The 65,516-nt window shown below is 41.3% G+C and overlaps 7 protein-coding genes across 10 annotated transcripts; 2 read left to right on the plus strand and 5 right to left on the minus strand.

Annotated features, from left to right (window-relative positions):
- Positions 1-6,478: 6,478 nt before the first annotated feature.
- On the minus strand, positions 6,479-10,816 carry LOC113016943 (hydroxysteroid 11-beta-dehydrogenase 1-like protein). The gene is made up of 6 exons (XM_026160161.1): positions 10,643-10,816; positions 7,966-8,096; positions 7,561-7,764; positions 7,385-7,478; positions 6,808-6,973; positions 6,479-6,726 (listed from the first exon to the last, which is right to left on the minus strand). The coding sequence occupies exons 1-6, from the start codon at positions 10,722-10,724 to the stop codon at positions 6,543-6,545; spliced, it is 861 nt and encodes a 286-aa protein (XP_026015946.1). The 5' UTR covers positions 10,725-10,816; the 3' UTR covers positions 6,479-6,542.
- Positions 10,817-14,493: 3,677 nt separating this feature from the next.
- On the minus strand, positions 14,494-20,460 carry LOC113016287 (hydroxysteroid 11-beta-dehydrogenase 1-like protein). Its single transcript, XM_026159015.1, has 6 exons — positions 20,288-20,460; positions 18,057-18,187; positions 17,711-17,914; positions 17,540-17,633; positions 15,741-15,906; positions 14,494-15,652 (listed from the first exon to the last, which is right to left on the minus strand). Exons 1-6 carry the CDS (start codon positions 20,370-20,372, stop codon positions 15,469-15,471), a joined length of 864 nt encoding a protein of 287 aa, XP_026014800.1. The 5' UTR covers positions 20,373-20,460; the 3' UTR covers positions 14,494-15,468.
- Positions 20,461-20,714: 254 nt separating this feature from the next.
- On the plus strand, positions 20,715-23,407 carry micos13 (mitochondrial contact site and cristae organizing system subunit 13). The gene is made up of 4 exons (XM_026159018.1): positions 20,715-20,885; positions 21,275-21,431; positions 22,586-22,643; positions 22,895-23,407. Exons 1-4 carry the CDS (start codon positions 20,857-20,859, stop codon positions 22,990-22,992), a joined length of 342 nt encoding a protein of 113 aa, XP_026014803.1. The 5' UTR covers positions 20,715-20,856; the 3' UTR covers positions 22,993-23,407.
- Positions 23,408-23,485: 78 nt separating this feature from the next.
- LOC113016288 (spindlin-1-like) lies at positions 23,486-28,350 on the minus strand. Of its 2 annotated transcripts, none has more exons than XM_026159016.1 (5): positions 28,186-28,350; positions 27,493-27,534; positions 26,986-27,233; positions 26,659-26,892; positions 23,486-25,677 (listed from the first exon to the last, which is right to left on the minus strand). In XM_026159016.1, the coding sequence occupies exons 2-5, from the start codon at positions 27,510-27,512 to the stop codon at positions 25,472-25,474; spliced, it is 708 nt and encodes a 235-aa protein (XP_026014801.1). In that variant the 5' UTR covers positions 27,513-27,534; positions 28,186-28,350; the 3' UTR covers positions 23,486-25,471. The 2 variants fall into 2 exon arrangements, with proteins under 2 accessions (XP_026014801.1, XP_026014802.1); XM_026159017.1 differs by lacking the exon at positions 28,186-28,350 and adding an exon at positions 27,980-28,177.
- Positions 28,351-29,547: 1,197 nt separating this feature from the next.
- LOC113016717 (mast cell protease 1A-like) lies at positions 29,548-38,424 on the minus strand. 2 transcript variants are annotated; one of them, XM_026159773.1, is made up of 6 exons: positions 38,188-38,424; positions 31,013-31,072; positions 30,717-30,870; positions 30,426-30,555; positions 30,029-30,283; positions 29,548-29,928 (listed from the first exon to the last, which is right to left on the minus strand). In XM_026159773.1, the coding sequence occupies exons 1-6, from the start codon at positions 38,252-38,254 to the stop codon at positions 29,776-29,778; spliced, it is 819 nt and encodes a 272-aa protein (XP_026015558.1). In that variant the 5' UTR covers positions 38,255-38,424; the 3' UTR covers positions 29,548-29,775. The 2 variants fall into 2 exon arrangements, with proteins under 2 accessions (XP_026015558.1, XP_026015559.1); XM_026159774.1 differs by lacking the exon at positions 31,013-31,072 and having other exon boundaries at positions 38,188-38,423.
- On the plus strand, positions 32,580-37,812 carry LOC113016716 (uncharacterized). 2 transcript variants are annotated; one of them, XM_026159770.1, is made up of 4 exons: positions 32,580-33,122; positions 34,694-34,849; positions 35,275-37,469; positions 37,727-37,812. In XM_026159770.1, exons 3-4 carry the CDS (start codon positions 36,286-36,288, stop codon positions 37,737-37,739), a joined length of 1,197 nt encoding a protein of 398 aa, XP_026015555.1. In that variant the 5' UTR covers positions 32,580-33,122; positions 34,694-34,849; positions 35,275-36,285; the 3' UTR covers positions 37,740-37,812. The 2 variants fall into 2 exon arrangements, with proteins under 2 accessions (XP_026015555.1, XP_026015557.1); XM_026159772.1 differs by lacking the exon at positions 32,580-33,122 and adding an exon at positions 33,135-34,012.
- A 9,318-nt stretch (positions 38,425-47,742) lies between the features above and the next one.
- LOC113016314 (duodenase-1-like) lies at positions 47,743-55,141 on the minus strand. The gene is made up of 6 exons (XM_026159056.1): positions 54,975-55,141; positions 49,087-49,129; positions 48,852-48,999; positions 48,453-48,579; positions 48,119-48,364; positions 47,743-48,019 (listed from the first exon to the last, which is right to left on the minus strand). The coding sequence occupies exons 1-6, from the start codon at positions 55,062-55,064 to the stop codon at positions 47,855-47,857; spliced, it is 819 nt and encodes a 272-aa protein (XP_026014841.1). The 5' UTR covers positions 55,065-55,141; the 3' UTR covers positions 47,743-47,854.
- Between the last annotated feature and the right edge of the window lie 10,375 nt (positions 55,142-65,516).

Raw genomic sequence — 65,516 nt, forward strand, 5'->3', positions numbered from 1 at the left:
TGTTGCAGAGACGGGAAAGAGAGTTCTCCTTTGCTGCTTGGCCGTCACTAGAGGAGGAGCACCTGTTTCCAAATAAATCTAAGATTAAAAAAAATGATACACCGCAGCTCGATTGTGTGTCTGGAAATGTGGGAATCTGATTCCTTGTGCGCACACATATTCCCTCCCACGTGAAGTCTTCATTTATATCTCCTCAGGTTGCAAGTTTTTGCTTATCTTAAGTGAATTTCAGAATTTCTACATTTGAAATACCGGCTGAGAGTCACATGTTTTGCCAGCAGCTTTCATCCCAGTGAGGCTCAGAGCATTTTGACCTCAGGGTCCCAGGGTTGAGGTAGAGGCGCAGTCAGCCCTCACTGGTGGAACCATGAACCGTGTCAGGTCATGTCAGCTCTCTGCTCAGCTCCCCTTACTTGAATGTAAATAAAGCCAGTCTAGCTTGGTTCCACATCAACAATACTACTGACTCTCTTTTGTTCGGGCTAACGGATGACATTCTGAAGGGAGGCTCTGTTATTTAAACCTCTTTTTTTTGCCACTTTTGAAAGCTGGAGCCTCACATTAAATGGACAGACGCTTGAATGTTGATCCTCTCACCTATTTCTCTGCTGGACAGTAAATAAACAAATTCATCGAAGATGCAAGACGTATTGTGACCTAAAAGGACTAATCAGATGTTTTCTTGGCACAAGCGAAATCCAATTCGAGCATTGCTCCATCGCCAAGAATAACCCATTTTAACTCAGGACCTCATCCCAAAGTAAAGAACGAGGAGAGCAGAGACCAGGTCCCAAGAGGTCATAAATTGTTGAGACAGACCCAGTTTAGGCAGGGAATTGAGCGCAAGCAGAAGCTCCCTTAAAGAGTCTAGTGGTCTCTGTTTCTCCCAGAGTTTAACCCTATCACCTCTTCTTACTGGCTGCTCCTTTATTCAGTAGGCTGATTTATTGAAGTTCACAAGGGAGAAAAACAAGCGTAGCATAACCATCAGCCCTGCCTGTGATAAATGACCCACACCGCTATCTTTATCTCAAGTGGGACCTACAGTTCCAGTGGGTGAGAATGAGTCTGTTGGCATGTAGCAGGATTATATTTTTATCTTATTTTATTGTTTTACATAAGAGAGACACTTTTATGTTGGTTTTATGCTTATCCTTGTACAAAAGAATTAACAATACATGGATATAAATATTTCAAAGCAGCTCTTTTTGCTGTACTTCCACTACTACTTTGTAGTTTTCTCTATTGTCTTCCACTGTGTCGCCCAGTGTCCCCCTTATCCCTTGTCGTGCCCCTGGCTGTCCCAGTGCAACATAGCCCCTCTTCTCCCCAAATGAAATTCTTTGGAAAGTCATTTTATATCACCCTTTGACTGTGCATTGAACTGTAAAACCACCCCATTGGAAACAAAATAAAAGGATAGGAGAGGGAGAGAAGGGGGTGGGAGTGGTGGTGGGGGTGGGGGCGCAAGGAGGAGAATTATAATTCTTTGCAGGCCTTTGGTATTAACCCAAACACCAGAGCTGTCAGCAGTTCAGAGAGGGAGGTGCGAGGGGCAAACATTCAGTGTTAATTGGCACTTTGTAAGCTCTGAGTCTTCCTTTTGTGAGGGGAGTGGAAGAGAGAGTGAGCGTGCAAGAGGGAGGAGGAGGGTTGGAGAGTGAGCGTGCAAGAGGGAGGAGGAGGGTTGGAGGGGGGAGTGGTCAGCAGAGGGGGGGGGGGGGAGTGAGCTTGTTCTTGTAGGTTTGTTGGGCCTTGTTGAGGGTGTTTACGGTTCACTTCTTATCCTTTGTTAATTGGGCATTCTCTCCCCCAATGAAAAAAAAGAAAAAAGAATTCATGTAACCCCTAGCCTGCCACCCATGCTCCCTGTGACTCACCCCACCACAAAGATCAGCAAGAGAGGGATAAATGACAGGAACATAACGCAGGGATTGTCCCGGGCATGTCGTTTAAGTTTTACATGCTCTCAGTTTGACCAAAATCGCTCTGACATTGTCCTGTTTGTGGCAACTCCTACCAAACAATTGGGAAAAAATAACATTGAAATTATGTTATTTCTTAAATTTGCTCTGGGAAAATTTGGGCTTGTTTATTCTTATTTTCTCTTATCTCGTTTCTTCTTCTTCATCTTTTTTTTTTCGCCTCCACAGATGCCAAAGAAGCAAACGTGAAATCCTCGACTTTATTTTTAAGAGTTAAAATCGTATTTTTCTCCTTGGGAGCAAGAAGACTTTCTTCCGCAAACTTCCATCTGATGCCCTGGATGTTAATGATGATAGAGGACAGCAGGGATAGAACAATGTTAGACCATTTGGTACAGGATGTGAAAACACCCTGTCTGTCCTCTTTGTGGATCCGCTTCTTCCGGCAATGTGTTTGGAGTGTTCTGAAATAATTAGACAGGAACAGACTGGCACACACACACAAACACACACACACACACACAAATAGAGAAGGAACGATAGGAAGGCACCTGTGTTTGAAAAAGTTCGGGGCAGAAGAGGGGGGTGTTGTTGGAATGAGGCTGTTGCACTCGGCTTCACAGCACCTCTGGCCTCTATCTGTCTCTCTCCCACCGACTGATGTAAATAATAATAGAACCAGTACTGAAAAGACACAGGTGTCAACCATTGTGCTGCTCTGAATGGACCTGTGGGAAAGAGGTCAGGGGTCACAGGGCCACCTCAGCCACCTCGCACACACCCACAGTTTATATTCACACTGGCGCTCCCTTTCATAGGTTCTCATCTCGTTGCCCTGTCCTCCCCCGTCTCACTTGCTCACGTTCTCCTTTTGTTATCATAGCTGAATGTTTTGTGAAAACTTTTCAGAGGTCACGAACGAGCTCGGTGTTCAGGAAGATTAACGTTCTTTTAAACCAAATCATCTCACACAGCTAAAAAAAAAAAAAGAATGCATGGAATATATAAAATCTAACACTTACATGAAAGAAAAAATGAGAATATTTATGGTGTTTGTTTTGCAGTACCATGCTGGTACCTGCAATTCACGCAAGCGGCTCAGAATTCACATAAATTTCAGACTTGACCTTACACTCACACTCTACAGCTTTAAAGCTGTTTATATTTCTGAGATAACTTATAGAAGAAAAAGGAACTCTTTCAGTTTCACACTGGCATTGTAATGAAAATGAACCATTGCTTTAATAACCCATTGCTTTTCTGGATCTCAGATTTTGAAGCATGTTATTTGCATTGTCTAATAATTTGTTTGTTGTTGCTGTTGTTGTCATTAACAAGCCCCATCTTAGTAATGGACAAATCAAATACTAGACTCTCAGAAGGACCTCACAGTAGACCATATTTATTAGAAATTTCAACATCCAATGACGGGATTTAGACGAGAGGAAGCCAAGCAGGCAGCTACTAGCTACTACTGCTGCTGCATTCCTGTCATAGTACATAGTATACATAGTATAGATCTGTGTGTTACCTTTGACCCTGCATAGATATTAACAGTACCTTATCATGAGACACCTATTTCCCATTCTCAGCATTTGGTCAATTATTTTCACTGCAGCAGTGACCGTGATTAATGTCAAGCACGAAGGCAACATACACAAGCCAGCACACATGCACAGCATGCCAAGGCCCCATTTTCTGTTGAGTTCGACGAAATGATGGATGGAGCCGGACAGAATTTGTGGAGTAGTACCTTTGTGCTCAAAGAAGCAGGACAAGAAAGAGTTATAAACTGGGACTGGTGCATCAGATTATTTTCATGGATAGGTGACTATTTATGGTGTGAAACATGACATGTCTGCTGCATCAGCAAACTTTGTGTGCAAATGTAAAACTGAGGACACACTATATGATATGTGCAAAAAGGTAATAGACTTATTTTCCATTTAATTGATTTTACTACTGTAGCACACCTAAGGTCTGTCTGTAGATACAGAGATTAAATCATGCTGAATCACCGAGAAAAAGCTGGATTCAAACTGCACTACAGGCCTCAGTAAGTAGCAGTCTGATTGGCTGATCAGTCGACTACCTTCCAACTTTTATGTGCAGTCAGTAAAGCAGAGAGGATCTACTTTATTCCCGGCCTTGGCTGTTTGCGGTCACAATGAAAATGTTTGATCTTTATTTACAGCTTTGACTAGGAAAAAAAACCCTTGATGATAGAAGAAATATATCTGTAGCATTTGCAGAGGTGGATAATAATGGAAAGAAACATAAATAAAATAGTGGATGTTTTAAAGATTTAGTATTTACTTTATCTTCTGTGTGTATTCTGCTGTCACTGTTGTGGGAGGATGCTCCTCAGCATGTCAGAGCCATGCACAGCGCAGATAGAGATGCTGGAGAAGGGTGAGAGGATTTATTACCCGGCATTAGGAGCACTAATCTGTTGCAGGTGTTTCAGGCTGTTCTCCCAGGCCATGCCTACTCCCCTCTCCAGGAGGCCCCACCATTGTGCGTGCATGTGTGACAGAAGAGAAGACAGAAGGAGGGAAAGGAACGGAAAGATTTTTCTCTTTCCGTGCTGTCTGCAGGGAGATTATATTATATATATCCTCTCCAATCACCAGCAGTGTCGAGATAAAGACAAAGAGAACATGTATTCTTCTTGTCATCAGTCATATCAGTCACAGAAAACTGCAGAGTGCAAGTGAACTGTGAAAACTCCTTTATTATATATCAAGGACGTCGTATTCTTCTTAGAGAATTTCGTGTAAATATATTCAAAAGGAACAGTTTGTTTCTCAACTTTTCAAACTACTTTTAGTGAGTCTTTTTTGTGACAAGGACAGCTCACTCCTGGTATACAGTAGAAAACTGCTTTGACAGCAGGGGACAACTTCTAGGTTGTGTTACAATAGAGAAAGACCACCAGGATGGATTGAACCAACAGCTTCACAGGAAGCCTGTGGTGCCTTTGGGGATGATGAACAAAGGCACAAAGGAAGCCACTGAGAAAGTCCCGCTCTATAGGAAGTCTGCACCTACTGTGGCCAGCTTTGGGAAGATGAAACTAAATGAAATGGAAAAGAAAGGAGAAGGAGGACAATCCAGGGTTTGGAACACAGAGGGTCACTATTGATATGTTGATGGGAGCTTAAAAATCTCAAAATTCAAATTCAACACAAGTCTATTAAAGATAAAATCTTTGACATTGATTTGTTTCATTGCCATCAAATAATTGTTGCTCTGATTTTTAGGCTTTTTTTTTCTTAACTGTTAATGTGCTTGAAGCTAAGACACTTCAACGGTTTGGCACTACTGCCCTCACGTGGACATTCAAAGTACTGATCAGGTTTGTGTAAACCTTTTTGTTACCTTTAAGATGAAGTAGAACAAATATTGCACTTCTTTAATGCAAAATGGTGTTATCTTTGCGTGTGTGTGTGTGTGTGTGTGTGTGTGTGTGTGTGTGTGTGTGTGTGTGTGTGTGTGTATTTTGGGCTTAGATCCATTCCTTCACTTCACATATCCACCCAGCTATATTACTGTAGGGTTTTAGGGTTCAGCAGGGAAAACAAAGACTTAAGATTATTTATATTGTTTGTTGTCACTTGCTTTTGTCCTTTTGTCCTATCAAATAAAAAATGTAGAGTTATTTAAAAAAACAAACAACATTGAATTAATAAGAAGTGCTTCCGCTCCCTTAAGGCCAAAACAGAGAGAATGAGGAGGAGCTTCTTCCCCCAGGCTATTTTGGCCCTGAATCAGGTGTAGGGCTGGACTCTCACACACACATCGCATCACCACACGCACTCTGGTTTTTCTTTTTGCACACTTCTTATAATTTATCATTTCTTTTTTAAAATAATTTCCTACATGAACTGCTATTTGCACATTTTTACTGTAAATTTCTAAGTTAAAATCTGTAAATTCTTACTGTCATTTAATGGTCGAGCATTGCACAGCAATAAGCATTTCACCTCATGTCATACTGTGTATGGTTTGTGTGTGTGACAAATAAAATTTGAATTTGAATTTAAAGTATGAGAGGAAAGAATATGTTTATTGCTTTTCATCTTTTATTAGTGAATAGCAGAAATGTGAAACTCTAATATACCATTCATGGCTGAAAATCATGAAAGGAAAGTGTGTGAGAGAGACAGAGATAGTCTTATTTGTAGTAAATCAGGTGCCTTCTTTCTGAATTTTCACTTAGTGGTGCAGTAACGGTTGGACAGCGGTGGCTGTGCTATGCAGATAGGAGCTAATCTCTTTGAGGGAGACGAAAATGAAACAATTTCAAGCCGTAAGCTTTTTTCCCCGTAGACATTTCATAACTGGACAGCTCTCAAAAGCAAGGTGAGAAAAGTGGAAACTGGAAAAGTCAAAGATTAGGCCATAAAACTGGGTGTATTAAAATATGAAGGCTAAGATTCAGAGGAATGAAAGTGACATACACCGGCTACAGACGAGCTGTCCATGGTATAATCCTGCCCAGTGTGTACATCAACATTTAAAAAAATCAATGGCAAAGCTGTAAGCCAACATCCAAGCCAAATTTCTGTGTTTTTAATTAAAGAGGTGTAGAACTGTGCTTTAGATAAATGTTCTTCATGGGTTGTAGTTGTAGGAACGCTGGACCACATAGTCTGTAAAAGAAGGAATCCAATCTTTGGTGAGAGTCCAAATGTATGTGAACCAGGGGTAGAAAAGCTCTGGCTGTCTCGTAGCTCCCGTGATGATGATGTTCAGGGCGGCCTCTGTGGCGGGGTAGGCTGGCATGTTAACCTTTCCCCTAGGACACAAAAAATTCTTGCAATTAACTCATGTAAACAGCACAAATGATTTGACTGCAAATCTTTTTATGCATACTAACTTGACTTTGCTCATAGCTGTTTCGGTGTCAATGAGCCCCAGTGTGCACACAGAGATGGACACATTGCTCTTCTTCATAGCCAACTCATGACGAAGAGACCCAAAGAACCCATTCAAGGCACTTTTTGTTGAGACGTATGGAGCTGTTAAGGGACTGGGCATTTTACCTGTGAAGCATCAACAGCTGTTAGGAATTTTCTGGAGTTTTCAAACTTAACATGTCTCGACTTTCCTCTGCTAATCAATTCTTGGAGCTGCTTTTGGTTGCTCCATTATGTGGTTCGATAACCAAGGAGTCACCACAGCGGGTCGCTCCGCATGCTTGACTAGGCAGCTTTTTCTTTCTTTACACTGGATCCCCTCAGGGAATGTGTCAGGAAAACTGGATGGTCCACTACAGGACATTAGGCAAAAACACATATGATGGGTAAGGTGATAAATATCACTAATGTGGCTAAATTAATTAAAACTTGAAATTTTGATTTTCTCCGAATTATTGCATGGTCTTTACTTTACGATGTAAAGTGGCTTAAGGTGACTGTTTTTGTGCTTTGGTTGAACTATAAAAACAAACCTACCTGCAAGTGAGGAAACAATCACCAGCGATCCTTTATTTTTCTCAAGGGAGGGCAAAGCTTTCCAGGCCATCTGAATATAGCTGAAGAAATTGATCTTTGTACACAAACAAACATTCATGACTGAGGGCATTCCTTTCATTTTATGTTTCTGATAGAGCATCAAAACGCTCCGTTACCTTCATCAGCCACTTGGCATGTTCTACGTCTCCATCCCACATGGCGACACGGGTCGAGCCGATGTGATTGAGAACCAGGTAATCCAAACCTCCCAGCTTCTTCAAGGCAAAATCTACCACTCGATCAAGGTCAGACTCATTGGACATGTCTGCTGCTATATAAAAAGCCTCCTGGGCTCCCAAACTCAGACACTTTTCTACTACCTGTTAGTCACAATCAATAAGAATGGCATGAGTCATATAGCTAAAACTGCTACTCCAAAGAACTAAAGAATATCCTCATGTACCTCATACTGCCTTCTGAGCTGCTTGATTTCTAAAATATCATCCCTGACATGACTTACATAAACACTAGAACTAAATGACAGCATCTTAGTAGATTTTGAGTAGTTTGTATTGACTGACCTTCTGCAGTGTGTCCTTGCTTCTTGCTGTAATAACAATCTTGGCTCCAAAGCGGGCATAATGATATGCCATTTGTTCGCCGATGCCTTTACTGGACCCAGTCACCAATACCTTGGCACCTCTGAGAGATTCTGTGGCAAAGATTAAATATACTATACTAATGGCATGTCATTATACTAATACACAAACATGGTAAAGGTGTAAGTGAAGCATTTAATAGGAATAATGCAGATGTGTTCAACGACCTGGAAACAATCCTTGCTGTTAATTGTCACTTTATAAATAAAATATAATACAAGCCAAAACTGTGTCCTCATATGCTCTTGGTGTTATGGTCTGTTTTGACTTTTTGCAACCATCCAAATAAAAAGATTGCACTTTGTTATTTTTGCCCGCCCAAGTATTGCATTTGGAACCCCTACACCACACAACCTGAAACTTTCAGGTTGAAGGACATTTGGAAAAGTTTCGGCCTTGACAGTAATGTATGAGGTGGTTAAAAAGTCATATACTGTGCTTAATCAATAATCTGCCTTTTCAGGGACTTCTCTTTGTCCAAGAAACACTGTTTTGTTTTTGAAGTGATTCTGAGATCTTATCTTATCTTTTAATGTCATTGACATCCAGTTTTTTAAGTGTTCACCCCTCATGCTTGATAATAGTTAAAGTCTTGTTTCCACACATTAACAAAAAGGAGAAATATACAGAACTGAAGTTTGGGAATATCAGATATCAGTATATCTGCAAATGTCTACAGATGGAAACAAATTAAATGCTATTGTCCATTTGTGAAACATGCTTATTTAAAATGCCAGAGTGATATACAAGGTGTGGTAGGTTGTAAACCGGCTGGATGCAAAGCGTTGTAATTGTTGAATGGAGCACATGTCATGTGCAAGGGCATAACCAACAGTTCATTGACACAAATCAGATTAATTCAAATTCATTGCCTGTAAAAATCGAGGTGCAAATCTCATAAACACATATTCTATTCATATAGAAAACAGAAAACATATCAAATGTTTAAAGTGAGAAAACATACTATTTAAATAACATTGATCTTGCAGGGCGAGTGAGGAATTATTATTATTATTTTGATATATATTGGGTGGCTGTAGCTCAGGTGGTAGAGCAGGTCATCTACTGATCGGAAGGTTGGTGGTTCGATTCCCGGCTTCCCCTAGTCTGCATGCCAAATATCCTTGGGCAAGATACTAACCCGAAATTGCTCTCCGATGCATTCATCGGAGTATGAATGTGTGTGAATGTCAGTTGTGCGGGTGTGAATGGGTGAATGCACAAGTTGTGTAAAGCGCTTTGAGTGCTCAGAAGAGTGGAAAAGCGCTATATAAGAACTAGTCCATTTACCATATATAAATATAACCGTTACAATCAAACAGAATCAGAATGCAATGCTGCAGAGACACCTGATCTCTTGCATGTAGAAACTTTTCCATACTCCTGGAATCTTTTGATGACGTTATATAATGTCAGTGATAGGATATTTCAAGTTTTTGCTATTTTACGTTTTCCTCCAGCTTTTTCTTTTTGTACCACTTACTCTTCTAGTCTTTCGTTGCCCCTGCCTCAACATTTTTGAGACATGTGGCTTCCATCAAGTTCAAGATGAGCTAATATTATTCTTAAAATGGTGAATTTTCCCGGCTTTTGTAAGTTCTCCATGTTCTATTGTGAATAAAATACGGGTTTTGAGAGTTGCAAATCATTCCACTCAGATTTCATTTGCACTTTAAAGTCGTTAAATTGCTTACTGTTTTCATAAAATATCCTAAAAACAATAAACCTTTACTATCCTTGTTAAAGAGATATGTTTGGTCCATGCAAATCAGAAAATTATATTATATGAGTTTATTTATTATGTGTAATGACTTTACATGTTTCATTCGGATGAGCTTAAGTTTCACAGTCCTGACTGTATGGCAAACATTTGATACGGAAAATGCAAACTATAATATCTGGGAGTAGGTGACGAGGAGAATACAGGAATATATAATTCACAAATTCATTCACTTGGCTTGCTTTTGCTGTGTGTTTGGATCATTACTCATCTGTAATGGGAACTTCTGTGCCATCAGTTTTGCAGCATTTAACTGAATCTGACAAGTGGTAGCAGAATTCCTCCTGCTATTTCTATCAGCAGTCTTAGATTCATGTTATTTCCTGTGAACCATTTGAATGCAAGTTCAACAGTTGAACGTCACTTCAGACCTGTTATCTGCTTAATTGATGCACACGTCAACGTACAGATGTTTATTAGAGATTACTTTTAAGCCTCAATCAAAATCAAAAGCAAGGTCATGAGTTAAAAGATAACTACTTCAGTTTTGGAAGGCACTGCACGTTTTTATTGTCCGCACAACTGTTTCAATCAGTCAAACATTAACTACAGAGTGCAATGATCTTTTACCTCGTATGAATCTTTTAACTTTAACGTCTAACCTAAGTAAATGTCATATGCAGACTCCTTTAAAATGCTTTCATACACTGTTTTCACGCCATTCATTCCATAAACAACACCCCAGCCTGTTGCAACCTGTAGCTCTAATAGCACCGTCTTTTATCAGCAGAACTGCTCTTTAGGTCATTGAACCAAAGTTTACAGATAAATATAGATTAATACTTGCACTCAGTAACAATAAACATAATCGTACTTTACCTGCATCAAAATTGCTGGTCCATCTGATGGCCAGGAAAGCAACACATATACAACTTAAAATAATCTTTATGAAAGCTTCCATTTTTAACAGCTGGCTGCTAGTTGTTTTGAAGTGTTGGGCTTTAGACAGTTCATGTTTGAGGACACAAACTGCCTTTTACGCAACCGCATCCCATTCACACTCCTCCTGTCACTCTGTAAGGAGGCGTGTTTTCAAAAGTGGTGAACTTCAATAAGGCCCGCCCTCAAATGCAAAGAGAAAGTGCTTTTTTATCAACACATTTCCTTACAGTAGCTTTAACTTTTTATTTAATAAACTGCACAGTGTTTGATTTAATTAGCAATAAATAAATCCAAAAAGATAAGACATCAAATGCCAGTTTTAGTCTGTCATGTTTAGCATCTACATGGATGTTAAAAAAAAATCACCCACAATAATTATTTATCTGAGCTGAGCACTAAATCAGACAAAAAGCCTGAGAAATCAGACAGAAACTCTGTGTACAGCCCAGTTGGATGATAGATGATAACAAATGAGACTGGTTTTTGAGTTTTCCAGTTGGGGTGGACAAGGCTAAGCATCTGGCTTTCAAATGAATTCAAACTCAGTCTTGGTCTTTGATTTTGGTTTAATAATCTAGTGTGGAAAATTGCTGCCACACTGCACCCTCGGCCTGAGCTTCGAGGATTCTGACAATTAGTGTTGATTCGTTTAAACTAACATAATCATCCTGCTGTAAACAGGTTTCTGTCAGGCAGAGTAAATCAATTTGTTGATCAATTATTAGTTAACATACTAACAGGGACTCAGAAGGAATGAGAACTAGCTTTACAGGTATACATAGTTACTCAACAGTCACCACAGATATGATGAGTCCCAGGGACGTCACTAGGTTTTAAGGACAGGGGGGGCTTAGCCCCCAAGAGATGCACACGATATGAACGAACGTAGTGAATGAGCACAAAATTTCACAAACAGAAAACAAGACTGAGAAATTGTTTTCCTACTTTTTTGGACAGATTAAACATCCTAGGCCACCAATAGATCTATTGTTTTATTTCAGTCTGTTTTATAATACAGTACAACAAGAAAACAGAAGAAATGTGTTTGCTGCATCAATAACAAGAAAAAAACTGAAAATAAAAAAATACATCATTTTTATGGCTTCAATTGCCAGTTACTTGGTGGGTGGAAGCATCAAAGAATGACGTCTATTTAAGTGACGTCTATTTAAGTGCTATTTATGACACTATGTTTGCACTGAAGCACCGCAGCAATTTCCTAATGTTGTAAACCTGCTCAACATTTGGCAATAAACCCCTTTCTGATTCTGATTCTGATTAAGAGTGGCAAATCGGTCAATCACTCTGTTGTGACTCAGATGCTTTTTCATGTCTTTTTCAATAGACATGACTGCAAGACCGTGAAGTCTTTTCTGACCCATTGTTTGATGCAGCCAGGAGTGCAGCCGACGCAGTGCAGCCGACGCAGTGCACTAAAGGACCTTTCGCACGAGCAGCTGCTGACAGGCACTGTTAGGGCAACTTGGATGGTTGCCTTCAGAGAGGGAAACATGTCTGAATCGAGGAGGTTGTACACAGACAACATATTTTTGGGTGGACATCCAGCCTCTGTTTTCCGGGTAAGAAAGTTTCTGGCCACCAGAACCTCCTCTTTTTTCAGGTCAAGTCTATAGTGCTTTGCAAGTTCATTCAAGTGTGGTTCACTCAAGAAGTTCTCAGATTTAGGACTGCATGCCTGGATGCCTTTTAGCAGCCCTGCGTCTACACTGCAAAATCTTTGATCAAGCTCGCCAACCATCCGATCCACACAAGGGAAAAGTAACTCTCTTTTCAATGTGTCTGAGTTGTTCAATTCAGTGCGTGAACCCACAGTTGCCTCCAGGACAAAATCCTCCATTTTCCTCTGCTTGTGCCTTGTCTTGGCACCTGGTTCAGGGATACTGTGGGTGTTACACAGGGCCTTGGTTTTCTCATACAGCTCTGTAGCAAATGCATCTGAGTGTTTGCCCTTAAGTGTCTCACACACAGCTTGTTTGCAGATAAAAGCTTCTGCCAGGTCTAAAGTCTCTTTCTGCAGGAATTTGTGGAGTCCTTCGGTTACAGACAGAAACATCAGTAGTGCATAGACTGCTGAGAACTTGTAGAGCTTTGCTCTGAGACCAACAGCTATGGGGGATCCAATTGCAAAAAAAAATTGAATAAATAAAATAAATAAATAAATAAACACCAAATTATTTAGGGGGGCTTAAGAATATTTTAGGGAGGCTTAAGCACCCCTAAAATAGGCCTAACGACGCCACTGATGAGTCCTCCATACTGTCACTAGATGGTGCTGAGGTCTCAATATTAAAGCAGCTCTAACCCTCATATTCTCCTCAAATATTACTATCATAGGCAATGGTTCACATACAATTGTGAACCAACATCAGTGAAATAGTCAGAACATGGAAATGTTCTTGTCCAGCAGTCAAGTGTTTTGTCTGCATTACTGTACACATGATGTGCAGAGAGTGTGTGCATGCTCCTTGCAGATATATCTCTTGCATTGTGCACAGGTCTTCCTAATCTTTGAATCACTCCTGGTGGGACAAACCTGGCACCTGCCTGTGGTTTGTACCACTGGAAAATTTGGGCTGAGACTTTTCTTTCTGTTACTTTGCTTTCTGTTAAGTCTCCTTTTCTTTGGTTTTGCATTTCTAATTATTTCTCCCGAGTCCACATGCTGGCTTTCTTTATGAGCTTGGCTCTCTGCTTCAGGAGAGCTGTGGTCACTTTACTCATAAGGAGGAATCTCCATAAAGGTATCAGTCTCCTGCTTCAGTCCAACCTGCTCGCCCTCATGACTTCTACAAAGTTCCTCCTGTTACTCTTTAATCTGTGGAGGCTCTGGGCCATCCTGGTCCAGACTGGAGTTCCTCTCCTGCTGGTCTGTGAGAACCTTCTCCTCGTAAACATGCTGCTGTTAGAGGTCTGAAAAGACAAATACAGAATAAAATGGCAGAAAACAAACATTTGAGGAATATATACTGTTCTGAACCATTAGCAGGTGGCTCACATTTACCAGTGAAATTTAACGTGCACATATGTGACCAATTATTTGGGCGCTGATGCAGATGATGGTTTAGTCATAAACCATCATCTGCCAGTACTGACATCATTACTCCAGTGCAGTCACCTTCTTGCCTGCCTTCTGTGAGCTAATCAGCCTTTTAAATCTCAGTGCTCTTTTGACTTTCTGCCTTTTACACTCTCATTGTGCAACCACTGAACCTAGCCATGTGGGAAGGCACAAGCCCATTACTGCCACCTAATGGACTGGAGTGTGGAGAGAAGAATTGCAAGGGGAAAAAATCAAAAACTATATTCTTTCCATCAATTTTATAATTTGAAGATACTGATATAACAGATTGCAAATTTTCTGTGTTTCCTTCCTTGTGCTGGTAAGCTACGGTGAAACTTTAGTTTTGGTCAATTTCTTTCAACCAGTCTCTGGATCTTTTGAATATGAATATTTTACATTAAAGTTGATCTATAAGTCTTGTACTACTATTCCTTGTGATATTCTTTTTGATTTTTCCTTTCAACTTGTGCTGCAGACTTGGATCAACAGACCACATAACAAGTATCATTAATCATTATTTTAAATAATATGGTTTATTTGAAGAGTTTCAGTCAGGTTTCAGAGCTTCAAATAGTTTTCTTCCTATTCAAAAGGGAGTTTTTCCTTCCCACTGTCACCAAGTGCTTTGTCAAAGGGGGTCATATGATTGTTTTATGTATTATTGTAGGGTCTACCTTACAATATAAAGTGCCTTATTGACTGTTGTTGTGATTTGGCGCAGTATAAATGACCTAGGTTTCGTTGTGCCTGTGGCTGTCAGTCAAAGCAGACAATTGCAATAGTAGGCTAACCTTTTTGTAGCTCCATAATTAAACACTAATAGTGGCATTGGGGTTAGCACATACAAGAAAAAATCTAAATTTAAAGTTATTAGGTCTTCATACCTTCAAGGTGCAGAACAAATATTTCACTGGCAAAAAAAACATTTTTTTCCATTTGCTTTTATGTGCATTATCATACCTCACGTTATTTCATTCTTGACTTTGTTTGCTTTGGGCTTCTCTATTGTGTCACCCAAGTAGCTTCCTGACTGCTCTTCTCCACTAAGCTGTACTGACCTGGAATATGCTAAACTGCATTTTATGGTAAAAAGATATTTCTGTCAGACTATGGATGACTTATGTGGTCTGTTATTATGATCTACCTTTCCTTCCTTTCATTAACCACAATTAACACCAACAAACATGTCAGGAGGAAGCTGGTTTATTTTTTTGTGTTCATTATCAGCAGCAACAGCAGCAACACGAAACGTATTCATTTATTTCATAACCAAATCTCATGTGAGGTATTGTGTCTGTGTGTGGGAGGGCTGAATGGAGGGGTGAGGTTGTCTTATCAGTAGTAAATCAGACTTTTTTCTTCTGAGTTTTCAAGTACTAGTGCAATAATGTTTGGACAGCAGTGGCTGTACTATTGACACAGACACTAATGTCTAAAATGTTAAAATAGTAGCCTAAAAAGTAAAATCCCAAGTCCTGAGCTTTTCTATCTGTATACATTTTATTACTGGACTGTTCTCAAAGAAATGATGAGAAAAGTGGAAACTGAAATGTCAGAAATGTTCCCGCAAAACTGGGTGCATCAAAATGTCAAAGAGCTAGGCCAAAATCCAAATTAAATGTTGATATTTATAATTAGGAACATGTATAATTGTGCTTCAGTTGTGCTGAATAAATGCTCTTCATGGGATGTAGTTGTAGGAGTTCTGGGTCATATAATCTGTGAGAGAAGGAAACCAGTCTTTGGTGATAACTATAAAGTATGTGAACCAAGGGTAGAAAAGCTCTGGCTGCCTTGTAGATCCCGTAATGATGATGTTCAATGCAGCATCTGTGGCGGGGTAGGCTGGTACATCAGTGACGCCCCTAGGATAGAGAAAATTCTTACACTTAATTCAAAAATATCTCAAAATACACAATGTCAAATATTTCTGCAAACATATATTTGACTAACCGGACTTTCTCCATAGCTGAGTCGGTATCAATGAGACCGAGTGTGCAGACAGAGATGGACACGTTGCTCTTCTTCATAGCCAGCTCATGACGAAGAGACCCAAAGAACCCGTTCAAGGCAAATTTGGTTGAGGAATATGGCGCCACGAAAGGAGAAGTTATTTTACCTGTGAAGCATCAACAACTGTTAGAGTAGGAGAAGCGTCTTCAGTAGCTTTCTTGGAGCTTTCAAACACTGTCAGAACTGGTTACGACGGGGAGTCAAAGTCCATTTTAAACGCATTAGAGAACTGCTCTTTTGCTCAAGCCTGTGTTTAATATTGCTCTTGTAATCGTCTGTTATTGTATATGATTCACAAGTTTCTATTCATTTGTCTGTACTGAATGTCAGTTGTTTGGTTTCTTCATTTGTTATATTGCTGTGTGTTGTAACTTCTGTTTCCCCTTTGGCCATTTCAAATCTCTGAGCTCTGGAAGTCCAACTTTTCATCTTTTGGTCTAGTTTAGCTGTTCTCAAACTGTGTTAAGGGGCTCTGCTGAGGGGCCCAGCGCCACTGCAGAAGGGAAGGTGGGCAGGTAATGAGCAGGAAAAAATAACCAACTTGATGCAGGTAAAATACTTTTCTTAGAGTTTGCTGATTCTAATATACTGACCTTTAGTTCACTTTTCAACTTTGGTCACTTTTATTCTAACAAAGCTTCTTTCAACTGCTCCCTGAATCACAAACCACAATGGATGGTTTTGGAAACTGTACTTCTTAAAGTACTTTTATTGCACCATGTTCATTCACTCATGAGCTGCTGTAACATGAATCAAATGGCTGAATTGCCACCTCAACATCCAGTCACGTTCTATAGAGTCTTGCTAATGACCTACTAATTTTATTCAGGTGTGTTGCAGCAGGGACACATTTAAAAGTTTCAGGACAACAGCCCTCGAGGACTGGAGTTTGACAACTGTGCTCTAGGGGAATACTCAGGCATTCCCATGGTACCCAATAGATCTAATTTCTCCTGTCATACTTGTGTGTGCCCTGAGGCCTCCTGCCAGTCTGACATGCCAGGAGAGGTCTACTTAAGAGTTCTACTTAAAGCACATTGTAAATGACTGAGGTCCTCACCCTATCTCTAAGAGTGAGCCCAGACACCCTGTGAAGGATACTTTTTTCAGCCACTTGTATCTGCAAATCTTATTCTTTTGGTCACTACCGCCAGCCCATATAAATAAACGAGCATAACAAGGTAGACTGACCAGGAAATCGACAGCTTTGCTTCTGCGGTCAGCTTTGTGGTCACTTTCATGCTTCATATTCCTCAACTTCCTACCAAAACTTAGGCTCCTTCCCCATTAAAGATGTCCCCACGTCCCTTACAGCAAAAAAGCCAACAACTAGACTATCAGTACTTGTGACTTTGACTGGCGCCCAATCCAGAAAACACTTTCCCTCTACAGATTCTCCTGCAGATAGTTGACCCATGGTACAATAGACCTTTTGGGCTTGTTTTAGTTGAGCTCCACAAGAATTTATGGCCCAGCCACCTGGTGCACACAATCAAGCTCCAGAGTGGCTTATTAACTCTTGTCATCATAATACATTAAGTTAATCTTAATTACTGTATTACTGTACTTATTTATCAGTTGCAGTAGAAAGTGCCTTTAAAAAATGTCAGTTTAATTGTATCTGGTGGGTGAAAGTATTAGGAGGTATATATGTGTACACACAATTTGTATTTGATAGTTTGTCATCATCTGCATAAAAAAGTATAAAGTATAAAAATGCTGAAGAAAAATAAACCTACCTAAGAGCGATGAGACAACAACCAGCGATCCTTTATTTTGCTCAAGGGAGGGCAAAGCTTTCCAAGCCATCTGAATATAGCTGAAGAAATTGACCTTCACAAAGAAACATTCATGAATCAGCATAGTCTCTCCATTTCCTGTTTTGAATGACCATCAAAATACTCAGTTACCTTCATCAGCCATTTGGTGTGATCCACATCTCCCTTCCACATGCTGAAGGGGCTAGGCCCAATGTGATTGAGGACCAGGTAATCCAAACCTCCCAGCTTCTCCAGAGCATAATCCACCACTTTGTCAGGGTCAGCCTCATTCGCCATGTCTGCTGCTATATAAAAAGCTTTCTGGGCTCCTAAACTCAGACATTTTTCTACTACCTAAAGGCCAAAATTATTAAAAATGCACATGGTTAGTTAATTGAGAGAACTACAGAATGTGTCTATTCATAACTGTCACAAACCAACACAAGTAAATGGCAATTTATGAGCAGAATTTCAACAGTTTATTACGTAAACTGACCTGCTGTAAGACTTTCTCCCTCCTTGCTGTGATAACAATTTTGGCTCCAAAGCGGGCATAATGATACGCCATTTGTTCACCAATACCTGTACTGGCCCCAGTCACCAGTACCCTAGCCCCTTTGAGAGAATCTGAAACAAAGGTTTACCGTATTCAACACGGAATGGAATTGTTTTAATACATGAAAGGTTAATAGAAACAACAAAAATATGTTATTTCTATTAGTCAACAATAAATAGAGTAAATGACCACAGTAACTATGGCATACATTATTAATGTGTCTATGCATGCAGAAAAAGTTTTTAAGTGAACTTGATGACAATGAAATAGTTTCCCATATGGAAAAGATATATATAAATCTTATAAAGTTTGTATCTGTCTTGTGTGAAACTTGTATGAAAAGCATACAAGAGTGAAAACAGATATAAGATCCCTTGAAGAATTATATAATGAAACTTGTATGTTTTGGATACTTACTAAAACAATATATGAAAGTAATGAGAAAGTGGCCACTTTCATGAGTAAATCATATAAGTTTTTACTATTTCTTTTCCATATGGGTTAGTTTATCTAGAATCATTCTTTAGGCAGATATAAACCCTAAAAAGATAAGATAAGCTTAGCCCTCCATATATTGCTTCAGGTCAAAGGGCATTGGAAACTTTTCCATCTTGAGAAATTGCAAAATGCATACTCTTCATTTGGACTAGTAAAATGCTTGGATATTGGATATTTATTTATTTCACCAGAATTTCCATGCTGTATTTTGTTTTTGAAGGTCCCATATCACTTGTTTGTTGCTTTAATTCTTTGCCTGGTGCTATAAAGATTTAAATATCCTGCAGGTTTGAAAATTTTCACTCCCCATGCTGGAGAATGGAGCCATATGTCAGTACCGTTTTCCCCTCAAAGGTTTAGCTAAATGTGCTATCAACTGCATGTTCTCTCTCTCTTATTCCACTTCTTATTCCCATTAAGGGTTAGGGTTCATGAAGCAGACATTCAAACTGCATTTTATTACTAACCAAAGCAAACACAAGGCATCTGAAACAAATCGTCCTGCGCTGTCGTACATTTGTGAAATATAGGCATTTAAGCTTTAAAAAAATGTGGTATTTTATAAGGTTACAGTGTTGCAGAGTAGAGCACATGGGATATGCAAGTATACATAACACTAGTTCACTGACATGGACCGCATAATTTCATTGCTTGCGGAAAATTGACTCTACAGTGTGTTCTCAAAATGTGAATAAATGCTGGATTCTCTCTTTGGTAAGGCCTTGGTCACATGCGGAGAGCAGATTATTATCAATTACTCGCTCACTTTGTACTGTTTCTAATACATTTCTTGAACAAATCATTAAATTGTTACTATTACCTTTCCAAATTGGCAGTAATACACACCCACACCATAAAACTGCCTTTTATTTGTTAATAATGTGGCATGTATTCTATTATTTCTATAATTCTAATATGAATTGTTGGTTTAATTTTTTCAGATTTTATGTATAATTTTTTTTTAAATAGCAAAGTCTGACCTGGCATTTTTACTCAGAATGCTGATATCTATAGATATCTGCTGTTGTTTTTGTTGTTTTCCGGGCCTTCTGTACATTATTTTTTTTCAAGAATGTAACTGGTAATTTAAACATTCCTGTGGTTTCTGGTTTTATAGCTCATGTTTTTGCTTTTTCAGCCTTTGATTCCATCACTAATTCTTTGAAACCCATATTGAACATGCAAATTGATTTCTTGGACTCAACTTCAGATCTTTTATCTCCTTAATCTGGCTACACCTGACCATAAAGCCTCAAATTATTGGCCCGGGTGCTTTTGAGCTTCAAAAATCAAATCAAAGTTGACTGCACATGTATTAGATATCTATTAAAAACAGACTTCATATGTATAACAAACAAGAAAAAAAAAACAAGAAAATCCGTCATGATTTAATTCATAATAATTAGGAAAAAAATGACGTAAAATATTGTAATTATGACTATAATAGTGAGGTGTTACGAGATACTAAGTTATAACTGTGACATAACCGAGTAGGCTATTTAGCTGTTTTCAACTTATACATTGCAAATCCATACCACGCATATGTATGGACCACTGTAGGTCCAACACCACCTAACACATTATTGTCTGCTGGACAAACCTGCATGCCTGCTGCAAGTTTGCAACTAAAAACAAACAAGTACTTTCTCACAATGACAAAGAACAGAGTTTACCAGCATCAAATCTGGGTGAAGTCCATTTGGCAGCCAGGAAAGCAACACATATACTAGCTAAAAGAATTTTTGTGACAGCGCCCATTATGGCAGTTTGGTAGCAACTGATCGGAAATGCTAAGCTTTAGAAGTTTCTGCCAACTTTCACAATCCCAGTTTGAGAAAACTAAGCCCCTCCTTCCACTTTGTAAGGGGCGGGGGTTGGTCAGATAGGTCTGCCCTCTTTCATGGACACAAATCATTTTTTTGTTATTTTAATACTTTTAAAAAAATCTATCTATTTTTTTTAATTTATCGAAGCGCCAAAATCTTTAATTTATTTGCCTATACATTTATAGTATATTGTTACTATTGCTACAAAAAAAAAATCAAGGCTGACGAATCTGCGCCTCTGAAATTACATCCGCCCTTACTTTTGAAATAGCAACTTTATTTACACAACGCTGGTGCACACGGATCATCAAGCAGGGTTGTCCTTCAGTACAGCTAACCAGCTAGCCTGATCTACGGCTCATTGTCGGAGTTCTCGTAATAACAGCTTCTTAAAGGAGAATAGACCGCGCTGAACGATGGCGACGAGGATTTGGCCTGTTATGAAGTTAGTATTTTTATTTCAACTCCCGCGGTTCCCTATACTATTATTGCTCTAAATGCTCTTATTGGTAATTAAGCTAACTTAGGCTAAGCTAGCTGTCAGTCATACCAGGTCATTTTCAGTTGATTTCGTTTTAGCTCCAAGTTTAAGACTTAAAATATGCTTTTCTTTATGGAGTTAAACTTGGGCTGATATATTAACTCTCTGAAATAACGTGAGCTTATGTGGGCGATTGTAAATTTCCCAACTATTAACTGCTAACTTGGCATCAAAGAATAATTTGTTGTTTACTTTGATAACAACGACGTGTGTCTGTAGTTTCAGTTTGCCCTGTTGGGAAATTGTGGTATTTCAGATTAATTGCATTACTGCATCTGTTCTTTCATTTCCAGACTGGCCACCAAGGTGACCATTGCAGGAGGAGCTGTCTATGTTGCCTATGACTCTGGTCTCTTGGGGAACAGTGAACAGGGCTCAGAGGCTCTGCGTAAGGCCAAAGCAGTAATCCCACCTGCCATGGAGGAATGGATGAAGTACTTTGGTGTGGAGGTAGAAGATGCACGTTATAAACAACTAGGTCTTCCTGGATCAGTGCCACTAGGCCTAATACAACAGAAAGTAAAATGGTTTTATAAAGTCGTTGCATTAAATGGATCAGTGCTGCAGACAGCAAATTTGATGACTTGTACCATAAATGTGTAGAAATTTCTTTTTGCTTTCTAGCCTTTCTCTTATGAGATCAGAAATCATGACATCATAAACCTTTGTGAGGCATGTACTTTGATTCGTGGTAATGTATGCTGCAGACCTAACTAGCTCTGGAGCAGGTTGTGGTCTAGATTAGAGATCATCAGGTTGAAAATATAGTCAATAGCAATTCTTCAGATTCTCCTGTGCATTAAGTCTGGTAACTGAGACTTACCAGATTTAGGACTGAGACTTTATTAAAGTAAATATCTTTTCCAGCATTGCTGACCAAAGTGCTTAAAGTGCTCATGCTCTTTTAATACTACTGGACTGGCTGTTTCTTCCCACACACACTCACACCGCTCCTTTAGCTTCAACACTGCTGTTGCTTTATGTCTGTATTATTTAATTTTTTCAAATGTTTCAGATATCATAGTTGTAGCTTTGTAAGATCCGCCCATGTTTTTGACTGGTCGACTGCTGCCAACATCTATTTGAATACACTCCTAGCTAGATTGTTAAACTCTGGCTTGGCTTAGTCGATAAACACCTTTGTAATTCTGCTTATCTTGGTTCTCAGTGTTATTTTAATTGAAGTCAGATAATGGAAAGATATCCAGGGAATGCTGAAATTGCTTCATAGTACAGGTCCTAGTTCTGCTGACAAACCAGTTCAGGTGATTTATTCACAAACTCCAACAAGCAAGTTTTCACTTGAAACAGTGTATAAGTGCGTCTGCTCTTCATGATTTTACTTTAAAACTTGATTTGTTTATTTATTCATTTTTTTTTTTAATTACTGTTTTGCACTGGACAGAATAGTAGTCGTATTGTCCAATTATAATAAACACTTTTCAAAATTTATTTACTTATTTAAACTTTTTATCTTTTTCTAAATCAGACCTAAGATAAATTAGACCTTACAAGGAGTGTTTTCACCTATACTAATAGAAAGTCTGTATACCAGCTCCAATATGTTGTTAACAGAAAATAATGCACCCTATCCCTCTTGTCAGGCTCAGCTTCCAACCATACCTAAGATTGAGTTCTCTCCTGTTGACGCGTGGAATTCTGGTAAGAATTCAATTATTTGTTCCTTTTTTTAAAAAAGCAAGGGTAAAATTTTGCTGTGGTCACAAGTTTGGCACAGACTTTCTTTTGTGTATTTCACTTGTTACATGTAGTAATAGTTTTAAAATTGTTTGGAGGCAGTAGTCTGTTTTAAAATAATTTTGGCATTGGTATTACTTTTGGTCTAGATCCTATATTGACCCTGATTTTTCACTATCTAAAACCTAAACTTCTCTTTTTTTCTTTTGTTGCAGGCGTACAGTGGACGATTTCAAATCTTTCTGAGGCCCCGACAAAAGCCACTGAATACACAAGTCAGGGGCTGCAGTACTTGAAGGACCTCACAAAGTGAACATGAACTCTCTGGACAGCCTCACATTATCAGTCCTTTTGACTTTTGCACTTCAGAATGACATTACTTCTTCAAATGTTGAACCCTGCCATAAGAATGATGCAACACACAACATCAAAGAAAACTGCTAGATTAAAAGCAAGGAGGCTACTCTGCTGAATGGGTACTGTGGTTTTCCAACTGATAGTGGCCTTTGATGGGAGATGTACATAATGGGAAGGAAATTTTATTTTTAAGAAGGCAATCTTTCATTTTGTGTATACCTCAAAATTGTGTATACCAAATAGTTGCTATCGGCACTGTCCAGCAGAGAGTGTTATTCTGCCCTCACCTTGCCCAAAAAATGTTAAGAATATCTGTGTGTGTATATATATGCAATTTCACTATTTGTGAGCAATATATCAATCTTCAAACATCTTGTCTCATCTTTAGTTTGATCTATCAAGTCATATCACATATAGTGCTCGGTCGACAAAAAGTGTAAGACCATACAAATGTGCAAAAATCTTTATTAATCATGACAATAATAATGACACAGTTCACTGTTGATTCTGCTACAACTTGAAAAGAGGGGGAGATGACCTAAAGCGTGAGGAAGAGCACACGCAGCCATTTATGATCGGTTGACTCCACTGTACACGATGCAGACACACTCCACAGCACCGCGAGCGGCGATGTTTAGTGTCAACTTTTTTTTTTTAAATCTAAATGTAAGAAAACATTACCCATTCTGCCACGTGTTATCACTTCTTCACATCCAAATAAAGTTTATAAACCTTGAGGCACTGATCAGATATGATGCATGCAGAAAAAAAAGGCAAAGGCTGAAAAGACTGAGGCCAGTTCAGCAACTACAACACGGTAACGAAAGCGAGATGACGTCCACGTGGCAAGCGAAGAGCCTTAGCTTCCCAAACATTGATTATGCCTAATCTTAAAATAAATTTCTGATCCCAGTGAAGCTCTTCATTGAATTTTTCTTTAAGTTTAGGACTATGTTTAATCCATGAGTGGGAAACTGGCTGCTCGTATTTGCAAGACTATGAGTTCCAAAGGGAGGAGTCGAGATTAGTCACTGAACAAATCAGTTGATTACAATCTTTAAATATTCATATTTTAATTAATGTACATTACTTTTTCACAAGAAGCTGGTGTGGCGTTTTAATGAGATACTCTTAATAAACTGAAGTAATCACAACAGGCAACATTACAAGTAATTTTACACAAGTTTCGTAGATTAAATACTGTCATTATGTACTGTAGCTATTTTTTTTCTTTTACATGCGTGTATCTTAAAGCGAAATTCTGCCACATTAGCATTTAAGGAAACACCGTTTGGGGGAAACTATTAAAGTGTACCATTACCTAAATATGTAAACTTTATACAATAAAGTGCTCCCCACAATGTCAACAGTGAGATTATACAACCAATGATAATGTGCATTATGTTTGACGAACTTTTTCAAACTGCATTAAGAGCACACACACATCACTAATACAAATTGATAGTTTTAAAACTTTGCTCCAGCTGTCAGTGTTACCACTTTGAAATGAGGACCAAATAGCAGCCTCCCTGGGCAAAGATTAATTAAGAGCACAGTCAGAGAAATGGTAAGTACAGTATTGCAAAATGATAAGCCGGAAGGCACTTTATGATATCAGTGGGATCAAATTCATATGCAAATTTAGTACTTTAATTACCAGCACAAACATGATACTTGCACTCTTGATGTTAGGATTTAGGGCCTGTGCAGAAACCTTCCTTCAAGGTCATGTTCAGCACGAATGGCATATGCAGCGTGCAGCCACTTCATCCAGCTATGAAAGCTGAAATACTTCACGTGGTGCAAAGGTGCAGGAATATGTTGGCTTTTAAAAAGAATTGGCCTCAATTAAGATGGTTTTACAATGCAACTTCCATTTATCTCTTCTGGTGTTAAGTTAATTTGATATTCTTTGATGAACACACACACACACACACATTTGCATCTGCCCATTTCTTTTAATAACTACCTCAGTGGAAAACACCTAGTCCATAGGTGTGTGTCAACACTTATCGTCAATTTAGATAAGCCAACATAAAGTGCCCTTTGAAAGGAGATATTAAGCAGCTTCGTTAGTCACTGGAATTTAATTAAGAGGAGCACTTTTGGGGACAGACGTGAAAGTGCTGCACAAATGTTGTGCAGTGCAATCTTTGACTTTGTCCAGACTTTAAAGTTGTATTTAAAGTAGAGCAGCAACAACAAAACAAAAACTTTCTCTCTGCAAAACAGCCAAGCATAGCAGTGCTACAGTTATGCTGTGCATACAAATAAAAAAAGAAAAAAGAAATGAAAAGAGATTGCACTGACTTCTGAACAATAAAGCATGTCAGCTATTTAACCCTGTCTAGGCTTTGAATAACAGATTGTAGCAATGAGTGGAACAGTAGCAGGTGGAGAGATGTCGGGGAATTAGATAAAAGTGTCCACTATCTCTAGGTGGTTTTGACAAGGTCATAGACATGAATATGAAAGTCATCGTCATATTTGATGTAGTAGACAGAGGGCTTGGCCGGGACCTGGTAGATGACCAGGCCTGTTCTTTTCACACCCTTGTCAGTAACGTACTCCACTTGTTTCCCAACGAGACTCTCCGTCTCTTCTCCTGGCTTCCTGTCTGCAGGCAACAGGTGCTTGTTTTCTGTGGAGAGAGGTTAATCATTACAACACCAAGATTATAATTACAGAAGAGATGAAGAGTAAAATAAAATCCTGCTGCTGGTGAAAGCTGTTGATAAAAAGAAAAAAATAATGGTGTCATTGTCATAATTTTCACAAATTAAAAAAAAAACTTACTTTGTTTTTATACTTGGCTTTTTATACTCGTACTATAAAGGTCAAAGCATTTTGCATAAAGATCTCTCTATTTGCATTAAACTTCACTTGAAGTTAATGTGAATACCTATCTCTGACAAATCAGATGTGGAAATTTCTTCACATGCTGGAAATGGTCGTTTAGTGATACTATTATTCAATCCTTGGGCTTTATTTACACAGCATGGCAGCTATATTAGGTATCTGTAATACTCAAATTTAACTCAAAATACTTTATTTTAAGGGAAATAAAGTAGGGAAATGCTGCTCACTTCCTTCAAAACGCGTCATTCTGCCAGAGTGCTTCTGTAAGTAAATAATAATGGATTGCATTTATAAAGCGCTTTACAATTCCACTATTCATTCACTCTCACATTCACACACTGGTGGAGGCAAACCACAGTTGTAGCCACAGTTGCCCTGGGGCAGACTGACAGAAGCGAGGCTGCCGTATCGTGCCATCAACACCAGTAGGAGGTAGGGTGAAGTGTCTTGCCCAAGGACACAACAACCAGGACGGACGGAGCTGGGGATTGAACCGGCAACCTTCCGGTTACAAGACGAGCTTCCCAACCCCGTGAACCATGGTTGCCCCAAATACGACTGATTAGATGATGAACACAGACACCGATCATGTTTTTGTTTGTTTTTTTAGCTCACATGGTATTCATGCCCAACAGAAGAAAAATGTATCAAATGATCTTCAAAGTGTAAAATTGATTTATATACATAAAATGGGCCCAGTTTAACTCATTTCTAATGCCATAGGACAAAAGTGTTTATAAATTTTTACAGAAATTAGCAATACCTGCTTCAGGCAGAATCCTGAGGTCTCCTTCAGCATAGTCGTCCCACAGCTGGTACATATAAAGAACGGGGTCCTTTTCATAAGTAATATAATACCAGTTGGTCATAACTGGTGCTTTGGAGAGGACCATGCCTCTCCACTCATTCTTCTCTCCATCTTCCTTTTCAAATAAATGCTCCACCGCTTTGCCAACCAACTCCTCCGCCCCTGGAGGTGTCTTGACTTTATTGTTTACTGTGGAGACAGAAGCATGAAAGAGAACAATACAGACCCAGCTGTAACTCCAGAATCTGAAGTATGAACTGATCAAGGCAGACGCTGACTTACCAACTTTTTCTGACAACACTTGTAGGTTGGACACTCTCTCATCCTTGAACAGCTCAATGCCATAGACGCAGTCAAAGCCATCGTATTTCACCATGAAGAGGGAAGGATTTACACAAACTCTGTCAAGTACTGTGCCCTTCCATTTGCTCTGATTCCCCCTCTCACGCCAGTTATGCTGAATGCGGACTCCCAGAATGTAGTTGGGGTCTGGGGTTACTGCGTCACTCAGTTCCCCGCTGCTCCGTTTTCTGGTAGAAACAAGACGAAGATGCAAGTCTGTGAGCCTGAGCCTTACACACAGGTCCAACAACCTAACCTAATTTGCTCTTTTAAAAATGCACCCGAGTCAAAATACAGTATGACCTTTGTCACATTTCTCAGCTATTTGTTCATTTCTGTGGCTTCCACGTGATTAAAACACTTGGGGGGTTTCTTGCAGTGACTTCTTTGTGACAACGACGGCACAATGTGACATCAAATACATACAGCAGACGCAGATCGACATACCTGCCCCTTTTCTTGGACATGCCTCCAGAAATGCAAAGGTTACTAATTAAGAGAAAGACAGGACAATTAGTTTGGCTGCCAAACTGACAAGCACATGTATGATGATTATACAGTAAGAGATGCCACACACACATATATTTATGAAACAGATGCTGCCTGTTCAACAGACGGACAAGTCCTCGAGCCAATGAATTTGCATGACGGAATAACTTCCTGGGTATTTATTGACACAACATTACCATAGAGGTCACTGTATACTAAGACAAGACTGTGTGTGTTATAGCTGACACCAAGCCTCCCTTCATCTTAGGATCACAAAGTCTTAACAAAACCGACTGACAACTTTGAGAAAAGCCGTTTCACTGCTATGTGCGAAATTACAGGATTTAATGTTAGAAGGTTACAGTGTGGCGCAAAGGACTCACCAAGTTACACATAAAAGCTGACTGGCAAGGCCATTAGACCCTTTACGTCACATGTACCCTACCTGTCCTGGACTAAAGCCAGCACAACGCCTCTGTAGGTTATCGGAAACAGTCTTAGCTCTACCTCAATGCAGATGTTACTGTAGGTAAGTGTAGGCGGACACATACATCCAGCACACTCTTCGTTGTCTCTAATGGCAGCTAGCAAACACAGCTAAAAACTGTGTGTTTACAGCCTTGTTCTCTATGTGGAACATATTTTCATTACCTTTAAGCAGATTTCATATCAGCATTGTGCAGTTCGTCTGGCAGAGAAATGTTGCCACACACCAACCCGCCTATGTAAAATCTCGCGAAACCTGTGGGAAAGGGAAAGGAGGGGGGAGAAGACTCTATATCCCGTCAAGCCGTGAGTCACCAGAGCCGTAGAGAAGAATGAGAGCAGGGCGCGGGGAGTGATGGGAAATGATGTTTTGGTTTCCGCGAAACTGACTTTTTTTTTTTTTTTTTTTACACAAAACATAAACAGTTTCAGACAGTGATTCGTGAATACTGTCAGCTCGTGTGTTTTAGAAATATGAGAAAGATAGCTACACAACACAGCCAACAAGCAGGAAAAATGAGGTCAGAATTTTCTATGACGCAGGAGTTGCCTATGGTTTCAATTAAAGGGACAGACGGTATTTGTTTTAGTTTTTTGGCGTCACTGTTTGAGCTGTGAGAGCATTTAGTTTGTAAAATTAGAATATTACTCTAAAACATGGGAATTTAAAGCTTACAACAATACTTTATAACAATAAGGAAGCTGTTTTAATTAGATGGACTTAAAATATTGTAAAAATAAATGTGCCGGCTTAGAATTAGGAGTTAATAGGTGTGGACAAATATTAGACACATGACAAGGACACTTGCATAGTGTGACCTTCATGTTTTGGGCTGCCTTAATCATCTGAATCAATCTTAGCAATCTTAATCTTATTTTAACATATGCACAGAGCAAGTAACATATATTCAGTATGATGTTATATAAGCTTTGTAGTGTTTCCCATAAAGCCATTACTAGCTGCTCTCCCCCTAAAGGTATGTTAGAGTACTGCAGTTGTTGTTGGGGTTTTTTTGGTTTGTTTATTTGATTTTTCAATATATTTTTTAAAAGTCAGTCAAGCATAATTTCAAAAACACATTTTAAAAAGTAAAAACTGGAGGTTAATTAAAAAATAGTATCCAATAAAATATTCTAGAGAGGAACAAATATAGTCAGGCTCAGTGTGGAGTGAGTTTTCAATATTTAACGGCAGAGACAAAAATGTTATATGGTTGAAATGCAGCAGTTATGAAGATGACAGTGTTGGAGGCCTTCTTTTTTTGTAATACCTAAAAAAACAAAAACAAACAAACAACCGGAACAGGATGCAGCTGCCTCCCTGTGACTGAGAATGACAAAGATATTCAGTGAGCCTGTGCTTCATGCTAAATATTTTAACTCTTCCGTGAGGTATCATTATACTAGTATCACTGCATGATGAGGAAAATGATTTGCATGAATTGAGTGTTTCAACATTTAGTGTAATGTTCGGTACGCCATCCAGCTTTTTCAAAATAAATAAATAAAACCACAATGTACAATAACTCTCGAGCAAAAGTATTTTATTTTAGATTGTGCTCTTATTTGAAACACATTGAAGTGCACCAACAGCAAAGAAGAAGAGAAAAGCATGCATGAACCTTTCCTAACCCATCTGAAAGGCACATCTAAAGCAAAAGGATATCTGTGATGAGTGCAGAATTACAAAAATCAAGGCTACAGCACCATAATCCAATCAAGCGTTGCGACACATTATCAGTTAGTCTAACTGGCCTAATTGTCATTCAACACCCTTTGAATCCATGCCCGGAAAGAAGATATGCGTGTATAGACATCGGGGGTTTGGGGGTCTCCACATCGCCTCCCAGAGAAAGAGATAACACCTGCTGCATCTCCATCGCACACCAGCGGTCCACCTGAGTCTCCCTTGAAGAGAAATGATAAAGTACACTTAAGTACACTTACGCTTTGTTTAAAATACAGGTTTTTCAGGTTTTTCCAGTACTCAGACACTTTAATCTCTTACTGAGCAGAAGCCTTGAAGGCTGTGGGAGCCCACACCGCAAACCATCGACTGTGTGATGGGAACTTGTCCCCATCTCCTTTTGCATATCATTTGTGGCAGAGTGGTGACGTTGACTTCCTGAAGCGTTTTTGGTAAGGTGTTGTTATCGCCTATATCGCCCCAGCCTGCTGTGATGCACTGGCTGATTTGATTCAGCCTGCCAGGTTTCAGAGAGATCACCTGAACTGCTTGAGACACTTGGGCCCTCCGGTTCAGCTGAGAAGGAGATCAACAACAGGAAAAATACTTTAAAAAGCTGAACGGTGTTAGTATTTGCATAACCTTAACATCACAAGTTATGTTTTTGTGCAAATTAGAAATGATCATGATCATGTTAGCAGACAGCTGTTGTTCTCACCTTGAGGAGCATGATATCATTTTTGTGTCCATCATAGTCTGGATGCGGAAAAGATTTGACCACAAGGAATTGCTGCTTTGTTGGCTCAGTACCCGTCAGGGAATCAACTCCCAGCACGACTGTGGGTATTCTACAAATTGCAGCAACATTTATTATGTTATCAAGAATCCAAAGTTAATAATTTTTCTTCCATAACGAAGAAACCTATTATGATATTGAGAAAAACTGATAGAGGGGTTTTTTTGTCAGTTCTGCAAATGCTGCCGATTAAAGCAAACACTGAATTCGTACCCACGTGTCTCACAATGTGCTGCTGTGAGTACAAAGTCCTCTCTCACTAGTGCTCCTCCACACAAATGGCGACCTTGAAGTTGCACTGAGGCCATGTAGGGGAGTGAGTGGGGGGCAGCGTCTCGGCCTCCAATAATCCGAGAACCGTCAGCTCCTGAAACACAAACTAAGACGTCATTTGTTTATAGCAATCCAGGACAATATGTAATTAGTAGTAGGATAGGTAGCAAATAAAAATATGCACAGTGTTTGTCAGATTTTAGATTATTTTTTATCAGAAAGACATGAAAGCTTACCACTGAGGACAAACAGCAGAAGGAAGAATCTGGCTACCATGGTCACTGGTGAAATCCGCACTAAAGTTTAGGGAAGCAAATGTCTCTTTTCATGTTCTTTTGTATTGCTTAAGTGTGTTTGCTAACATGCTGTAAGGTGTCTTGTAAAGGTCTTGGTAAAAATTACAAAACAAGGTTTCATAATTGATGTTAACGGGCAGTGGTATTTGAGCTGTAACTAGATGCACACAATGCTCAGGAAGTTTAGTTGTTCATAATTGTTCCTCCCTAATTCTAGTTTGCAGTTAACTACAAGTACTAGAGGTGGACGGATCGATTCAAGTATTGACAGCATCGATAACAACACTAGTATTGGTATCGAAATTCAGCGTGTAGCCCGCTGAACTCTGTTAATTATTTCTTTGGAAAAAATAAACCTCAAACATGCACTGTGAAAAATGTCAGAATCTTTTTGTGTGCGTTAGAGAAAGAAAAATGTAGATTCCAGGTCTCCAAAAACCCAGTTTTAAAACACATGAAAAGCTCAAAGGTGTGTTTTGTTGTGTTAACTAGTTATTGTGGAAAGTAAAAAATCACACTTATATAGTGATGATGAAAATGTGTTCAGAATTTGCAAATTGAGAATTCATCTCATTAATCAACTTCAGCAATACTGGCTCTGTATTTACTTGTTATCAGATCGATACTAAAATTTGTAGTGTGGCGCAGCACTACTGTGAATGAGGGAAAGTGTGAATGTTGGACATTTTTGTTGGAATGTCCAGGCAATGTTAAATGACAAGATATACGTGTTCAAATAGCATCAATTAACACACAACTTCAGATTTTTTATTTCTATATGATAATATTCATGACTAAACAATAAGAACAAGTACTCTGATGTTGTCTGAGTTTTTGTGCAACGTATCGGTATCCGATCAGTGTCGTCAAGACCACCCTGAATTTTACTTGGTATCGGATCGGAAAGGAAATAAGTGGTATCGCACATCACTAATAAGTCTGTGTTTGAGTGTTTGTAGTTACGGGTAATATGGGATACTTACACTTCCCCTTTTGTTTGTTGAAAAGAGTGCTCTTAAGAAACGCTGCGATTTTGTATAGCACAATATACCACACCCCAAGAATACTTCTGCTTTAACCTAAAACTGGGTTTCTTGCTGCATGCATAAGATTTTAAATTTTAGATGCATGCTCCCGAAAAACTGTAGGAAACTGATTAATGCACTTCCTGTGATTTTGCATTTATAGAATCAGAAATGTGATGTTTGAGAAATGGCAGGAAGAGAGAATATCCCTTTAGTAACAGTAACAACATGTTTGTGGTGAGCTCAACTGAACACCGACAAAAAAGTTCTTTATTGTTGGTTCATTAAATAAAAAAAATAAAGCTCCAAAGCAAAATTGAACTTTGAGAAAACTTAATAATAAATACAGCAACTCTAAGTTTGGTTTTATTTTTGCATCTTGTTAAACAGCAGACAGCTGAGAAAAAACAAGAATTACATTAACAACAGGTGCACTAGAGGTGGCAACAATGAGACAATTCCCAAAACAGGAATAGTTTTACAGCTGATTCGCATTTTTTCCATCCTCACCTTTTTAATTTTGCATGCGTCTTGGGTCAGTATGCATATGGATCTCTGATTCATGAAGTGAATCAGATATTCTATCAGACTCTACTCTCTGTGTAATGTGCACTGGGTACTAATTGCACTGGTAACTGTACCATAAATATTACAACAGACCATAGCCTCAGACTTTGTGCCTCACAAGCCACCGTGAACTCACAGATAAGCTTTTAAGTAATAAGTAAGCTGTATCTACACTGAAAAAAATGCAATAGGGTGGTTGTTGAATCTGCATAGAATTACTTCATATATCCAGCATGACTAATTTAAATTTCACATCTAAACATATTTTTGTCTTTTAATTTTCACATATTCTTTAAGAATATTCATTCTTTTAGAACAAATCATGTTGAAAAGAAACAAGTTAGTCGTGTTTTATCCTCAAGCTCCGCCCCCTGGAAAGGAAAAATCGGCTGCACTGTCCGCCATTTTTGTCTCTCGCTTTGGAAAATCTACTACCATCTGGAGTTTTACACTTGAAGGTAAATAGGATTTTAAAGCTAACACACCAGTGAGAAAGAGTGTAGACCCTTTATATATGTGGACTTTTACTGGGGTGTTGTTATTTTACAGGTATGTGGGCTGTTTATCGAAAACCATGAAAGGCCAATGTTAGGCTCCAGTTAGCTAATGGTAACCGAAATTATGCGATAAGCAAATTAGTAATTAACATATATAATGTGAGTTAATATTGTTTGTATATTCTTTCAGTCTAAATTAACAGACTATTACAAACTTGCATCGGTGTCTGTAGTAAGTGGTGGTACCTGCAGTGTCTTAACCATTAAACAAGCTAATGTAGGGCCGGGATATGACTAGTTTGTTGAAACATGTCTGCTGCCAATGTGACTGCTCACACACGGTAACATTACCAGCACATAGCCACAGCCGCTATAAACATGCTGAAAGGTCAATCTAGCTTCTGTAGTCAGCAGCTGGAAGACTCAACACAGACCCAAGATTCAGTGTAACGGTTATCTAAATGTTGTGTGTGCTGTTTGTAAGCCCAGAAAAAGAAATTAAATAAAATGACGACCTTGAGCTTCAAGCTAATGTAAGCGTAATGCTATAGCATAAAGCGACTAATGCAATGATGACGTTGTTAAATTAGTAAAAATACAGTAAATATATCCAACATGAATCAGTTATATTTTTGGTCTAAACATAATTAAGTCTCACGCCTTTCACTTGTTTTAGAAGGATGTTCAGTCTTTTAAAACCAGTCATATCAAAATAACAGAAAATAGTTGTGTTTTCTGTTGAAACTCCACCCCCCCCAGGGCGTGTTCTGCGAGGGAAAATTCACTGTGGCGGTCCGCCATTTTTTGTCGTTGCTTCGCTTACGTTTGGTGCTGAGCTTTACTTTGTCGAGGTAAACTGAAAACTACATGTTTGAGAGGAAACGAAGAGAACATCCATTATATGGGGAAGTTTTTCTCGTGAATTCCTGTTGAGCAACATAATGGAAAAAACAAGTCATTCCTTAAGTTAACTAACGATAATGCTAGCTTAAGCTGCAGGACAATATTATGTGCATTAGCTTTTTTTCAGTGTGTGCCCAGTCACATTCGCTTGTTTTTTCTCAGTGAATACAGACTAACAAACTCGTGTCCATTTAGTTAACTGGTTGTACCTAAAATGTTTTAGTTAAACAGTTAAATAAGCTAGTTTGCCATGGGGTGGGCTCTGTTGGGGGGGGGGGGTGAAGATTTGCATATGTTATCTCACATTCTGTAAGGTAAATTTTCTGGAAAGGTCAAATTAACTAATTTAACTAAGTATTAATGAAAGACCTTGATGTGTATATGACAATAATAGATGTAGTTTCTGGGTCATTTGGCAGAACTGCAAAATGGCCAGAAGGAGGCAACTGCTGTGATTGCAAACAGGCTTTGGGTGGTATGGAAGTAAGGGCAACTATGGAACTGCTCAGCAACATGGGACCCATAGCTAATAAATAGTAACATGACAAAAAATAACAACTTTGTGTGGATGTAACCTTGTGAGATTTGAGATTTTGACAGCATTTTTATGTGACAACTTGTCTTTTTAGATAAATGCAGAGTTTAAGCGCATTACCACCATGCCACTGCAGTCCAGATTACTCTCGCAGATAGATGTGCTATCTGACAAACTCATAAAGGTCTTCAAAAGGCGAGGAGGACAAATAGGAAGAAGACTGCAGAACATTCTGGAGCCCACGGCCCAGGTAAGAAAAAAATAATTTGTGTATACACTTTAGGGAAAATAATAATTTTAACAAAATGCTGCTTGTCACTCTATGCCAGGAGTATGTTGAAAATCACCTGGGATTTTCACAATTTACCATGGGTGCGTTTTTTGTTTTTGTTTTTTCTTTTACCTGCATCAGAACGATGTGTGGAGTTCATAGTTGAACACCTCTCTATGCTCTGACAGTATTCTGCTTCTTTGCATGGAGATTTCACTTCATGCATTACCTTTTTAAGCATTCTGAGGACTCAAATCACATGCTGTAATGAATCCATTTTTGTTCACCTAATGTGTTAATGTTAACATTTTTTGGAATAGTGACACAGATTAAAATAAGATTTGGTATAATGTTCTTTGACCAGTGTTCTGTTTAATTAAATTTTGGAATTCTGCATTTTCTAGGCCACAGATGAAGCCATTATCCAACGATCTAATAAGGAAACAACCATGGGAATTTACATCATAAAGTCAAGAGATGCCAATGGCAGCCCTGAGGACATCGGGATAGTCCTTGAAGGCCAGAGAGTCTGGCAGGATTTGGATAACTATACCCTAGCAGCTGCAATGCTGTTTGGACTAATGTACACTTTGAACCTCACCTACCCACTGGAAAAGTATACCTTCGAGGTATTATAGAAACTGGTTATGGAGCTCAAAAGGAACAGCCTTTCAAAGAAGGCCCAGGTTCTCAGGACCAGACTGTACGATTGAACAGTTTTCCAGTTATGATGTGGGAACAACATGTTTACCTCTTCGAATATGTACCATCCTTTCTTTTAAGCCAGCACTGGTAAAGTTGCAGTACATAGTGAAACTTATTTTTCTGGCACTTTTCAACTTGGGGCCTTTATTACTGCAGTTTTCACTTTTCAAGCCATGGTTTTTGTTTTGTTTTTTAATTCAAACTTTGAATGTCCATTTTTCTCAATGGAAATGGCGCCTTGCACCAATTTCACCAATTTGCAATTTTTTTCCCAAGGTGCACCACTACAAACAGATTGCATCGTGTAGTATTAGTGATTGTGATGTTTAGTGATAGAAGCAAGCCAATACTAATCAGTTTAGGTCTCTTGGTTGTGTGCCTGTGGGTTAACAGCTAGGAGCAATCCAGACAATGTCAGGAGTCATTCCACTCCTGCAAATGATGTTAGGCCACTGCTAGAGGAATTGCTAAATAATGTTACACATGAGCAGTGGCAACAGTTGCGGTCTGATTACGCCGAAAATGCCACCATAGGAAGGCTATGTAATTTTGTAGATAATGTCATTGCCCTATGCTCACTGTCAGCAGGTGCAGAACTGAGGTTTTGCCAGGACACTGCTGTCACTAGCACAACAACAGTGGCCTTAAAGCAGACACAGACAGCTCCTGAACTTGCACAGACCTCTAACACAGTTGACCGCAACACGGAAATGCCAGCTCATATTTCACAGGAAACAACAGCCAACTTGCACAGCACAGCAGAAAATTCCGCTGATGTCACATTTATCACTAATATCCAAAATACCACGGAAACAACTGAAAACTCAGAGGATTATGCATCGCTGGCAGATCAAATTAAGGCTGTGATTCTACAGAAAGCAATGGATTTGTTAAACATCCCAGAAAATAGCACAACAACAGTGGCCTTAGAGGAGACAGAAACAGCTCCTGAACTTGCACAGACCTCTAACACAGGTGACCGCATCATGGGAAATCTAATCTGTGTGCCAGTTGTTATTTTACAGAAAGCAACAGTCAACGTGAACAGCACAGCAGAAAATTCCGCTGGTGCCACACTTATCACTAATATCCAAAATACCATGGAAACACCTGAAAACTCAGAGGATAATGCATCGCTGGCAGATCACATTAAGGCTGTGATTCTACAGAAAACAAGGGATTTGATCAACATCACAGAAAACATCACAACAACAGTGGCCTCAAAGGAGACACAGACAGCTCCTGAACAACAGAAAACAACAGTCAACGTGAACAACACAGCAGAAAATGTTGCCACAAATATCATTGATACATCTGACGAGCCCAGAACTCCAATAGACAAGAAAAACCGTGACACCACGCAGGCTGTAGATAAAGCAGGAACCTCTTTGGAAAATGATGTAACCCCAAAGAAATCCTCGGCTCAACATGAAGCCAGCATGCAAAATCAATTCAAAAAACACCCTTTGGTAGCAAAGGATGAATTGTCTCAAAACAAAGAAAAATACCGATTTTTTGTGGAAACATGTATGGAAGAACTAGTTAAGCGGGTTATAAAAAAATCAGGTAAAGTCATAAGTCCAGAAAGAGTTTTAACCATCTACAAGAGGCTTAGCGAAAAAATCTGGGCTAAAATCAGGGATGAAATTGATCAAATCCCCTTAAGGAAGTTCAAAAACTTTGAGAAGGTGATTTTCAAAGCCCTGTGTAAACAGTGGCAAGAGGCAGAAGTAGTTCTGCAAAACATGGAATTAAATGAACCAACAGTCGACAATACGATTGTTAAAATTTTCATAGAAGAGGCAGCCAAACTTTCGAAGAAGCCAAGTTGCATACGTCGGTTTTTCTCATCTATAGGCCGACTGTTTTGTTTCACCAGGAGACAAAACAAGGTTGATGCATTGTAAAATGGTAAATGGCCTGTATTTGTGTAGCGCTTTCCTAGTCCCTAAGGACCCCAAAGCGCTTTACACGTCCAGTCATCCACCCATTCACACACACATTCACACACTGGTGATGGCAAGCTACGTTGTAGCCACAGCCGCCCTGGGGCGCACTGACAGAGGCGAGGCTGCCGGACACTGGCGCCGCCGGGCCCTCTGACCACCACCAGTAGGCGTAGGGTGAAGTGTCTTGAGCCACGATCGCCCCTGATGCATTGTAGAAAAAAATTGTGATAACCCCTTGGAACGGTCGCGGCAGATGGCTGTCCCCTCACTGAGCCTGGTTCTGCCGGAAGTTTCTCCCTCTTAAAAGGGAGTTTTTCTTCCCCACTGTCGCCAAGTGCTTGCTCAGAGGGGTTTTTCTGTTGGGGTTTTCTTTTTAATAACTTTTTAAAAAGTTAACATCAATAAAAGTTATTAAATTTTACACTGATTTCTGTTTGTTTTTTTATTGTCTGTAAGTTGAATAAATACATTTGTTATTTCTTGCTCAGTTCAAACTGTGGGTAGAAAATGCTGTGCTGTCATGTGACCTGTTCTCTCTGTCTCTCTCTCTCTCACACGCACACGCACACACACACAAACAAAGGTTTGATTAAACAAAAAAAAAAGAAAGGAGCAATTTAAAAAACACCAGCATGCTCTCACCCAGGTGATACTTGAGCATACCTGACAGCTGCTGAGGGTCACCTGGACACAGAAACACAAACAGGTCTGATCTCATTTCCTTCTTCATGCTAAGCTCTGCTATAAGCCACAACTTGCTTTGCCCCGTGTTTGTAGATGACTGGAATCAGAGCAGAGTCTCTGCATGTCTTTATTAGGGTGGAAGCTGCTACTGATATTTGTGCAGCAGACTAAACAAACAGTTTGTGAACATTCAGCATGTTCAGTCCAATCAAAAAGCAGGAAAATAGCCCCACTGAGAAATCTCTACAAGGCACTGCTGAGAGGTGCCTTGTAGAGATTCATACATTTGGTCTTCATACTCGACTCCAGATCTGGACTTGTGTTGAACTCGACTGAGGTGGTGTGATCAGACACAGCGCTGCTCTTCACTGCAGCTGTCCACAAATCACAGAGGAAGTCAGGAGTGTTTTTACCTCGTCTAGCTGCCTCTGTGTGTGTGTGTCTCTTTAATTCATTTTTCTTTGTAAGCTACAGAGACCTTCACAGGACAATAATTGATCCTCGTGTTCGCATGAAATCACTAAATACATGCAGCAAAGCCCAGAGGACACAGGTAACCGATACAGGAGACTTTTCCTGCCCTTCCAGGGAGAAAGTCGATTTCTTCAGTTATACTTCCTGTTGGTTTTTTGGTTTTTACGTTGAAGATTTTAGATGTTTGGCTTTTAATTCTGGTACTCCTGTTTTAATTTCAAGGACTGAGGTTGTTCTTCTTGCACCCGTGGACAGAATCGTCTGTTTTTATAGTTTTATAGTTGTTTTGGAGTCAATTTTGCTTCAGTTAGTTCATTTAAAATATTTTAAATAGTTTTTTTTTTTCAGTGGTAGTTTGCTGTGTATTGTGTTGTGTGAACTTGGCAAACTAACTAAAGGAAACATGTCCCAGGTCTGGTTTGTGGGTGGTTGTCTGCTTAGTAATGAACTCTGCAGACCACATCAAGCTTTCTGCTTCCCACAGGTGTAGCATATGGACTGAAAGCAAACAGAGGTGTTAGTGTGTTGTTGTGTAGTTTCTATTCAAGCTGACATCATTTAATGCTGTTTCTGCATGCTGGTCAGTGCCATCCAGACAGCAGGTATGACTGAGCTTTTGAACCAGGAGAAGGTGTTTACCTTCTTCGCTCCCAACGACGATGCCTTCAATGCACTGCCGCAGGATGAACTCAGCAGGCTGATGTGTGAGTTTTATTCAACTACACAGCTTCTCTTCATTCACATTCTTAATTTATCCACATGGACACTTTCCACACACGTGTGTAAAGCGTCTCTCTTCTTTACAGCAGCTTATGCTGAGACAACCCGTTCTCACTCCCGACGCGTAAAATAATGACGATTTGTCACGTCCCTTAACTTCTCATGCTGACGCCTAAGGTACCCTTCCACGTTTTTATGTTCATTCCAATATGAACCCGCTCGCGGCGATCGCGCGCTGTGCACAGCGGTGTGTACTCTGTGTGTTAACAAGAAAAACGCATGTAAGAAAGTGGTGCGCAAAAGCAGGGTAGTGACAGAATTGATATTTGAAGCATGTGTACCTGCACATTAACACACGGGTACTGTGGAATATATTTTTTACTCACCTAAAGCGCTCGTGCTCTCGTCCACTCCCCGCAAAAAAATAGCAGCTGTGCGGTGTGTGTGGCATCGGTGCTCTCATCGCATGCGATGGAGTAAAAATCAAAAGCACAGCTTTATCAGATAGTTGCAGTTTAATGTTGGCTGACAAGTCTTCAGTGCGTCGCACAACTGGATTTCTGGACATGCTGACGTTGTTGAAGTCCTGAATTTGTTCCGGGCACATTATTTTTGGTGATTTTAATGAGGCAGTGTTTTATGAGTTTATGAGGTCTCCATCTGAAAAAGGCTCGCCATGTCTTGCGATGAGTTGGGCGACTTCATAGCTGGCTATTGTAGCCTTTTCCTGGACCTTTTGAGCACAAAGAAAATACTGTTGCTGACCCCGCAGATTAAACAGACACACTTCCCCTTGAATTCTTTGAAGAAATATTCACTCTCCCACTGTGTCTGAAATTTTCTGCATTCACTTTCTACCTTTCGCTTCTTTGGTTCTGCCATGTTTAGTAACTTGCATAGCTGGACTGGCCATCGGGCATTTGCCCGGTATGCCCGATGGTGATTTTTCGTTTTTATGGGCCGATGGGGCTATTGCGGAGCTTCCACAGATTCAGTAACATTAGCAAGTGGTGGAGGCCAGCAGATGCAACACGCTGGCAGGTGGATGACGGAAAGGCAGGAGGAGCAGAGACCCGAGGCGGTGAACTGAACTTCAGGTAAGAAGTTATGACCTGCAGTCTATCTGGGTCAGATATAAACCAAGTTTAGGTGGAGTTTATTTTCGTTATGCTGGCTTTTTACAGTCAGTTACAATAACTCGTACTGCGTACTAGCTAGCATGATGGAGTTTCTATACTGCTGTTTCAGCTACAATGAAAAAGACACAAAGCTGGAGTTATTCTGTGTCTTTGCTGCACAGCTGCCTCTTCTTCTCTCATTCTCCCCCCTTCCTCTCCTGTTCAATCACGAAACTGATCAATGATCAGCTGATCGCTTTTCTCTCTTGTTTGTTTATCTCCCACTTGGCGCCAGAAAGAGGAAACCAGCGGATGTTGTGCTAAACAACAGCAGCACATTTAAGCTTGATCAGCTGTTGTTAGAATTTATTTAATATTAATTTCTAGTATCAGCTGAGGTTTGCCGAGCCACAGCTGTAAAAGCTGCTGGTCATGATATCGGTTTGGTTATCTGGTGAGAGGGAAACATGAAGATGAAACCAGGCCTGGTTTCATCTTCATGTTTGCCTTTACTGGATCATCAGAGCTGAACAGGTGATGGAGAAACAGGTTTACCTTTTAGGTGACACGAATGAGTGGAAGGGAAGTTATGAACAGTTTCTGAGAGACAAATAACACCAGGATCCTTTTCTAAGTAGCTGACAGCTGGTAACTGTGCAGGGGCGGGTCTAGCAAAGTTTTGCCAGGGGGGCCATGTGGCATTAACAGGGAAAGGAGGGCACAAAGAAATACTTCTCTTTGTTATGTCATTTAAAACTTTGAATAAATAATTATCTGAACCTTACAACAAACGTTTTCATCTGATGTAAAATGTATAGAAATCCATTATTGTACATAGTAATTTTTTCAGGGTCCCAACATAATTTCTTCAGAAGTAAGTACTGTATATGATGCCAGTATTTTCCCACATTTTCTAGATACTGTACCAGTACTGTGTGTAAAATGCCATCAAAAAGTCAATTAGGTTTTATTCTTCCTTACCTGTCTTTCTATCTCCTTTCACTTTTTAAAGGTTGCCATGTTAGAAAAAATGTTTTGCCCTGCCATGCTGTTTATTGATGTGGCAAATGAATGGTTTATGAAAATATATCTAAATCTGTCATCAGTAGTCAGTAATGATCATGTCTCACCTCTAGTCTTCTCTGTCTTAATTTCAGGTTTTCACCATGTGTTCTAGATAGTTTAGGAGGTTAACTCGACCAAGCAGTCTACTTTTGGGTACTGTTTAGAATACCAGAATAGGGAGGATGGTGTAGGTTTAAGTTTATTAGATTGATACATATATACCAACAAGACAGTGTACATCACTGTGACAACAGCGTTTTTTTTTTTTCATTCAAAGGCTTTATGGTTTTTCCTATAATACCTGGTGGGCCAGTCTCTAGTCAAAATGCCCAGGCCGATTTTTTGTCCCAGTCCAGCCCTGGTAACTTGGGGTAAATTTCTTCTGTGATTGTCCTTTTTGGTGGAGCAACTGCCTTGATCAACAGTAGCTCCTCCTGGTGTTAAAACTGAGAAGTGCAATACACTCAGGCAAAAGTTGAAGTGTGGGCCATATTCTATTCTATTTATAAAATTACTTGTGGGCCAATTAAAAATGGACCGCGGGCCGGAGTTTGGACACCCCCTGATTTACATTGTAGATTCTTACTGAAGGCATAAAAACTATGAACGAACACATGTGAAATTATGTGATAATGAAAAAACAGTGTGAAATAACTCAAAACATTTATTATTTTTATTTTATATTCATCAAAATAGCCACCCTTTGCTTTGATTACTGCTTTGCACTCTCTTGGCATTCTCTCGATAAGCTTCATGAGGTGGTCATCCTAAAATGGTTTTCCAACAGTCTTGAAGGAGTTACCAGGGACGCTGAGCACTTGTTGGTCCTTTCGCCTTCACTCTGCGGTCCATCTCATCCCAGACCATCTTGACTGGGTTTAGGTCAGGTGACTGTGGAGGCCAGGCCATTTAGCGCAGCACTCCATCCCTCTCCTTCTTGGTCAAATAGCCCTTAAACAGCCTGGAGGTGTGTTTGGGCTCATTGTCCTGTTGAAAAATAAATGATGGCCCAACTAAACTGGATGGGATGGCATGTTGCTGCAGGATGCTGTAGTAGCCATGCTGGTTCAGTGTGCCTTCAGTTTTGAATAAATCCCCAACAGTGTCACCAGCAAAGCACCCCCACACCATCTCACCTCCTCCTCCATGCTTCAAGGTGGGAACCATGCATGTAGAGACCATGCGTTCAACTTTTCTGCATCACACAAAGACACAAAGGGTGGAACCAAAGATCTCAAATTTGGACTCATCAGACCAAAGCACAGATTTCCACTGGTCTAATTTTACATTCCTTGTGTTTCTTGGCAAAAACAAATCTCCTCTGCTTGTTGCTTTTCCTTAGTTGTGGTTTAATAGCAGCTATTTGACCATAAAGACCTGATTGTCACAGTCTCCTCTGAACAGTTGATGTAGAGCTGTGTCTGCTACTGGATCTCTGTGTGTCATTTATCTGGGCTCTAATCTGAGGTGCTGCTAAATTGCGATTTTTGAGGCTGGTGACTCGGATGAATTTATCCTCAGCAGCAGAAGTGACTCTTGGTCTTCCTTTCCTGTCCTCACTTGAGCCAGTTTCGTTGTAACACTTGATTGTTTTTCCGACTGTACTTGGGGACGCATTAAAAGTTTTAGCAATTTTCCGGACTGACTGACATTAAGTTTTTAAAGTAATGATGAACTGTCGTTTCTCTTTACTTAGCTGATTGGTTCTTGCCATAATATGAATTCTAACAGTTGTCAAATAAGGCTGTCAGTTGTGTACCAACCTGACTTCCAAGCATATGTGCCAACAAAGCCAAGGGTAGCTACTTTGAGGAATCTAAACTATAAGATATATTTAGAGTTATTTATTTAAAGAAATAACGCCAACAGCTAATCCTTTACAGGACCACCAGAATCACCATGTATGATGTCACCACCGTGCACTGAAAAAAGTACAAAAAAAAGAAAGAAGAAATATAAGCTGTTGCGTCATTAAATGGTTGAAGAATAATTGTGAAGCAGGTCAGAACACAGAGGAGACAAAACCATGCATGATGTCAGCAAAATGGTTAACTTTTCTTTGTACTGGTGTCAGGGGGACCCTTTTATGGAGCGGTTTGCTTTGTTGGCAAGTATGATTATCATCTACCATATTTTGACTTTCAACCACATCCTTTATTCAAGGTAAGTTTGTCTGTTTGACACTTATCTTTGCAACTTTATCTTTATATTGTTTCCTCATCAGTCTGAAATACATTCACTACTGTATGATTATTCGTCATTAATTTTGCACCACTTGCTGCTGTTGTACCTCACTGTCATTTATCAACTTCTTCTTTGGTCTAAATGTTCTTATTTGCACCTTAGAGCTTCTCAATTTTTGTGAAGTTAAATACCTTCGTATGTATGATTTCCAGCTGTTATCTTTTACTTATTTTGGGTTTTATGGAGAAAAAAAAATGTAATCCATCTACTAAACACAATATGAGTAATTTGACTTTTCAGTTATATCCAGCCGGCGACACAGAGTTGATAGTTAGGACTTTTTCACCATATTTCGAGCCAAATGTTCCCTGCAGTATTTTTTTTTTAACTTTTATGTAATCAGTGGATTGAATATTGAAACTTTAAACTATTCTCTGTAGATATACTCTGTGATATTGTATGTTTTCTTTCATGTTGTATGAATCCTTAAACAACAGCCAATGTAACAACTGACTGTAGAACTGTTGATATGGCAGATTAAGCAAATAGTATGCAAAGTATAATTGATAAAAACAAAAATTCCTTTCTTTATTTCTCTTATTTTCAATCTCTTCTGTTTAATTATACTCACAAGTAAAGAAGGCAGATATCTGATGTGACAGAGCTGAATGATATCATCTTTGAGTTCTGCAGCAAACTAGATGAACCATAGATTGAAGATAAGCTGTCACTATAGTAGATCAACATGTGCATAAACAGGTCTTCAAACTTTCACACTTGTTGATGTATCACTCATTTAGTGTTTGAAGCACAAATCTGACTTCGTTATTCAATATTTACTCTGTAAAAAATAATTGTACTTCATGTGCTCATTAGCTATCTGGTGCTGTATAGCCCAAATATGTGGAGACGGCGTCTGATGCTCAGTCGTTTTAAGATAGTTGAACATTTTAGACTTTCTGTATATATCTCTAAATCATACTTATGTGTGTGTGGGTGTGTGTGTGTGTGTGTGTGTGTGTGGGTGGGTGTGTAGAAGCAGACGCTCTCACAGTGCAGGGTTCTTAGAAAACAGAACTAATCCAAGAAAATAGAAAAAAGAATCCATTTTAAAAAATTTCTGAGAACTTTTGTGAATGTTTTGTGTGTTCTGATGAAAATGTTTTCAATTGAAGGAAATCTTGGAACATCTGGTGGTGCAGCAACAGCAGGAATGTCTCCCTGCACCCCCTGCAGCTATAGGACCCTAGTCTTCCCCTCAACAAGTTTTCCTTCTAGACTCTACAGCTGACTTCCACATGCTTCTCTATACTCAGTTGTCAGATCAAGGTACGAGTCCTTCTTTCTCTCACAGGGTAACTTCATCCTTCCCTTCCACTGGACAGTGAGTTCTGCCATGATCAGTTGTTGGCTGAGGGCTCTGATTTAATACCTCCTCTATCCAGGCTACCGAAATTATGACTAGCTCCTTCCTCTCCTTATTGGTGGATTATAATCATATAGAATAGAATAGAATAGAATAGAATGCCTTTATTGTCACTATACAGTTGTACAATGAGATACAGAGCATCTCCTACTCAGTGTAAACATGCTGGGGGGGGGGGTAAAGTTCTGCAGCGCTATGTACATATGGACAGTATTAACATAGGGAAAAACATATATATATATATATAAAATGTACAATATACAAGCCATAAGTAATATGTAATAAATAGTGTTATGTATATACAGTTGAATTATTGCACCAAGGAACCGGAAAGTGTGGACCCTCTCCACACACTCCCCTTCAACTCCTCACTGCAGGCATGTCATGTGCCTGCCTGCTTCAAGTCCTCTACCATAATCCCTGTCCCCAAGAAACCTAGGATCACTGGACTAAATGACTACAGACCCGTGGCTCTGACATCTGTGGTCATGAAGTCTTTTGAGCGCCTGGTTCTCTCCTATCTCAAGACCCTCACGGCCCCCCTCCTGGACCCCCTGCAGTTTGCATACAGAGCCAACAGGTCTGTAGATGACACCATCAACATGGCCCTACACTTCATCCTGCAGCATCTGGACTCCTCAGGAACCTACGCCAGGATCCTGTTTGTATACTTCAGCTCTGCCTTCAACACCATCCTTCCAGACCATCTCCGAGACAAGCTTTCCCAGATGAATGTGCCTGATCCCATCTGCCGGTGGATCACTGACTTCCTGGCGGACAGGAAACAGCATGTGAGGCTGGGAAAGAATGTCTCGGACTCCCGGACCATCAGCACCCTGGACACAGTCTGTTTGACCTGCTCCCCTCAGGCAGGAGGCTCCGGTCCATTCGCACCAGAACCTCTCGCCATAAGAACAGTTTCTTCCCCTCTGCTGTTGAACACATGAACAATAACCGTATGACTGTTCCCACCACTAACACATGACCCTACGCTGTGTCACTGCATCATTCCATGTTTGGCACTGATCACCACCTGCACTCATGTATATATCATGTATCTATCTATCTATCTATCTATCTATCTATCTATCTACTTAGCACTTTTAATTCTTATTCTCATTTTTATTTTCATGTCTATTAAAGCTTAATTTATAACAGTATGTTTGCACTGAAGCACCGCAGCAATTTCCTAATGTTGTAAACCCGCTCAACATTTGGCAATAAAACCCTTTCTGATTCTGATTCTAGAGGGGGGCCAAGTCGGTGCTGTGTCTCCTGAAGTCAACAATGAGCTCTTTGGTTTTCTTAGTGTTCAGTGCCAGGTTGTTTTCTGAACACCATGCTGCCAGCTTCAGGACTTCCTCTCTGTACTCTGCCTCGTCTCCCTTCGAGAAGAGTCCGACTACCGTGGTGTCATCAGCAAACTTGATGATGAGAGTGTTGTTGTGGGTCGAACTGCAGTCGTGGGTGTAGAGAGAATTCATGAGAATATATGAACAATAACAGTGGCATCCTCTCTCCATCCACTGTAAAACAGATGAGTTCTTCCCTGCCACCTTTCTGTATGGAGAGAATGTGATATTTGGACGATTTAACATTAATCCTGGTCCACGCATGAAGTTCTTCAAACCTTTCCAGGAGCCAAATGATGTTTGAAGAAGAGTTATTAAATCATCCATGTAACCCTTCAAAGCTGGCAATCATTGGCCTGGCTGCGTTCTTACTTCTCTGACTCCTGTTTATATTTTGTTTGAGATACAGTACTGTATCTGACAAGTATAGAAAGGCACTACCTTCCTCACTGTGGAAACACTTGATGCAGTCAAAAACCTAGCATAAAATGTTACGCTTTGGGATGAGAACGTGTTGGAATGACACTACCTGCAGCAAACAAGATGAACCACAGAAACCACATTTTCCAGATTAAGATTTGAGCTCTGATGCTCAAGAGTGAGTTTTTTGTCAGGACTTTACTGATCAACCTTTAGAAAATACCATTTTAATAGACTAACTCATCTTGTTTTTAATGGAAAATCATTTTCTTCTTGTTCTTTCATCTGCTACCTTTAAGAATAAACACAAAATTATGGAATACTTGGCTGTCCCAACTCCACTTGATGTTTGTATAGTGGGAAAGTTATGGGTGATTAAGACCTGGGATTTGAAAAATTCAGCAAAATGACTCAGTGTGTCGCTTGGATTTTTTTATACTGCAAAATACACACAGGTAATAATCCACATGTAGTAGGAGAACAGGACACTTTATTAAAACCAGATTTAAATGTTTGTGCTTTTTATGCCCCAGAACTTTTAAACACATTTGTATTTGTTCATAAATGATTATCACAGTAGTTCCTCATCAATATTGACTCTTAATAATTTTTAATTTGTCACAGTGATTCTTTCTCATGCAGGTTCACTGATTTGAATCAAGGAAAAGTGTAGATGTCACAATGACCTCACACTACAAATCTAAATATTCCATTTCAGTTTGTGGAAATTGAGCTAAATGCTAAAATGATCACTGTTACAGAAGAAAAACCACAGTTTCATGCGGGGAATATTTTTAATTTCTGTCTCGGCTACATTGACAGAGCAATCAGAAATGCTGACATTTCAATAATGCTGTTCAATAACAGCAAAACTTCAGGGATTTTACTCAAAATGTTTTGTGGTTTTGTAGAATCATGTCGATCCATTGGAGGTATTTTGTGATGTCCGTGTAGACGTTGGGTTTATCTGGGTAGTTACAATTGCTGTTGTGGTTGAAAGAAACGATACCAACAGCAAACCCTTTGCACACCAGAGGACCACCAGAATCACCCTGTGAGGAGGAAGCATTTTAATTGGTCAGTTTATAGTAAGTGTTTAATACAGTACATTTATCAAAAAGAAACCTGCTGACATTGGACAGAATACATACCTGACAGAATCCTTTGCTTGTGCCATATCCACCTGCACAGATAACATTGGCAGGAAGTTGAGGCCATTGATTCTTACAGACTTGTGGGTTAATGACAGACACGTCCACCACCCTCAGCTCACCAACAGTTTTACCATCATTCATAGTTTTTCCCCATCCAGCCACCTGGCACACTTCATTTTCTGTTAGATCTATTTCAGCATGCGGAAGTTGAATTTCATCGTGTAGATCGTTTGTGGTTGCCAACTGGACACACACAATAAAAAGTAAAAATATAAATAAGACCACAAATATATTTCATGTGAAACTGTTGTCAGTATAAAGATGTACTTACTTGTAGGAGCATGATGTCATCACCCTTCTCAGGTGTGTTGTAACTGCTATAGACGAATTTTTTTTTAATCTCTACTATTTGGCCATTCTTGAGATTGTGGTTGCCAAGAACAACATGCGTGGGGAAGCTGAAGGAATAATCATTAAGAGGTTTTCAATTCATTTTCTAAATCTGTTTTAATGACATGAATCAGAGATTGAAGCAGGAGGTCGTCCGTTTAGCTCACTGGTTTGGCAGTGAACCATATGCCACATGACTGAAATTGAGCAGAGCTTTGCTGCGCATCTTTCCCTGCTCTCAACTTATGTTCCTGTCTAATCTTCACTGCTCCACTATCCAATAAAGGCAAAGAATTATCTGTAGGAAATAGACTTAAGCAGAAGATGTTTGATTACTCACTCGTCAAAACAGTGTGCGGCAGTGACCACAAAGTTATTAGTGATGAGAAACCCTCCACACACATGACCGCCGTTGTTTTGCACAGAGACCATATATCGCATTGAACTCTCCGGTGCTTTTCCTCCATGTATGATGCCACCCCCATGCACTGAATAAAGTAAAAGAAAAAAAGGAAAATTAAATGGATGACTCATTAAATGGTTGAAGAATAACAACAAGGACTTGTGATTCTTACCGAGTTGTCCAAAGCAGGTCAGAACAAGGAGGAGGAGAACTTTCTGCAGACCGAACATGATGCAAGCAAAATGGTTAGCCTTTGTTTGTACTGTAGGAGTCTCAGGTTCAGCCTTTTATAGAGCAGCTTTCTTTTGGCAAGTATGATTATCATCTGTCATTTTTTGCCTTTTGACCACTTCCTTTGCTACGTGTATTTTTGCCTATTTGAAACTTGTGTTATCTTTGCATGGTCTTGCTTATCATAAGTACAGTGCATCATCAGTCAGCAACACACTGCTTTGCACACAGAAATAAAATTCTTCACAAAAGCCTCTCACATTATTTTACAAATTATTTATCCTTTTTGCTGATAGCAACCTGCAGTCATTTGATGTATTTTTCACAAGTATTATATTTATCTGCTGAGGAATCCCCAACCTCCCTGTTGATGCCTAAAGAGCTCTTTTTTTCATCTCATCTGACCAAAGGACGCACTTCAAGTATATATAATATTTTTTCAGCTTGTCCTTAGCATGCATCAGTCTGACTTGAAAGTTTCTCTTTTTCTTGGTCTGCAAGTCAATTCTTGTGCAGTGTTCTGGTGACAGTCTTCTTTGAGACTTCAATTCCTGAGTTGTCTGAGTCATTCACTTGTGTCTTGGCAGTTGTTCAAGGGCAGGGTTCTCAAACTTGCAGCCCAGGGGCCACTTGCGGCCCATGTCACCCCTACTTGCAGCCCGTATCTCATTTTTAAGTCTGACATCATTAGCCGTTTCTGGGTCCAAACTCCGCTTCAGGTCCCAAAGTCAACACTGTGGCATCACTGAGAGTTACAAACTGTGTAAATTCTTTCATCTTTAATAAAATGATCGGTGTGGCTGCTCTACCAGGTGTAACAATTAAGTTTAACATCCAGGCATCAAAGAAAAGAGAATTTATTAAGTTTAATGGAGTTCGAAGTTAGCAGGGAGTTAGCTCGCTAGTTTCCATCTAAAAATGACATACTGTGGCGACCCACTAGAGGGCTCCACTCACACCCAAGCTTGTAGGAGGGGTTCTGTTGTGTTTGGGCGCGATATGCTCAGTCAATGTATGGAGGTGAATAAAGTTGGAGTGGAAAACTAGAGCTCCTGTGTTGTGTGTCACATTCCTCCATAATACCTTGTTCTGACTGAGGGATTTCTGAAAAAATGAAAACATACAGCTCTGCTATCACTTCAGATATAAGTGAAGACAGAAAACTAAACAGTAGTGGTGTTTGTAGGGTATATCATGATGTGCTATGTGGTACTAGCTACATAACTATGGTTAGCATAATATAAACACATTAGCACAGTGAAGCTGGAGGATGAACGCTAAGTTTTTTCCACTCAATAAAAGTCAACACAAAGGTTACTGATGGTTAGGGACAAATGCAATTGCATGGCAGGAAAAAGATGCTGTAAATGGACCAAACTTCAGTCAGTTGAACAACTGAGATAATCCATCCACAATAGAGGTTAGTCATTAACACACTGCTGCATGGGCTGGGCCATAGTTATATCATAAGGTTTGAAAAACCGAGCTTTAAAACGTGCTGCTGATGAATAGTAGTAATAAAAACTAATAGAGGGCGACAGTGATCACTGACTTTTTAGGGGCTTGTTCAGATTAAATAGAACAAGATACAAAGCATTAAAATACGTTAAAAATACAACAGCCTTAATAAACACAGAAGTAGCTTTCGAACATCATCACTCAATAATAACCGGATATTGATGTGAAGAAATATAATGCAATTTGGCCCTCGAAGTTACTTTTTTTATTGAGGATTTGTTTGTTGTTGAGTACAATGTTAAAATAACTTTTTTAAAAAGCAAACAGATTTTTAATATGAAGGCAATATGAGCAGAGAGTGCAAAGATGCTGAGGCACTAGCTGTGTTGGTTCAGTGAGAGATTCAAAAACTAATGTGTACACTTATGTCTGCATTTTTATTTTGTTAAATATGAGCACAATGATAGCAGAAGTGCTGCCACGTGTCTGGCCAGAGACTAAGTACCAATGTGTTTATTTGGTAGTTCAATGAAAGGCTTCAGTTAGTTAAGAGTGGGGGGGGGGGGGGGGGGGACTGCATTCACGTTTGCAGTTTTGTCACATTATACAGTATTTAAAAAATAATATTTGTGAGTGTTTTCTTGATGTTTGTTTGCTTTTTTTTTTTTTTTTGTACTGCTTGAACACTAAAGTGGCTGTCCAATGAAATGACAGTGCCAGTGGCCCACAGCTCATTTAAGCTTGAGACCCCTCCTCTAGGGTCTTTAGATACATCTCTCACTAGGTTTTCTTTGCATAGTTTTTCACTTCCTACCTCTGCCAAGCTTGTTCTGTACTGCATGGCTCTCTTGGATCATCCTTGATCATGCTTTTCAGTCCAGTTCTTAACACACGGAAAAGCTGTGATAACTTTGTATATCCATCTTCTGCTTTGTTTTGGGAGCATCAACAATTCTTTTTCTTGAGTCTAACTGATTTCTTTTGCTTTTGGCATGATGCTGATGTTGATGTATGTTTTTATTGTTATTACTGGTTATTGTTTCTACCAGTGCTTAGTTAGTGCACATACCATACAGATCTAGAGGCAACATCATAAGTGGATTACATTTGATTGCATAAGTATTTCTTTTACAATTGTAGCTGCTGCTCATTGAGCAGCCATGTCCAGTTTCTGTGTTTGTTAGAAATAAGTCTGGTTTGTTTAATATTAACACCTATCCTAATCACAAAAACATAATTTTCATCCTTCTACTAAACACAATATGAATATTTTTACTTATATCCAGCAGATGATACAGAGTTGATAGTTAGTTTTCTCACATATTAAACGCTGATGTCTGACGTGACACATTTAAACGATATTATCTTGGAGTTCTGCAGCAAACTACATAAACCATAGAAACCACAGCATGAAGATAAGATGTTACTATAGTAGAACAACACGTACATAAACAGGTCTTCAAAGTTTCACATTTGTTGATATATCACTCATTTAGTGTTTGCAACACTAATCTGACTTTGTTAGTATTTTTTAAGAATACTGAAGTACGTGTGCTCGTTAAGTGTACATGCTGGTGCTGTATATTTCAAATCTTATTACCCCGTGGAGAGGGTGCCTCCCGTCGGCCATTAGAAAATGCTATTTAATATTTAGTTCACTGAGATGTCTGATAAAGCTTTTTGAAAAAGTCCATATCAGATGCTGTGTCATTTCTTTCATCATACAAATGTCACCTCTTTCTTATTCATGCCTGTCATTGGTAGCTAAAGAACTGATTTCACTCCTGCCCGCCTCTACAACCTGATGAATTTCTTAAGGCTGCATCTGCTGTGTGTGTGTGTGTGTGTGTGTGTGTGTGTGTGTGTGTGTGTGTGTGTGTGTGTGTGTGTGTGTGTGTGTGTGTGTGTGTGTGTGTCTAAATCTCAGAAGGTTATACTATGATATTGTAACACATTGTCTCTGTTTTAACGAAAACCTGTGTGTATTCAGTGTTACTTTTCTAAGCTGTTTACGTACTTCAAAGACCTTGCCCCCGAGTCACCCTCGTGTCACCGGGCTGCTTCCTCTATGTAGTCACAGATATGATCAGATCTGATTACAGCTGAAGGCACGAAATGCAAAGACTAAGACTCACTTAGTCAATCAGTACATCTGTTAATGTACTGATTGGAAAAGTCTTGTTTAATAATCTAGAAAATGTTGCTGACTCAAATTTCTGGCTTTAGACAAAGATAACCGCAAAAAATACAGCAGTTTGTTTTTGTATTAGGTTTTTTTTTTTTTTTGGCTCATATTCTCTGCACCATATTTGGGGAGAAAAGTTCATCTTTTGTACCGAGTCTGTAGTTCTCATAGGCTCTTTATCTGCATCATCTTTGTCTCTGCAGATGTGTGGAGTGTAGAAAGATGGGACCCAAGTCCAGATGCTGACAATGGACTTAACTGTGAGTGAACCTTTATTAGCAGCAGGGACAGAATACAAAAATCAGAAAGTGGCAAAGACTAAATTAAAAAAAACCCTAAACTGGGAGGCAACTACAAAAGCAATACAAAGGAACTAAAAACCTAAAAACCTGAGAGGAGATGTCAAGCACAGAACATGAAAACCTGAGACTCTGGAACATGGAGAAATGCAGGCAATACCCAGACAACCCATCAACAAACAGAGGAAGAAAAAGGGCTTCAATACACAGGGATAATGAGGGAATGAGACACAGGAAGAGAGCACAGCTGGGAGAAATCACACTAACATAGCACATGATACTGTCAAAGTAAAACAGGAAACATGAGACAGGCACAGACATGAACACATAACTTGACTACGTGGCACAAGGAACACAGGGGAAGCACAGAGACAGAAACCAAGAGACTAGAAACTATAAATAACAATGAAATCCAAGACTACAAATATTTCAAAACACTGGGTCACCGACTCAGGACTGCAACAATGTCAGCATGTTGCTGGGTGTTTGTTACATACTCAATTTCCAGGACCAACACCCCAATACAGGAAGTCTGGTTTGGCTTTCTGTTTAAAAAAGCCAGAATATTTGATCCTATGGGTCTTAACCAACCAGCAATGCAAAGCTTAGATGGACCCTCAGGGGACTCACCTAGTTTTAAGTCCAGGTGTCTTCCCTGCCACCTCTGTTACACCAGCTCCCCTCACGAGCTGCATTCAGAATACCTGGTTTAATTTTAGGGGCCTGGACAGTAGGCCTCAAGGGTCAATTTGGACCTCCTCGGCTTTACTGCTGCTAAATTGCTTTAATAAAATTTCCTGCAATGAAAGTCTAAATTATGGACATTCCCTTTTTAACCCTTTGGGAAATGGTAAAGGTAAAAATCTGAGTATTAACTCATTTTTGGTAAATCACTCTTACGGGTTACTCCGGCCCTTTATCGTAACCAACCATTGCCAAAAAAATACCAAAAAGATACAGAACCAATTTGTAAATTTACAGTTTGAGCAACGGTTCAGCCTCTGGAATCTCTGCTGAAATATCCAACGGTGAACTTCTGAAATCCAATCTTCTGAACTGCTCATCTCACAGAAGACAAAGGGAAGAACAAAGGATGTTCCTGGGCGCTCTCCTTTATACTCTGCCAAGTGCCCATTACCCACCTCTCCTCGTATCTAAACATTCAGTCATGTTGTTTACATAATATCATCCGAAGTATAGCCACGCCCTTATCAGCCTCCCATCTGACGTCTCCACATAAATTCAGAGAGTAGTGACTTCTGTGTGTCACTCTCACTCATTTCCCCCCTTCCACAAACATGATCCTATTTTTCAAGGCTGCTTTTTACACATCCTCTCAGTTAGGCCTGTCTTGGAATCATTATTATATTTTCTTATGCATTGTATTGGTTAAACTTAAACACACTTATATTGTATTATATTATATATTATATATCGTTCCGGGAAAAGCAGAACAGATGCAGGGCTAACACAGAGAAACAGACAATTTAGAGACAATTTATCACAATTAATCACCAGGTAAACAATCCACACAGGGAGAACATCAGTGCTGCTATTCTGAACATTATTAGACATAACTAACTATCAGCAAAATCACATATGAATTATGGTTCCATCTTCGATAATTGCAACACTTAACAACAATTCTCTCATTCAAAATCATATATGATGATAGGTTGGAGACTCATTTCTTATCTCTTGTGATGGCATCAGCCACACAGGGGTAAATTAGTCCATTTTTCACTTTATTAGTTTGCTTTGCAGTTTTCTTCATTAATCATTTGGTTAAACCTAACACTGATATTATGAGGCGCGCACATAGTAACATTGTGTGGTTTTTCTAAAATGTTTTGTTATATTAATTATGTTTCTCTTTCTTTGAGTTACCTGGGTTTGGGCGGTGGCTGTTTCCTGTCTGGGCAAAAGGCGTGGCTGAGGACTCTGGGGACAAAATGCCTGCTCAGCAGGACCAACCATGGGCTTACCAGGAGCAGGGGTGTTTTAGGCTTAGTTAGGTTATTCTGTGCTTAGTTAATATTAGTGTGTGTTTTTGTTTTCCCCCTATTGTGTTCAAATGGTTTGGCCAAATCATTATAAAAGCTACCCTCATGTGTCTTTTTAATTAGGTCAGTTTGTGAGTTAAGTTGTGTCTCACTTTGTTGTTTAAGTTTTGGAAATTACTTTTTGTAGAGTTATATTTAGTTGACCTGTTTTATGGGCCTGCTAAGTATGGTTTTGAATTTTGTTAATTTTGGACTTTTTGAGGGTTAAAATAAAGAAAACCCTTTTTGAAGATATTTTTGCTTGTGTCCTCTTTGCTTTGGCTGCTTGGTCCCTCACAATTGGTGGAAGCAGTGGGATCTGCCAGTTGAGGACACAGTATTTTTTTCTTTGAGGCTTTTTCACCCCCAGAAAAAAAAAGAAAAATGCATCGTGGCGGAAAGGTGGAAAAGAAGAAAGGAGTAACTGTTCAGAAGGAAGCTGATGCTGAGGAGGAAATTGGAGTCTCTGAAATGGTGGAGAGCACTGAGGTTGAAGAAAGGGAGCCATCTCTGTCAGATCTGATGTCAATATTGCAAGCTCATATGGGTCAACAGGAGGCTCGGGAAGCAAGGCAAGAAGAGGTAACTGCACGACAAGAACAAAAATTCAAAGCATTGCAACATCAGTTTCAGCTTTTACAGTTAGAGGTGCAGTCCCGGACATCACCAGTACCAGAGCGACCATTACCTACCACAGAGTCACCAGAGTCAAGGGAGCTACCTCACATTCCTAGTTCTCCTCAAGCTCAAGCTGAATCCAGTCAGTCATTATCAGGTCAGTTTTCATTGCATGAACCCAGACTGGAAAAGTTGACTGATAGTGATGATATTGAGCATTTTTTGACTACATTTGAACGCATTGCCTTAGCATATCGTTGGGAAAAAACAGACTGGGTTTTTCGATTAATACCACTGCTAACGGGCAAGGCAAGAGGGGCATACGTTCATATGGATATTGATGACTCTCTCAGCTATGACAAAGTTAAAGCTGCAATTTTGTCCAAATATGATGTTAACCCTGAGACCTACAGGCAGCGATTCCATTCACTGGAAGTCAGGCTTGATGAGAACCCTAAGGAGTTGTATGCTCGACTTAAAGATCTGTACGGGAAATGGATTCAGCCAAAAGGTAAAACGAACCAAGAAATTGGTGAAATAATCATCCTTGAACAATATTTGAGAATGTTGTCCCCTGAGCTACAGGTTTGGATTCGAGAGCACAATCCGTCTTCTGCAGCGAAGGCAGCTGAGCTGGCAGAAGTATTTGTAGCTGCCAGGAGGAATCAGCCCAGATGTATCATCAAAGGCCATTGTCAGCAGAAAAAACTCCTGTGGGTGAGAACCAGTTTGCTGGCAGACCATTAAAAAATTCAAAAAAGATTGTTTGTTACCTCTGTGGGTTAGAGGGCCACACAAAGCCAATGTGCCCAAAAACCTCAGCTAAGATGGTTCAAATGTGTTTCATGCCACGTTCACATGCTGAACATGGGTTCCAGTGTGACCAGACTGTTAAAATGATAAAAATTGAAGCTAATGGAACAACTTTAAGAGCTTTGCTTGATTCTGGCAGTTCTCGTACACTGATACATAGAGATTTTGTGCCCCCCAATATTGTCCGTGTTAGTGACACCATCCCCATTTGTTGTGTGCATGGAGATGAGAAGATGTACTCAACAGCTGACATGTACATTAAAGTGAATGGACAGACATACCTTTTAAATGTTGGGGTGGTTGATAACCTGCCTTATTCAGCTATTCTGGGACGAGATTTTCCAGTGCTTTTTGATTTGTTGGAGTCAGACCAGAATCATCAATGCAATGTGGCTGTTACTAGAGCCCAAGCTCAAATCTAGTGAAACCTCAGAAGTTTTCAGTGCCTTGCCATTTTTTTAATGAGGAATGGGAAGTTGCACCTGTGAAGCCTCGGAAAAGTCGCGGACAGAGGAGACAGGAGAAGTTCTAGCATACTATAGTACACCCAGAAATGCATACTGACCCAGACTTGCCTTTGGGACTTCAAATTCCTGGCAATATAATAGAGTTGCAAAAAACTGATCCTAGTTTAGCTTCCTGTTTTCAGCGAGCAATAGACAAGGACCAAGTAGAGGAGGCAGGCATTAACAAAAGTGACTATGTCTTGCAAAATGGCATACTTTACCATCAGATGGGCTCACTTCTGAAGCTAGTGGTCCCCCAAGAAGTTAGAGAAACCGTGCTTAATTTGGGACACTCTATTCCCTGGTCTGGCCACCTTGGTAAGCACAAAACCACAGCTCGTATTAAACATTTTTTCTGGCCTGGCCTCCATAGAGATGTAGCCTACTTCTGTAAGAGCTGTCCTCAGTGCCAGATGACATCCTCCAAAGTCCCTTCCAAAGCTCCACTCCAACCACTGCCTATTATTGGTACCCCATTTGAGCGCCTCGGAATGGATATTGTTGGACCCGTTGAGAAGAGTAAGTCAGGGAATCGCTATATGCTTGTAATCACTGATTATGCAACTAAATATCCAGAGGTCTTCCCACTGAAATCCATCAAGGCAAAATCAGTAGCTTTCTGCCTTGTACAGCTCTTCGCAAGAGTAGGGTTCCCACAGGAAATACTGACTGATCAGGGGAGTAACTTTATGTCCAACTTACTAAAACAGGTGTACAAGCTGCTGGGCATTAGAAGCCTGAGGACCACCCCATACCATCCTCAGACTGATGGGCTAACAGAACGGTTCAATCAGACTCTGAAGCAGATGCTCCGGAAGGTGGTAGATAAGAATGGTGCTGATTGGGATCAGTGGCTTCCTTATCTTCTCTTTGCCTACAGGGAAGTGCCACAAGCCTCCACTGGTTTCTCTCTGTTCGAACTTTTGTATGGGTATGAGGTACAAGGACCTCTAGCCCTGCTAAGAAACATCTGGGAGGGAGGCAAGGAAAAGATGGACTCTGTTAACATTGTTTCCTATGTTGTGCAGATGAGGGAGCGACTGCAGAAAATGAGTGAGCTTGCTCAGTCAAATATGACCAAAATCCAGCAGAAGCAGAAGTTTTGGTATGACCGAGCAGCTCGTCAGAGGTCTTTTAGTCCTGGACAAAAGGTGTTGGTGCTCCTCCCCACTGACAACAACAAGCTATTGGCTAAGTGGCAAGGGCCCTTTGAGGTTCAGAAGAAATTGGGGTCCACTACTTACCAAGTGTTCATCCCTGGAAAGCCACGCTCCAGCAGGGTTCTGCACATAAATCTATTGAAGGAATGGGTGTAATCCAGTGGTCCTGGTGCCAAAGAAGGATGAAAGCATGAGGTTCTGTATAGACTTCAGGTACCTAAACTCAATATCACTGTTTGATTCATACCCCACACCACGCATTGATGATTTGCTGGAACGGCTGGGGAAGGCAAAGTACTTGACCACACTTGACCTGTGCAAGGGATATTGGCAGGTGCCACTAACGGAGCGATCAAAGAAGTTGACTGCCTTTCGAACACCTTGGGGTCTCTTCCAATTTACAGTGATGCCATTCGGGCTGCATGGGGCTCCAGCAACCTTTCAGAGATTAATGGACCAAGTACTATGTGGTTTCTCAGATTTTGCATCTGCATATCTTGATGATATTGTCATCTACAGCACCACATGGGAGGAACACTTGGAACATCTGCATGCTGTCTTCGACCGTCTTGGCACTGCTGGGTTGACGGTGAACCCCTCTAAGTGTGTTTTTGCCTCTGCTGAGACTGCGTACCTGGGCCATGTGATCGGGAATGGGGTGATCAAGCCTCAGGTCAGTAAGATCCAAGCCATTGAGTCTTGTCCTCTCCCACAGACAAGGAAGCAACTAAGATCCTTTTTGGGCATGTGTGAGGGCACATATTTACAACCCTTAGAAAACGGTCACGGGGTTGTTTACAGCCTGAAGCAGCCAAGAGGGAGTGACGTAGCGTGAAGAAGAGGGACATGCGCAGTGGGAGAGGAGACGAGCGGAGGAAAAAAAAGCACACGTGTCCGGATGAGAAGAGACGCTAGGAAAGGGCCGCGGTCAGGAAGAGACCCGAACAAAGTATAAACGGGAGGTTAGCGAGACAGTATACGGTACCGCAGCGAGTCTAGGCTGGGTTTCCGTCCGTGTATGCACTCTGACCCCGGCTACAGCGGCCTTACGGGTGTAACGTCGGGGCGAAGTGTCGGCGGAGATAGCGCTAGCAGAGGGGCTAATCGAGAGCTAAGGCTAGCGGCCGCTCCCCTCCAATCGGCCTCAGTTTTCCGGCGTTGCCAGTAGAGTTTGGCGACAAGAACGTTTAGAAAGCGAGACAGCGCGGCTGGCTGTCTGGCGAAGGATCAGCGAGTTTCCGGGAGAGGAATTGGGCGGCCTCACTTCGCACGGCCTGGGGACTGCCGTAGCTCCGTTAGCCCGCGGGACCGCCATCTTGGGCCCCGATGTCGGCGGTGTTTGGAGTACCCTGCCACCCAGACGACGCTCCGGTTGTTCACCCTGCTTCAGCTGGCTGTGTGTAAAAGTTTCACCTACCCGTGGGTTCATTACGCTCCATTTCAGGAGGGGCAAAGGTACAGTTTCTGTGTTTTATTTCCTTGCTTTGATGTGGACCAGAGAATGAACATTCTATTCCGGCTGTGGAAGTTCTGGACAGCCTAACAGACTGCAACTCCGGTTAATGACACATACCCCTAGAACTATCTGTCCGTCCCACCCCAGAGACAATTTACTGGATGAACTGTAAAGACTGAAAATGTTCCTTTGGTGTGTCGGACATTGTAAATGAGGTGATGAGACTGTGTCAACCATTTTAGACAGAATATTTGCTGTGTTAACTTTTACTGTTCTGCTGTGTTGTGAGTGTTTTTCCTGTGACTAGGGTGGGTTGTGTGGAGTCGAGGACTCCCAACTCTGGGTCTCACCAGTCTGTTTTGATTTATTTTACCTCATTTTATTTCTTTCATTTCTTTGGTCCTGGGGAGGCTCCTTGCTGTTTTCCCTTTGCTCTCCAGGGCCCTGTGGACATTGTTAACCAAGTTTGGTTTTTTTGAGGGCTCTCCAGATAAATAAAAAGAGCCACGTGGTTTAAAAAGTCGTTGTTGAATGCTTTTGTCCGACCCAGGTTGCCTTGGAGTAGGGGCACCCGAGTTATTTGGTTAGGCACAGGACGACGGAGCTAAGTGGGACCGTGCTAGTATTCCGTGTGCAGGCGCTGCTATCATTGCAGGTCCGGGCCTGGAGTCCTCCTTTTGTGCCTACTGTTGCCAGGTAACTAACCCCATTCTTACTGAAGTAAGTGTCCGGGTCAATCGCGCTAGAGGGGGGTACGGACTTAGATCCCACCACCCGCTAGTCGTTCAAGGCAGCCAGTGCGCCCTTCTACCCCTACATAGCAGGGCTAGTAGCCCCTCACAATTGGCGTCACGAACAGGATTCACCCATTGGCTCGGGGTCGTTATAGAGGAGGAATAGAGTTAAGGCAAACATGTCTGAACTAGAAGATTTGAAAAGGAGCTTTGATGAACTACAAGGGAGGCTTGCGGAGCAGGCGGGTGCCTTACAGCAGGCACGAGAAGAACAGAGAGAAGCGCTTTCTCTCGCAAGGGCAGTGATTGATCAACAGGCCCAAGCTTTAAAAGCCCCGGCGGCAATCTATGTCCACCGAGACCGCAAACTGGCAGATTTTAGTGGTTGCCCTGGAAAGAGTGGAGATGATTGTGTGGAAGAGTGGATCGCGGCGATGCGGTCTGCGTTCCAAGTCATGAAGGTGCCAGAGGCGGACCGTGTAGAGCTGGTCAAGCAACACATAAAAGATGAAGCCAGGGCAACTGTTAAGTTCATGTTGGATGGGGCAGTAGAGTCTGTCGAGGGCATATTTGAGGTTCTCCTTCAAACCTATGGAGACAAGGTCCCCATAGGTACTAGGTTGAAGGAGTTCTATGAGAGAAGGCAGATGTCCAGCGAGACGGTCAGAACTTATGCCTATGACCTACAGGAGAAGCTGGCTTTGATTAAGAGGCGAGAACCCAACCGCGTTCCCGACTCAGAGACGGTGTTGAAAGAACAGCTAGTGCTGGGTTTGCGAGATGACCTTTTGAGGCGAGAGATGAAAAGGAGGGTCAAAGAGGAGAAAGGCCTAACCTTCATCGGGCTGCTGCAAGCCGCAGTTGACTGGTCCGAGGAAGAAGAAGCCCAGTCCTCTCTCGCCTCCCAAAGTAGGCTCAGAACTAGAGGTGCGGTTAACGCTGCAGTACCGGCCGAAGATAAACCATCCCCCCTCACCCTGGAGATGCTCCACGAGGAGGTTAGGAAACTAGCTGCTCGTCAAGAAGAGCTGTACTTAGCACTACAGAGCAGGGAAAGAGGGAGCAGCCAGCAGAGTGCACAGCGCAGGCGAACACCCCTGAGGGACAGCGAAGGGCGATATATTTGCTACAGCTGTGGAGAGCCTGGCCACACTAGCCGGCATTGTACCAAAAAGCTAGACGCAGGGGCCCCTATCCCCATAGACCTGGCGCAGGTGGCATTTTCTGGCAATCCAAACGCCAAGGGTGGGGCCAAGAAACACCCCACCACACCGGCCATAGGCCGCCAAGCAGCCGAGTGTCTTCTGACAGAGGTGGAGGAGAGCCTCCAAAGGAGTGCTCTTGGGAGGTGTCGCACCGTCCACCTTAAGATAGGGGGGGTAGACACCACCTGCCTCTGGGACACGGGGTCAAATGTGACAGCTATTACGGAGTCCCATTTCCGTAGGTGTTTTGGGCCACAGGAGTTGAAGTCAGCAGACTGGATTGAGCTCACAGCCGCAAACGGGCTCGATATTCCTGTCTTGGGCTGCTTGGAGGCCGAGGTTGAATGCGCCGGGAGAGTGGTTGGTAAGAAGTGCATTTTTGTACTCACCGATACTCACCCCCAGGTAGACAAAGCTAATGGGCTCCCAGGGATTGTGGGGATGAATGTTATAGAAGACCTCGAAGCGCTCTTTATCGCAGATGGGGGTCGCGTCCACATGGACCCCCACGCTCCAGACGAGACAGAGGCCACCATCCGTCGGTTGATAGCCCGAGCGAGGAAGGAGTTCCCGCGCACGGGTCCGGGTGGCAAAATCGGGTTCGTCAAGGTGGCTGGCAGGGAACCCGTCATCATCCCCCCGAGGAGCGAGAAAGTGGTGGAGGGTCGTTGCGGGGTCTCACCTAGGGTTGAGTGCCAAGTGCTGGCAGAGGCGGCAAAAGAGCTAGAGCTGCCGCGGGGACTGTTAGTTGCCAACACTATTGCGACAACCAGTGGTGGAAGAATCCCTCTCAGAGTGATGAACACAAGCGAGAGGGCTGTCAAGCTGATGCCAAGAGCCAGGCTTGCCGTTGTAAGCAAACCACGAGCTGTGCTCCCCAAAGAGGTTGTATGGGTAGAGGAGAGAGAGGGGGCACTCGTGGTTAAGCCGCTGGGTCAGGGTGAGAGTATAGCGACAGGGGGCGAGGTTGGGCAGTTGCCGGTCCCTGTACAGGCTAACACCCGGGACCTCACTGAGCTACAGCGTCAAAAGCTTTGTCGGCTGTTAGCCCAACACCAAGACGTATTCTCGGCAAGCGAAGTTGATTACGGCTACACCACCACGGTGACACACAGTATCCCCACCGAGGCACCCCCAATCAAACAGAGGCACCGAAGGGTCCCACCCCATGTCTTTCAAGAGTTTAAGAGGCACGTTCAGGAGCTCGTTAGCCAGGGGATCCTTAAAGAGAGCTCCAGTCCTTGGGCCTCACCTGCGGTGGTGGTTATTAAGAAAGATGGAAGTGTTCGATTCTGCTGCGATTACAGGCGGCTGAACGAAGTGACGTGCAAAGATGCCTACCCACTTCCCCGCATTGAAGAGTCGTTGGATGCGCTCGGCAATGCGCTGTTATTCTCGACCCTGGACCTGACCGCAGGCTACTTCCAAGTGGCCATGAGCGAAACGGACAGGGGAAAAACGGCGGTTACAACGCCATTTGGCCTGTTTGAATGGACTCGGATGCCATTTGGCTTGTGCAACGCCCCAGCCACTTTTCAGCGGCTGATGGGTATGGTACTGGGGGACCTCAGTTTTGATATACTCCTTGTCTACCTGGATGACATTATAGTCTTCTCCCGGGACTTTGATAGTCACTGCGAGAGGCTTGAGACGGTGTTCGAACGTTTGAAGCAGCACGGGTTGAAGTTGAAGCCGACCAAATGCTTCCTTCTGCGGCCGGAGGTTAAATTCCTTGGCCACGTGATTTCTGCTAAAGGCGTCCAGGTAGATCTAGAAAAGGTCAAGGCCCTGGAGGCATGGCCGGCTCCAAGGAGCGTGCGAGAGGTGAGGCAGGTGCTTGGATTCATGAGCTACTACAGGCGGTTTGTGCCAAGGTTTGCACAGTTGGCCAAGCCTCTGCATGCCCTGGTTGGGAAAGGGTTGAAAAACACGTCGAGGGGCACCCAGGCGTTTGTTTGGACCGGCGAGTGCCAGGAGGCCCTGGACGAGCTGAAACGATGCCTGGTGTCCCCTCCAATCCTGGCATATCCCAACTTTGGCCTACCCTTTATATTGACCACAGATGGGAGTCTGCACGGACTCGGGGCTGTGCTCAGTCAAAAACAGGAGGGCGTAGAGCGTGTGGTAGCCTACGCGAGTCGGGGGCTGAGAGGCTCCGAGAAGAATGACAAGAATTACAGCGCATTTAAACTGGAACTTCTGGCGCTTAAATGGGCTGTCACAGAGAAATTCAGGGACTACCTGATGTACGCCAGATTCACAGTAGTCACGGACCATAACCCGCTGCGCTACCTGGCAACGGCTAACCTGGGGGCTGTCGAACAGCGGTGGGTAGCACAACTCGCTGAGTATGACTTTGAGGTGTGTTACAAGCCTGGGCGACAAAACACGAATGCAGACGTCCTCTCCAGAATCCCCGACCAAGAGGAACCCGAGCAGGAGGACACAGGCAAGGACTTTATCAAAGTGGGCCCGGAAGAAGTGCGTGCGTGTCTGTGGCCCGCTAGGTTGGAGAAGGATGGTAGGGCTGATCTGAAAGCCAGAGTACAAGCGACTGCTGGGAAAGCTCTCGGTGGGCACAGCTGGGAGGAGGTCGAAGGGGCTCAGAAAAGCGACCCGGTTGTCGGGCCCGTGTATCGGGTGGTTGAGAGGGGCACGGAGATGAGCCATGCCGAGCTCCACGCGTTAACACCGGACGCGAGGCGGCTTCACCAACAGCTCGACCGCCTTAGGCTTTATAAGGGTGTGCTGTATAGGCATGTCAGTGACCCTCGTGATGGGGAGGAGATCAGGCAGCTCATTGTCCCAGAGACCTTACAACGTAAGGTATACGAGAACCAGCATGAGCATGGGGGGCATTTCAGTGCAAAGAGCACCCTCGCGGTGATGAGAAGGAGCTATTACTGGCCTACCATGAGTAGAGATGTTCAAGATTGGGTTCAGCAATGCAGGAGGTGCGCATTGGCAAAGGATGTCTTCCCCAACCACAGGGCCCCCATGACCTGCAGCAATGTCACCGCACCCCTGGAGGTCCTCGCTATGGACTATACGGTGCTAGAAAAGTCTTGTGGGGGTTACGAAAATGTCCTTGTCCTTACAGACATGTTCGCCAGGTTCACCGTTGCCGTCCCCACCAGAAACCAAACTGCTGAGACGACAGCAAATGCTTTGCTGAAACATTGGTTTACCTATTACGGGTGCCCGGCCCGGTTGCACTCCGATCAGGGGAGGAGCTTCGAGGCTAGTGTGATAAAAGAGCTGTGCAGGGCCTACGGGATTGCCAAGAGTCGCACCAGCCCTTACCATCCGCAGGGGAACGCGCAGTGTGAGAGGTTTAATAGGACCATGCACGACATGCTCAGGACACTGCCACCAGAGAAGAAACGGGATTGGAAAACATACTTGCCAGAGTTGGTTATGGCTTATAACTCTCGTGAGCACTCCTCCACGGGTTATGCGCCCTTCTACCTCCTGTTCGGGAGGGATGCCAGAATGCCCTTGGACCTCCTGGGAGGGAAAGACATGAGGGAACCAGAGGCGGACAATCTGGACGACTGGGTCCGGGACCACCATGAGAGGCTTAGGACCGCGGTGGAGGTAGCAAGCTCGGCTACTCAGGAGGCCTCTAGGAGGAGGAAGAGGATCTACGACCGGAAGTCCCGCGGCGCCCTGCTTCAGTCTGGTGATCGGGTGCTGTTGCGCAACCACAAGCCCAGAGGCAGGAATAAGATCCAGGACAAGTGGGAACCCAACCCTTATTTGGTGGTGAAACAAAACCACCCCGACATTCCTGTGTTCACGGTCAAGCCAGAGAAGGGTGGCTCGACGAGGGTCGTGCATAGGGATCAGCTCAAATTGTGCACCTTTCAAGCGCCGACATGGCAGCCGAAGCAGG

This window comes from Astatotilapia calliptera, chromosome 23 (genome assembly GCF_900246225.1).
Source record: "Astatotilapia calliptera chromosome 23, fAstCal1.2, whole genome shotgun sequence".
In the NCBI taxonomy this organism is placed as follows: domain Eukaryota; kingdom Metazoa; phylum Chordata; class Actinopteri; order Cichliformes; family Cichlidae; genus Astatotilapia; species Astatotilapia calliptera.

Excerpts from the sequence above, each read along its gene's own strand:
- LOC113016943 (XM_026160161.1), bottom strand. The coding sequence starts at position 10,724 with ATGGAAGCTTTCATAAAGATTATTTTAAGTTGTATATGTGTTGCTTTC. Across the intron at positions 8,097-10,642 it reads GACCAGCAATTTTGATGCAG|AATCTCTCAGAGGTGCCAAG; the intron begins GTAAAGTACGAT and ends TCTTTGCCACAG. Across the intron at positions 7,479-7,560 it reads ATGCCAAGTGGCTGATGAAG|ATCAATTTCTTCAGCTATAT; the intron begins GTAACGGAGCGT and ends TTGTGTACAAAG.
- LOC113016287 (XM_026159015.1), bottom strand. The coding sequence starts at position 20,372 with ATGGGCGCTGTCACAAAAATTCTTTTAGCTAGTATATGTGTTGCTTTC. Across the intron at positions 15,907-17,539 it reads TGTTGTCTCATCGCTCTTAG|GTAAAATAACTTCTCCTTTC; the intron begins GTAGGTTTATTT and ends GATGCTTCACAG. Across the intron at positions 15,653-15,740 it reads TCAGCTATGGAGAAAGTCCG|GGGCGTCACTGATGTACCAG; the intron begins GTTAGTCAAATA and ends TCTCTATCCTAG.
- micos13 (XM_026159018.1), top strand. The coding sequence starts at position 20,857 with ATGGCGACGAGGATTTGGCCTGTTATGAA. Across the intron at positions 20,886-21,274 it reads AGGATTTGGCCTGTTATGAA|ACTGGCCACCAAGGTGACCA; the intron begins GTTAGTATTTTT and ends TTTCATTTCCAG. Across the intron at positions 21,432-22,585 it reads TGAAGTACTTTGGTGTGGAG|GCTCAGCTTCCAACCATACC; the intron begins GTAGAAGATGCA and ends CCCTCTTGTCAG.
- LOC113016288 (XM_026159017.1), bottom strand. The coding sequence starts at position 28,083 with ATGTGTCCGCCTACACTTACCTACAGTAACATCTGCATTGAGGTAGAG. Across the intron at positions 27,535-27,979 it reads CTGGCTTTAGTCCAGGACAG|TAACCTTTGCATTTCTGGAG; the intron begins GTAGGGTACATG and ends TCTCTTAATTAG. Across the intron at positions 26,893-26,985 it reads AGTGTTGTCAGAAAAAGTTG|TAAACAATAAAGTCAAGACA; the intron begins GTAAGTCAGCGT and ends CTGTCTCCACAG.
- LOC113016716 (XM_026159770.1), top strand. The coding sequence starts at position 36,286 with ATGCCAGCTCATATTTCACAGGAAACAACAGCCAACTTGCACAGCACA.
- LOC113016717 (XM_026159773.1), bottom strand. The coding sequence starts at position 38,254 with ATGAAGAAGGAAATGAGATCAGACCTGTTTGTGTTTCTGTGTCCAGGT. Across the intron at positions 30,556-30,716 it reads GCACATTGTGAGACACGTGG|AATACCCACAGTCGTGCTGG; the intron begins GTACGAATTCAG and ends TGCAATTTGTAG. Across the intron at positions 30,284-30,425 it reads ATGATATCATGCTCCTCAAG|CTGAACCGGAGGGCCCAAGT; the intron begins GTGAGAACAACA and ends TCTCCTTCTCAG.
- LOC113016314 (XM_026159056.1), bottom strand. The coding sequence starts at position 55,064 with ATGGTTGGTCCTGCTGAGCAGGCATTTTGTCCCCAGAGTCCTCAGCCA. Across the intron at positions 49,130-54,974 it reads CAGCCACCGCCCAAACCCAG|AAAGTTCTCCTCCTCCTTGT; the intron begins GTAACTCAAAGA and ends TTCGGTCTGCAG. Across the intron at positions 49,000-49,086 it reads GACCTGCTTTGGACAACTCG|TGCATGGGGGTGGCATCATA; the intron begins GTAAGAATCACA and ends TACTTTATTCAG.